This window comes from Curcuma longa, chromosome 7, assembly GCF_044706935.1.
Source record: "Curcuma longa cultivar G26 ecotype Majalengka, Jawa Barat chromosome 7, ITB_CL_G26_1.1, whole genome shotgun sequence".
Classification (NCBI taxonomy): Eukaryota; Viridiplantae; Streptophyta; class Magnoliopsida; order Zingiberales; family Zingiberaceae; genus Curcuma; species Curcuma longa.
This window is the reverse complement of record NC_133867.1, coordinates 3853918-3921194: the sequence shown is the minus strand read 5'-3', so window position 1 is coordinate 3921194 and position 67277 is coordinate 3853918. Positions and strand designations below refer to the sequence as shown.

General features: G+C 37.7%; 11 protein-coding genes and 2 non-coding genes across 14 annotated transcripts; 8 read left to right on the top strand and 5 right to left on the bottom strand.

Moving 5' to 3' along the window:
* Window positions 1-1999: 1999 nt before the first annotated feature.
* On the top strand, window positions 2000-4086 carry LOC141831868 (cytochrome P450 709B1-like). The gene is made up of 5 exons (XM_074719282.1): window positions 2000-2273; window positions 2451-2674; window positions 2755-3005; window positions 3085-3448; window positions 3530-4086. Exons 1-5 carry the CDS (start codon window positions 2000-2002, stop codon window positions 3959-3961), a joined length of 1545 nt encoding a protein of 514 aa, XP_074575383.1. The 3' UTR covers window positions 3962-4086.
* Window positions 4087-4772: 686 nt separating this feature from the next.
* On the bottom strand, window positions 4773-4844 carry TRNAH-GUG (transfer RNA histidin (anticodon GUG)). The gene has a single exon. It is a non-coding gene; the product is annotated as a tRNA-His (tRNA).
* A 1383-nt stretch (window positions 4845-6227) lies between these two features.
* LOC141831621 (villin-2-like) lies at window positions 6228-11961 on the top strand. Its single transcript, XM_074719017.1, is given in 23 exon segments — window positions 6228-6283; window positions 6380-6479; window positions 6572-6640; window positions 6724-6960; window positions 7051-7228; window positions 7308-7440; window positions 7509-7645; window positions 7648-7667; window positions 7752-7902; window positions 7993-8093; window positions 8180-8338; window positions 8484-8552; window positions 8633-8701; window positions 8806-8943; window positions 9154-9282; window positions 10012-10159; window positions 10274-10284; window positions 10382-10522; window positions 10606-10731; window positions 10812-10871; window positions 10995-11250; window positions 11323-11567; window positions 11647-11961. Coding segments are annotated over 23 exon segments (2847 nt in total). The 3' UTR covers window positions 11761-11961.
* A 2480-nt stretch (window positions 11962-14441) lies between these two features.
* Window positions 14442-15941, top strand: LOC141832312 (protein LATERAL ROOT PRIMORDIUM 1-like). 2 transcript variants are annotated; one of them, XM_074719805.1, is made up of 2 exons: window positions 14442-15304; window positions 15418-15941. In XM_074719805.1, the coding sequence occupies exons 1-2, from the start codon at window positions 14734-14736 to the stop codon at window positions 15684-15686; spliced, it is 840 nt and encodes a 279-aa protein (XP_074575906.1). In that variant the 5' UTR covers window positions 14442-14733; the 3' UTR covers window positions 15687-15941. The 2 variants fall into 2 exon arrangements, with proteins under 2 accessions (XP_074575906.1, XP_074575905.1); XM_074719804.1 differs by having other exon boundaries at window positions 15412-15941.
* Window positions 15942-17706: 1765 nt separating this feature from the next.
* LOC141832105 (cocosin 1-like) lies at window positions 17707-19525 on the top strand. Its single transcript, XM_074719588.1, has 4 exons — window positions 17707-18046; window positions 18129-18403; window positions 18484-18969; window positions 19058-19525. The coding sequence occupies exons 1-4, from the start codon at window positions 17707-17709 to the stop codon at window positions 19472-19474; spliced, it is 1518 nt and encodes a 505-aa protein (XP_074575689.1). The 3' UTR covers window positions 19475-19525.
* Window positions 19526-19780: 255 nt separating this feature from the next.
* Window positions 19781-20677, top strand: LOC141832685 (protein IRON-RELATED TRANSCRIPTION FACTOR 2-like). The gene is made up of 3 exons (XM_074720142.1): window positions 19781-20035; window positions 20124-20474; window positions 20564-20677. The coding sequence occupies exons 1-3, from the start codon at window positions 19781-19783 to the stop codon at window positions 20675-20677; spliced, it is 720 nt and encodes a 239-aa protein (XP_074576243.1).
* A 9914-nt stretch (window positions 20678-30591) lies between these two features.
* On the bottom strand, window positions 30592-33481 carry LOC141832104 (BTB/POZ domain and ankyrin repeat-containing protein NPR5-like). The gene is made up of 2 exons (XM_074719587.1): window positions 32757-33481; window positions 30592-32197 (listed from the first exon to the last, which is right to left on the bottom strand). The coding sequence occupies exons 1-2, from the start codon at window positions 33201-33203 to the stop codon at window positions 31187-31189; spliced, it is 1458 nt and encodes a 485-aa protein (XP_074575688.1). The 5' UTR covers window positions 33204-33481; the 3' UTR covers window positions 30592-31186.
* A 6423-nt stretch (window positions 33482-39904) lies between these two features.
* On the bottom strand, window positions 39905-40650 carry LOC141831761 (gibberellin-regulated protein 5-like). Its single transcript, XM_074719167.1, has 4 exons — window positions 40578-40650; window positions 40389-40466; window positions 40268-40301; window positions 39905-40180 (listed from the first exon to the last, which is right to left on the bottom strand). The coding sequence occupies exons 1-4, from the start codon at window positions 40644-40646 to the stop codon at window positions 39999-40001; spliced, it is 363 nt and encodes a 120-aa protein (XP_074575268.1). The 5' UTR covers window positions 40647-40650; the 3' UTR covers window positions 39905-39998.
* A 735-nt stretch (window positions 40651-41385) lies between these two features.
* Window positions 41386-44648, bottom strand: LOC141831760 (acyl carrier protein 2, mitochondrial-like). Its single transcript, XM_074719166.1, has 2 exons — window positions 44415-44648; window positions 41386-41780 (listed from the first exon to the last, which is right to left on the bottom strand). The coding sequence occupies exons 1-2, from the start codon at window positions 44619-44621 to the stop codon at window positions 41604-41606; spliced, it is 384 nt and encodes a 127-aa protein (XP_074575267.1). The 5' UTR covers window positions 44622-44648; the 3' UTR covers window positions 41386-41603.
* Window positions 44649-44876: 228 nt separating this feature from the next.
* TRNAP-UGG (transfer RNA proline (anticodon UGG)) lies at window positions 44877-44948 on the top strand. The gene has a single exon. It is a non-coding gene; the product is annotated as a tRNA-Pro (tRNA).
* Window positions 44949-45545: 597 nt separating this feature from the next.
* On the top strand, window positions 45546-49834 carry LOC141832671 (protein NETWORKED 3C-like). Its single transcript, XM_074720130.1, has 3 exons — window positions 45546-45599; window positions 46034-46147; window positions 49055-49834. Exons 2-3 carry the CDS (start codon window positions 46048-46050, stop codon window positions 49714-49716), a joined length of 762 nt encoding a protein of 253 aa, XP_074576231.1. The 5' UTR covers window positions 45546-45599; window positions 46034-46047; the 3' UTR covers window positions 49717-49834.
* Window positions 49835-51186: 1352 nt separating this feature from the next.
* Window positions 51187-56764, top strand: LOC141832106 (vesicle-associated protein 1-2-like). The gene is made up of 9 exons (XM_074719589.1): window positions 51187-51278; window positions 51377-51449; window positions 53038-53108; window positions 53509-53590; window positions 54553-54668; window positions 54752-55117; window positions 55430-55492; window positions 55946-56023; window positions 56506-56764. Exons 2-9 carry the CDS (start codon window positions 51395-51397, stop codon window positions 56614-56616), a joined length of 942 nt encoding a protein of 313 aa, XP_074575690.1. The 5' UTR covers window positions 51187-51278; window positions 51377-51394; the 3' UTR covers window positions 56617-56764.
* Window positions 56765-59773: 3009 nt separating this feature from the next.
* LOC141832232 (receptor-like cytoplasmic kinase 185) lies at window positions 59774-66580 on the bottom strand. Its single transcript, XM_074719725.1, has 5 exons — window positions 66224-66580; window positions 65286-65482; window positions 64919-65108; window positions 60727-61118; window positions 59774-60491 (listed from the first exon to the last, which is right to left on the bottom strand). Exons 1-5 carry the CDS (start codon window positions 66345-66347, stop codon window positions 59928-59930), a joined length of 1467 nt encoding a protein of 488 aa, XP_074575826.1. The 5' UTR covers window positions 66348-66580; the 3' UTR covers window positions 59774-59927.
* Window positions 66581-67277: the final 697 nt, after the last annotated feature.

Below are 67277 nucleotides of genomic sequence, written 5' to 3'. Positions count from 1 at the left end.
CATTGGATTAAATAGTATTTTTGAAATAAAATTAGATGTTTGTTTAATTTTAATTAAAAATAAGATGTCCATTTTACTGTAGCAAAAAGGTAAAATCTGTCATCCCAATTATCTTATATGGTTGTCTCCATGACTATCTATAAGGGTATAAATCAGAAAGTTGAGATGTTCATTTTACTTCTGCAAAAAGGTGGAATCCACCACTTTAGTACTGTCGATCTTATGATCATCTGTGAGGAGGTAAATTGAGAAACTACAGTTGGCCACGATGGAGGAGGGGAGATGTTCGTCTTACTTCAACAAAAGGTCGAATCTGCCACCTCAGCGGTCCCACACGATCGCCCCCACGATCACCTGTGAGGAGGTAAATCGGAAAGCTGCAATTGACCACGACCCTTGCCTACTTCAACAATTATGCTCTATCATAATCAACTCAACTATGTCCAGGAAGTGAGATGTCCATCTTTCTTTTGCAAAGGTGGAATTCGCCATATTAGCGGCCCCACACGGTCGACCCCACGACCATCTGTGAGGAGGTAAATCGAGAAACTACAGTTGATTACGACGCAGAAGGGTATTGCCCATCTTTCAATTCTACAAATGGATGATCATTTGATTTTTACCATTAATAATTGCATTCACATAGTCATTTCTTGAGCAAATCAATGCCAACTCAAGGCATAGGTCATTAAGGTTAAGACAATATTAGAGCCCCTAATTTATAATATTTTCACATTAATTATATTATTTTTTATTTAAAAATTCACTTTAAAATTTAAAATATCTTTAAAAATGTTCATTTTTCATTTTAATTTATTTTAATTTAAATTGTTGTAGATTTTTTTAAAACCTAATCAACTCTTTCTTTTCCGCATTAATTCTAAAAAATATATATTCTCATAATCGTTTCTCTCTCGTCGATGTTCCTATATCCTTTTGCTCCTTCGCCCAGTGATCTTGTATCCTTCCCCTACCTTGTTGATGATACTATCAAAGGATGTTTTTTTCTTCACTCATCGATAATCTCTCTTCTCGCTCTTTCTTCTTCTTTCTCAATAAAAATAAAAAAAAATCCTCATTTATTCAACACAAGTAAAATGCTAATCTTTTTAAACATCAAAATTATTTTTAATTATATAAAATAATGTTCTTCAGTTAGTACTATTAGTAAATTTTTATATATAACATTGTTATTGCATTATATTGATTTCAATAATTAATAGAGAAAATATATTCATATTTATATTTATGATTTTTGTGAAAGAAAAATTATAAATGAAATGAATATAAATTAAAATTTTATGAAAAATATATAATTAAAATAAACAAATAATTTGATGAGACTAAGAATCTTTTAAAATTAATTATTTCAATTATATTATTAATCATATCATTTCTTCACTTCAAAATAAATTTAAATAATTTAAAATATAGAAAATAATTTTAATCTTTTATACAATATAAAAAATTAAAATTATTTGATGATGATCTTCTACATGGAAAAGTATTTGAACTTTAAAATTTTTTAAAACATATACACCTATTATGTTTAAATTTATTTTTAAAATTATTTTTTTAAAAAAAATAATAAACTCAAATTAAAAAACAACACTTAAATACTAAATTTTATAAAAAATTATTATTTTTCTAATACATAGATAACTTATAAAATACTACTAAAAATCCAATTTAAATAATATCTCAAAATTAACATAGCTTCAATAAAAAAAACCTTTTTTAAATTAAAATTAATAAGTCAACAATATTTTTAAAATATTAAATGATTTAATAATTTTATAAATCCAAAAAAATTATTATCCAAATTTGAATATAAAAAATTAATTAATAACTTTATATCTTAAAAAAAATAGAAAATTAAATTATATATAAATATAAATATATATATATATATATATTTTAAAATTAAATATTTTAATAATTTTTTGCTAGGACCTCTATAATGGTTGAGACGTCAACTGCAGGAGGCAGATTGGATTGGATGGGGTTCTTCGGCCTGGTTCTGGGATCTCTGCTTGCAGTGCTCATCTCCATCCTGGGGAAGGCCCTGCTGCATCTGACGTGGAGGCCATACTCGATCACCAAATCCTTCAGGGAGCAAGGCGTGCGCGGCCCTGCATACCGATTCTGGACAGGATCGTTGCAGGAGATCAAGAGCCTGAGGAAGGCCGGAAGCGAACTGATCTTGGACAACAGCTGCCATGATTTCACCGTCAGAGTTTTCCCCCACTACCGCAACTGGACTCACCAGTTTGGTCAGATTCTACTCTTTTCAGTTCTCAGAACTTGACGAATTGATTGTGTTTTACCTCTCTTTTCTTTTGTTGTCGTAACGTTGTTGCATGGCGCTGAAAAAGGTTGAGAGGTAAAATCTGGAAATAAAATTCTGCAGTTTTTCTTCTTTCTTTTAAACAGGCTCGATCGTCTTGCAGGTGAAACATTTCTGCTGTGGATTGGATCGAATCCAAGGCTTTGCGTTGGGGACATAGAGATGGTGAAGCAAGTTTTGTCAAACAAGTTTGGTTTCTACCCCAAACCCGAGGCGTCTGCTGGTGTGTTGGCTCTGATAGGCAAGGGATTGTTGCTGGTGGAAGGGGAAGACTGGGTGCGGCATCGGAGAGTTTTAAACCCTGCTTTCGCCATGGACAAGCTCAAGGTTAGGCTTCCATCGTTGCCATTTGGTAAATGCATACATAGCTCACAGGACAGCTTCCATTATGACTTTGGGCTCGGCAGCTATTAACTAAAACAATGGAGGAATGCGCCAAAGCAACGATAGAGGCGTGGCGAGATGAATCCAGTCGAGAAGACGATCAGCAAATGGAAATCGATGTCTCCGTCCCGTTCCAAGAATTGACAGCGGATGTGATCTCTCGCACAGCTTTCGGAAGCAGTTACAAAGAGGGAAAGGAAGTCTTTTTAGCGCAGAAAAAGCTCCAAGTCCTCGTTGCAGAATCGTTTCTCCACTGGAACTTCTATGGTTCCAAGTATTTAACTAAAACTGAATACCATCTTCTGCAACTGTGTGATACTGAATCGCAAACTTGATGATAATTTCCTTTGCAGATACTTTCCGACCAAGAAAAATTTGCAGATATGGAAGTTAGAGAAGATTATTAGAAGCACACTCATAGGCATCATAAAACGAAGAATGAGTTCGACGGAGGATTCTGGTCTCGGAAACGACCTGCTTGGGTTAATGTTAGAAGCTAGACAGGCGGAAGACGGCCGGCTGCTGAGCTTGAATGAGATCGTCGACGAGTTCAAGACCTTCTTCTTCGCGGGGCAGGAGACAACATCCTACTTCTTAACTTGGGCGATGTTCTTGTTGAGCACGAACGAAGATTGGCAGGAGAAGCTCAGGGACGAGGTGCTTCAGCACTGCGGGAAGGAGACTCCAAACGCGGACACGCTGAGCAGATTGAAGCTGGTACTAGAACAACTCCAGCTTTGCGACGATCAATATTAATCCTTCAATTCGAAACCATATATCGATCTTTTCTATTTGCAGGTGAACATGGTTCTCCTGGAAACGCTGCGGCTCTACGGCCCGATCATTCTCATGGGGAGAAAGGCCGAGAGAGACATGACTCTGGGGAGCATAAGCATACCGAAGGACACTTCGTTGATAATTCCGATAGCATTGATCCAGAGGAACAAGAAGCTGTGGGGAGCCGATGCCGACGAGTTTAATCCGCTCAGGTTCGCGAACGGAGTGTCGCAGGCCGCCACACATCCCAACGCGCTGCTGTCGTTCTCGATCGGGCCGAGAGCGTGCATCGGCCAGAACTTCGCGATGCTGGAAGCGAAGGTGGTGCTGGCGATGATCCTGCAGCAGTTTTCGTTTTCTCTGTCGCCCAAGTACAAGCATGCTCCCATGGATGTGCTCACGCTGCAGCCAAAATACGGGCTTCCTGTTGTTCTAAGGCCATTGCGTGTCTGAATTCTGATCTGATATTCTGTTTCTTTATACTTCACTTGTGTCGTTCGATCGCATCGATGTAGATGAAGAACATGGATGGTTTATTAGTGTGAAATTAATTATTTATATGAATGGAAAATGATCGGAATGAACACTTGGGATTTGAAGAGTGTGTGAGATAAGATTTTGTTGTTTTCTTTAGAGGTGTGACAATGGAATTTCTTTATTTGAAAATTGTGTTCATCAGAAATGTAATTATTTTTTTTTCATAGTACCACGAACATGGGAAATGATCAAAAATTTTCTTCTAAATAGGGAATGAATCAAAAAATATTGGGCTTGGGATCTTATTCAAGAGGAACGCAATGTGTGAGATAAGATTTTTTTTAAAATTTATTTTATGTATATTTACGGTGTAATATGGACAATGGAAAAAAATTTTGTAAATAATATAATTCATTTACTTGTCAAAAGTCTTTGTTTTCTATCCGTATATTTTAAAAATAAACAAAATATCTAACCTAGATAACAACATAAAAATTTTTGTACATAATATAATTTTTTACTTGTCAAAAGTACTTTTTTTATGTATATTTAAAAATAAACAAAATATCTAGATTTATTCTCCTAAACCTAAAAAATTGAACAAAATAAAAAATTGTTTTAAAAAATAAACAAAATATCTAGATTTAAAACCTTTTTTTTTTGTACATAATATAATTCATTTACTTGTCAAAAGTACTTTTTTTTCTATCCGTATATTTTCAAAAATAAACAAAATATCTAGATTTATTCTCCTAAACCTAAAAAAAATGAACAAAATTAAAAATTATGTGGCTGCTGGGATTCGAGCCCAGGTCTCCACGGCCACAACGTGGAATTCTTACCACTAAACTACAGCCACCGTTGCAACAAATTTCCACAATATTTTAGAAATCGTTGAACTTTTGATTATTTGAGAATGAAAAATAATAAAGGCATTTGGAAAAAATTAAACTTCCGGGAGCAAAATGAAATTGTCCCTAAAACGTAGGCGGAGAGGAGAGAGGGTGAAAGGCAACGAGGCAACCCAAATGAGATGCCTTTTAAAGCCATCTCTGCAACTTCTTCTCCTCGTTTGTCGCCCGCTTCTTCCCTCTTTTCTCTGCTCGTTCATTTTCCTCCACCTCTCGCGGATCTTCTCATTTGCGTCGTTCCTTCCTCCATTTCTCTCCTCTCTTTTCCATTTTTTTTAATCGTTATACCATCCACCTCTTTCCTCGTGGTTCTCCAAATCGTCTCTTCTTGCACGGCAATCTCACATTCATCTTCCCCGGTAAGCAACTGCTTATTAATTTTAGAGCATACGTATCCTTGGTCATAGCTTAGATTCATCTTATCTTTGTTTATTGTTTGTAAATCTCAGCGAAGGAAAATTTCAGAAAATTGTATGATAAGGATTTCCATCTATTATCATATATATATATATAAATAATAATAAAATAGGGGAAAAGTCACTATTGTTGCGATTCAAATGGAATAATTCTTTATTTATTTCCACCTACCAATCGCTATGTATTTTTCAATCAATCTTAGTTCCACCTATTCCTTTTTCTAATTTTATTTATGTACCAAATTGCATTTGTGTCAACCTATGACAATGCATGGGTTAGGGTGATTTGCCTCTGCAACTTGGTTTTAAAATGAAATCACTTTCTATATAGCTTGTTTATTCAAGTTTAAAATGGTGCACAACTATGTTAAATATAGTATAATCTAACTTATAATGTACCTTGTTATGGGAGCCTCTCTTTTAATAACTCAAGTAGAAGGTTGTATTACATATTTGTGCTAATGAAAGTAGCAAGTAGCTACTGAGTTCAAAATGTGCATAATTGTACAATGCACGGGTCATAAAAGAGGCAACCCATTTTTGCTCCACAAATAAATGAACAGTGTATGAATATACAAGTTTATGCCCAATTTATTTATGCCATGTTTAACTATTATGATAGAAAGAATAGCTAAATTTTCAAGACTTGTTTAGATATCTTGTAAATGTTATCATTTTGCCTTCACTTTTGTTAACTTATTTTTGCTATTGCTCATGTTGTTTGATGTTCTAGATGATTACTTGTCGACTTTTACATAAATTGGCATTCATAGATGAATTGTAGTTCATATTTATTAATTATATACATACATGTGTCATTTGAAATTTCATCTACAGAGCACAATTTTCATGTGTAATTGAGTGTTTCAAGCACGAGCTGTTTCGGCGGTCAACACAAAAGGTTTTCAAAGCAAAATGACTAATTCTACGAAAAATGTTGATCCTGCATTTCAAGGAGCTGGACAAAAATTGTATCCTTGTGCAATACAATATGCATAATGTTTAATTATGATATTAACATCATAATGTTTGTAATTCATCATCTTCATTTTCTTAACAATTCATAGAGGAATGGAAATATGGAGGATTGAGAACTTCCAACCGGTGGCTTTACCAAAGTCTGATTATGGTAAATTTTACATTGGAGATTCATACATAATTTTACAGGTATATTTTTCCTCTTTTTCTGTTTGTCTCTTGTCCTCTTTTTTTTTTTCTACTTCTGCTGAATGGTTCAATCTAATTGTGATTCAATGCAGGTAACTTCAAACAAAGTTGGTGGCCACCTTTATGACATCCATTTTTGGATTGGGAAAGAATCTAGCAAAGTATGAATGATGATTTTATTTATAATGAAAATATAAAGATTTTTATCCCACGGAATACTTATTTATTTTATGACTAAACACAGGATGAAGCTGGGACTGCAGCAATCAAAACTGTGGAACTTGATGCAGTTCTTGGAGGCCGTGCTGTTCAACACCGGGAAATCCAAGGATTTGAGTCTGACAAATTCTTGTCATACTTTAAACCTTGCATCATTCCTTTGGAAGGAGGATTTGCCTCTGGATTTAAAACGCCTGAAGAGGAACAGTTTGAAACACGACTCTATATATGCAAAGGAAAACGGGTAGTCAGAATGAAACAGGTGCTAAATCTTTTCACCAACTTTTTTTTTATATATGCTTAATTTGCAAAATTTATGTTTTTTTACTTCCAAATTCTATTTATTTTGAAGGTTCCATTTGCTCGATCATCATTGAATCATGATGATGTGTTCATCTTAGATACTGAAAATAAGATATATCAGTTCAATGGTGCCAACTCTAACATTCAAGAAAGAGCTAAAGCTTTAGAAGTAGTACAGTATTTGAAGGATAAGTACCATGAAGGAAAATGTGATGTTGCGATTATTGGTAATGAACCTTATTCTTTGTACCGTACATGAATTCTTCATGTTTTTTCATTTCGTTTATATGTTATGAATTGTGCAAGATGATGGAAAGCTCCAAACTGAGTCCGACTCTGGTGAATTCTGGGTACTTTTTGGTGGTTTTGCTCCAATTGGTAAAAAAGTACTACATGAGGATGATGTTTTTCTAGAAACCACTCCTGGAATGCTTTACAGGTACTTATTATACGTTTGAATCTGTAGCCTTTACAGGTATGTATAATAGTGTAAATCAATTTTTGTAGTATCAATGATGGCAAGTTGAATTTGGAGGAGTATGCACTTTCTAAGTCAATTTTGGAGAACAATAAATGCTATCTGCTGGATTGTGGAGCTGAGATATTCACTTGGGTCGGCCGGATGACACAAGTTGAAGAAAGAAAGCTGCCAGCAAAGCTGCTGAGGTTCCTTTCTCTATATAATTTTTTTCTTGAGCTCTAATTGCGTGAGCTTTCAGTAGGTGTTCTCACCTTACCTTAATTTCTTAGGACTTCATCATCAGTGAAAATAGGCCAAAGTCTACAAGAATTACTCAAATTGTTCAAGGTTATGAAACACATTCATTCAAATCCAACTTTGAGTCATGGCCTGCTGGAACAGGAACTTCTAGTAGTGAGGAAGGAAGAGGAAAAGTAGCAGGTACTGGTATTATTTGCCACTTTTCTAAGTTACTCTTACATATATTTCTATTCTTTCTTTTTTTAATAATTTATCATGCTATTTGTGTAGCTTTGATAAAGCAACAAGGTGTTGATTTCAAGGGAGCAAAGGGCTCACACCCAGTAAATGAGGAAATTCCTCCTTTGCTTGAAGACGGTGGAAAACTTGAGGTATTCTCATTTTGTTTAGTTTACCTGCAAATAAGGCTAGTAATGTTTGCTTTTGTTGAGTCCTAACTTGTGAAAAATACTGGCAGGTTTGGCTTGTTCATGGTGATGGCAAGGATCCAGTTCCAAAAGAAGATATTGGTAAATTCTACAGTGGCGATTGTTATATTGTGCTCTATTCATATCATTCTGGTGAAAAGAAAGAGGATTACTTCTTGACTAGTTGGATGGGAAAGGATAGCACTCAGGTAACTCCCAACAACCAAGTGGCCTCTAAGAAACCAAAAGAGTAGTAGTTTTTCTCCTATCCACACCTCTATGTTGCAGAGTTGCTTATAGTTCAATGAGCTGCTAATTAGGTTTATCATCGTAATGTGAATTTCTTGTTTCCAGGATGATCAGCTAATGGCTCTACAACTGGCTAATAAAATGTGGATCTCCTTGAAAAGGAGACCAGTGCAGGTTCTTAGAAGTTTAAATTTACTAATCTTTATCCATAAACTTGATAAAATGAACTTCTTCATGAAGTTCATGTCTTGCAGGGATGCATATTTCAAGGGAAAGAGCCACCACAATTCATTGCACTTTTCCATCCCATGGTTGTTTTGAAGGTACCACCTACTAATTATTTACCACTTTGATCTAGCATATCTAGGAAAAACATTACACAGTCCTTTTTATTAACTGTTAAATTACAATTATTTCTCTTAAATAGGGTGGAGTCGGTTCTGGGTACAAAAGCTTAATTTCAGAAAAAGACTTGAGCGATGAAACTTATGCTTCTGATGGCATTGCGCTGATCCAAGTATCTGGTACATCATCCCACAACTGTAAGGCAATGCAAGTTGATGCGGTATGGCTATTCACATTTTTGTTATTCATTCTTTAATTTTTACCTACCATCCTCTTCTATTTAAAATTAGATGGGAGAAAGAACCATCAAAGCTCTCACCAACCGAGCTATGTGACACCTATCATCTTCATTTTGTAATTAGGAAAAAAAATTATAATTATCATTTAGAGACTTGGGTACTACAATTACAATGGCATTATCTGTTTTTAGGTGGCGACATCCTTAAATTCCTATGATTGTTTTGTTTTGCAATCTGGGAATACAGTTTTCACGTGGAATGGAAGTTCAAGTACTTATGAACAGCAACAGTGGGCTGATCAAACAGCAGAATTTTTGAAGGTATAATATGTAAAAAGTCAAAAAGATTTTGTGCCTAAATATTATCCTCTATTTCTTTTGTGCTAACATGTTAGTCCATTTGGTATTCATATAATTAGTTAATTGAGTTAAGATAGAATATAAACGAGACAACAATTTTATATTATGGTTACCAACTTTGAATTATAAACATTATTTCAGTCAACGAGTTATCTTTGTTATCTTTTCCATTGTGGAGCATCCATATAGGTTAATTCATTGAATGATTGAACTTTGATTTGGTAATAAAAAAGGTCATGCCATTTTTATATGATTTGATTTCCTGTTTGGACTTCATGTCAGTAGGTGCTTTAGCTTCATTTTCTCAATTGGTCGCATCCAGTTGCATCCCAAATTCCTACTTATTTTGTCAGTATTGTGTATAAAATGATTATTGAAGAGATATGCTACAGACTTATCTCACAAAAAAATAATGAAAATAATAAACTAGCGTGGGCTTTCATCAATATCTTGGGTAAAGATTTGTAACGTATATATTTGGAAGTATAACGTACAATTGTAAGTTAGTGAGGCACAAATATAGGTTGGTAAAGATTTTAAAAGTTTTCAGCAATATCTCAGGTGCAAATAGTCCTTCCATACATTTTCAGAGAAATGTGATGTACTCCTAGATCTGTTGCTTCCATACAGTTCAAAGAGTGATTCTTTATCCAACGTCATGGTTCAACAAGATTTTTCTTTCACCTGCAGCCAGGTGCTACACTGAAGCATTGCAAAGAGGGAACAGAAAGCTCTGCTTTCTGGTTTGCTCTTGGTGGGAAGCAAAATTTTTCCAGCAAAAAGAACACTCAAGATGTTGTTAGAGATCCTCACTTGTATACCTTTTCATTTAAGAAAGGTCGGACATGTCTTTTCCAATTTCCTAGTCATTGTTACCTTCTATGCTATCCTCCCTCCATTTCAAAGTTCTAACAACTGTGTTCATTTGTGATCAACAATGATGCTTCCCCAGGAAAGTTAGAGGTGAGCGATTACTTGCTTCCAACTACAACATTGAAGCTAAAACTTTCTGAGCTAATCCATCTTCTCACCTATGCTTTGCATACCTTATTTCCTATAGGTTTCTGAAGTTTTCAATTTTTCACAAGACGATCTGTTAACTGAAGACATGTTGATATTGGACACTCATTCTGAAGTCTTCATCTGGATCGGACAGTCTGTGGATCCCATTGAGAAGCAAAATGCATTCGACATAGGGCAGGTACTGACAGTGAGCTTTGTTTTTGTTTTTCCCACTAGCAATCAAATGATTCAATAATCTAATACACGTCCTTTTCATGTAAGAAATACATAGAACTCGCAGTGGCATTGGAAGGTTTATCCCCCATGGTACCACTCTATAAAGTCACAGAATCTAATGAACCATGCTTTTTCACAACGTATTTCTCTTGGGACCCTGCGAAGGCGATGGTTCGTTTTGTTTCTGTCCTGCAAACATATTAAAGTAGGTAGCAAATGAGTAGCAAGAACGTAAGCTCTCTATTATGCAGGTCCAAGGGAATTCTTTCCAGAAGAAACTATCAAATCTGTTTGGGATGCATGGTTCAGAGGTACATGTCTTAGCTTTTCCACGTAAATTTGAGAGAGTCATGCATTTTTATTTTTTATTTTTGTATATTCAGAATCTTGCAATACAAAACCTATCGTATTGATCTTATCTATTTCTGCTGCAGTCTAAAAATAGATCTGCTGGCGTCCAGCATGATGGACCAACTCAAAGGGCCTCAGCTCTGGCCGCACTTTCATCTGCATTCAATCCATCGTCAAACCAAAAAGCCACAACAGCAAGGCCTTCGCGGCCAAGCCAAGGCTCACAGCGAGCAGCAGCAGTTGCTGCACTGTCCACAGTTTTAACCGAGGAACAGAAGAAGGCAGAAGCAGAGGCCTCGGCAAAAAGCCGTTCCCCTGGTGAACGTACGTCTTTAAATGGTATATAATCGATCAACCTTGTGTTGCAAACGTTGTCGATGGTATCCCTCTGACGACTGCTAGCTATCGCAGATTCTGTAGATTCTCCGAAGACGGAGAGCGAAGGCTTGGAGTCAGAGCAGCAAGTTGATCTTTCGGCTGACAAGGAAGCCATGGAAGACGATGACGCCCAACGAGAACAGAATGATGAAGATTCTGAGCTGACACAGGAAGAAGCAGAGATTACTGAAAAAGTGGGCGAATGCACATTTAGCTACGAGAGCTTGAAGGCCAATTCCAGTGATCCCGTCCGAGGGATCAATTATAAACAAAGAGAGGTATGTAAATCCAATTCTAGAAAAGAAAAAAAAAGGTTCAAAGGATTTCAACTGCTTCGAATTCTGCATGCATCTGCAGGCCTACTTAGCTGATGCTGAGTTTGAGACTATTTTTGGAATGACAAAAGAAGCATTTTATCAGCAACCAAAGTGGAAGCAGGATCTACAGAAAAAGAAGGTGGGCCTTTTCTGAGTTTCTGCATCCTGAAATTAATCACCAACTCATCCAGCTCCGATCCTCCGGCTCCATTCCTTGCTTGATGGTCTGTTTTCTTCCTTCTGGTTTTAACCGCCGCTTGGCTGGCTGTCTACTTATTTGTTTGGAAGTCATCCTCATTCTTTTATTTGTAGCAGCCATCCAAAGTTGGCTGATAGTATATATATAGTTCTTCAAAAAACGAACTATATTTAATTTGTTTTGTGCAGTATGTACTCATTCATAATTATTAACATATATATTTATATAAATAAATAAATATCTCAAATTTACATTCACAATTTTTTCCTGCAAATTTACAGTGGATGGATTATGCGTGTTTTGATGGTACTGGTTTGTGATAGTAATTTTGTACGTTTGGTTCAAAAAAGGAATGTTTTTTTATTTCCTTTGAAATTTGTAAAACAAGTATTTCTATATTTAATTGTAAAGAAAATAAATTCAAGGTAATTATTCTCGTGAAATTATTATTCTTAAATTAATCTTTAAAAAGCTATTTGAATATTCCTTAAATATTTACTTTTAAAAATATATATACATGAATAAAAATAAAAAAAATATTTTTCCCCCTTGAATCATCACTAGCGCTCCCCTATAAAATAATATAACTGTCTTATTCAATATTATTATCTCTTGATACACTTATTAAATTTTAAATATATTATAATAGCTATGAATTTATCTTATTCAATAATATTTATATTGCAGTAATTATAATTTTATAGTTATTATTTTAATTATAACAATTATAATTTTATAATTGCTAGAATATAAATGTTATTAAATAAGATAAGTTCATATACGAGTTTGATATCCTGCGCGAACGAAAAAACGCGACCCGTGCGCACACGATCCCGGCCGTTCATCGTGAAAAATCACTGTAGCTTCTCTGCGTCGTCGGCGTTCTCGCCGCTGCCGCTCCCCCGTCCGGCCACCGCCGCCCACCGGACCGGCGGCGATGGATGCGCAACTCACCGACGCCGGACTGGTGGCCGGAATCGACCAACAGCTACTGTTGGCCGACCGGCCGAATCACTGCCGAAGACCGGCCGCGGTTGACGCGCCCGGCGCCAGCGTGTCGACCGCAGCCGGTCTCCGGCCGTGATTCGGTCTGAATCGACCAACAACGTCTGTTGGCCGAAAAATTTTTCGGCCGACAGTGGCCGTTGGGCACTGTCCTGTTTCCGGCCGGATTCGGCCGTAATCCGGTCGGATGATGCCGGAATGTGCGCCGGCGAGTTGCGCATCCAACGGTCCGGGTCCGGTGGCCGGCGGTGATCGGATGGCGGCGCGACGGTGGCGGAAGTGGGCGGGGGTCGGCGGTCACGCACGGATCGCGTAGGGATAAGTCGCGCGGGATATCAAACCTTAGTTCATATAATATCATATGGCACAGTAGTTGCTATAACTAAGATAGTAGTTATGAAACCATGCAATTCTTAATTAATCTCTATTTGAATATTCCTTAACTATTCTTTTTTTTTTTTTGAGTCATCACATGAGCACTCCTTTCTTTTTTTTAATAAAAAAAAAGCATTCCACGTCGTTAGCCCTTGTAAAATAATACAACAATCCTTAAATACTTTGTTGGATATTATCTTTTGATATACGTATTAAATCTTCAACTAATCGGCTAGTTATATGAACAAGACAAACTCATATTATAGCAACTACAATTATAATGTAAATTTATCTTGTTCAATAATATTTACATTATAATAATTATGATTTCATAATTGTACTATAGTTAAACGACTACAATTTCATAATCGTTATAATATGAATATTATTAAACAAAATAAGTCTATAATATAATAATTATGAAATCGTAATTGTTATAATTACGATAGTACTTACGAAATTGTAGTTACTATATTATTATAATAGTTATAATTTTATAATTATTATAATATAAATTTATTCTATTCGTATAACTGATCAATTTAGAATTTAATATGTATCAAAAAATAATAATATCGAATAATATATTTAAAAATAATTATATTATTTTATAAAAAAAATTGATAGAGTGGAAGGTGCTCTTTTAATAAAAAAAAATTAAAAGATGAACGTCACTTTCTTAATTATAAAAAAATAAAAAAGCATCACTTTCATAATTATAAAAAGGGAAAACATACTCATTTGATTGTTATCTAAAATATATAATTTATGTGGTAATTTACCATCCTAATACTAATCATGTCCGTAAGGAGGTCCAAATATATAACTTGGACATTGAGTTAGGTAGATAGAAGGAATGGATCGGGGATTAATCGAATTGTGGCTGGCCTTCCAATTGGCCTAGAGAAGAAGCAAAAAGAAAAGTATATGAAAAATCACTGGGATCGGCGCATCGCTCCCTGCTTTCATAAATGCAGAACGTGCTTTCATAAATGCAGAACGTGGATGAGAGTTGAGATAGCTGTCAATAAACTGGCTGACGCAATGATAATGAATGCGGGAATCCTTTCCCTTTCCCACTTTCTCTCAACCGAGTGGCGGTGCGGGGCTCGAGGCACACCGCCACTTCGCATATTCCCCCCAAAACTTTCAACGAAAAATTGACATTATTATTATTATTATCATTATTCTTTGTGTAGAAAACGATCGCATGATCATGTTAAACTCATTGGTTTGCCTGGTCTGGTGCTGTACAACTCACCTCGCACTGTTTGGAATCCCAACATTCCCGGCAGCAGTAAAGGGCAAAGAAACAAGCCGCGCCACCCTCCGCCACTCTGTCTCTGTCCCCCATTCGCACTCACGTCCACTGACACCACTTCCAGACTCGCCTCATCATCCGCAGCAGCTGCAGCAGCGACTCCGGCGACTCCACCTCAAGAGCCAGTTAGAAATTGGCAGCAGGCATGCAAGCGGACAACTTCGAGTTGAGGGAGGTGGAATAAGAAGGCGCCACGGAAGGTTTGAGATCTGTCCTATGCAGTCGACATGGGCATGATGGTGCTCGCCTCCGCCGCCCCTCTCGGCCGCCACGATTCCTCGCTCTCGCCGTCCCTCGCGGAGCAGCAGCACGGCGTCGTCCCCCTCCTCGCTGCTGCTCCTGCGCGCCTCGTCGCCGACAGCGGCGATGGAGCCCGTGGCAAAACCTTCGGCGGCGTGCACCTCTGGCATCCGCCACAACCATCGCCCGACCGCAACCCTAATCTCCTTTTCCCCCAGGCTAATCGTAACCCTAGCCCTAATTTCACCCACTCGGGCTTGCCGACCGGAGTCAACGTGTGCGGGATCCTTGCCGACTACGGGACCGAGGCGGCGGCAGAAGGCGGAGGGCCGTCGTGCCATCGCTGCGGCGACAGCCGCGGTTACGAATTCTCGACCCACGTGAAGAAGAACACGTGGGTCCCGACGGCCGGCCGCCGGGAACCCTTCCTCGCAGCATCCTCCCAGAAGAAGCCTCGCCTCGCGGCTTCCTTGCCGGAGAACTACGCCTCCCACGCCCCCGAACACAACGCCGCTCCGTCCTGGAGCTCCGACACCACCGCATCCATCACCCACCAAGGTTCCTCTACATCAATATCTCCATTTCTTATCCCAAAAAAGAATAAATTTTTTTTATCAGAAAGGTTCCTCTACATCACATTTCAATCCGATTCTTCTGCCACGCAGATGCAGTCGTCAGAAACGGGCTGCCGCGGCAGGTGCGAGCGCCGGCTACGTTCCGGTGCGTGCGCGTGACGCCGGTCGACAGCGGCGAGATGGAGTACGCTTACCATGCGACGGTCAAGATCGGCGGGCGGGTCTTCAAAGGCATTCTCTACAGCAAAGGCGTCGACGGCGGCGGCAAGTCTGCGGTACGAGACATGTCCGACCTCCACCTCGGGAACCAAAACGGTGGCGCCTCGTCGTCCGGCCTCCTCGGCGGCACCAATTGCGGCAGTTAAATCAGTTGAAATCTCCATCAATTACCATCCATAGGTGAGTAGAGCACCTGATATCATGTTTGTAAAAGTCTGCTCCTTTCTTCATTTTGCTAGATCGTACTATTTTTTTTAATAATTAGATTGGTGAAGGTTCTTAGTCCTCTCGCCTTGTTATCAGCTTAGTGATCGCGTTCCATTTTAATTATGTTTCATTTCGCTCATGAATAATTGTCAAAAGATATAAAGTTGCTGTGAGAAATCATGTTCCTGCTGTTCTTTCTGAAGTGTGATCATTTGGTCTTCGTGTGATCCTTTGGTCATAATAGTTATTAGATAAATGTGTTTATACTAGCCAAAAATAGAGCTCATGATTGATTTTATTCTGTTCCTTGTTTTTCTTTAGATTTTCTTTTTCTTTCAAGATATAGGCACTGAGTTGATTGCTAAATATATTATGCTTTCAATTTTTATAATGATGATCATTCAATCTTGTCTTATTCTGTTAATGAAAGATAGTAATTAAGGTATCATTACCAAGGTAAGAAGTGAATGATAAAAATCAAAAAAATCTTAACATCATGCATCAAAAAATCAATACTTATACAAAGATAAATAATGCATCTCTATTAAATGATAAAATGCAAGAACATAAGATGACATCTAGGAATTGTCTGTAGAAATACACAGAGAATTGTTTCTCTCTCATGTTTTTTGTTTTTGGAGAATTGTTTTTTTTTTTGTAGGAACTTTTAGAGAATTATTTAAAATGTCTACAGTGCAGCATATTCATGTTTTTCTTAGCATTATCATGGGTTTGATGGCTTTGAACCCCTTTGATATGACTTTTAAAAGAAGAGGATTTCTTCTGCTTTATCTGCAGGTCACATCATATTTTTTTTATATAATTTTTTTTTGCTCGTATCCTTTCTTCTTGTCCAGCAATTTAATGTTGGCCAAAAAATGAAAAGGACGTTTCATTTTTTTTAATCGGCGTCTTCTTTTGTTTTTAATTAAGACAGCATCTCATCTCGTCCCATATCTTGCTCTTCCTCTTCCTGTATTTGATATTGTTGTTTTCTATCCTATATATTAAATACAATATTTGATATTATTATCTCTGGTCATAATATTAAATACAATAACAGACATATTTAATAATAAATATGTACGATAATAATTAGGAAATTGTAGTTATTCCGATAGAATTTATTTGTTTACTAATATAAATCTATTTTGTAACAGCTATGAAATAATTTCATAATTGTTACAATATAGATTTATGTTGTTCAATAATATTCACATTGTAATATATATGAATTGTAGCTGTTATAATTACCATAGTAGTTATAAAATCATAATAGTTGTTACAACATTATAAGAGTTACGGTTGTATAGTTGTTATAACGTGAATTTATCTTGTTTATACAACTCGTTGATAGGATTGGATGACAAGATAATAATATATAAATAGTATATTGAAGAATAAATGTATTTATAAGGGAGGATGCTCCTAATTGATCTCTTTAGTACACGGTCAGTTTCACGATCATCTATAATACTAATTGATCTCAAGTTATCATACTTCAGGATTATCTGCAATATCCTCCTGCGTCATGACCAACTGCAGTTTCTCGATTTATCTCTTTATAAATGATCGTGGGACTGATCGTGTGGGGCCGCTAAGTGGCGGATTCCACCTTTTGCAGAAGAAAATAACTGAATCAAAAATTGAATCAGAAAATCGAGAGAAAAGAGCTATATATCATGGAGGAGAGGATCATCATGTGAAAACTTGCCGACGAGTCGAGTTTTGTTACCTACCGGAGCTAAACTTGGTCGTCATCCAGCTTCACATGTTATTTGCAGGAGGAAGTTGGGCTCTCAACTGACGCACATTGTGCGCTTGTTACCAGACCATGACACGCGGTCAGGAGCTGTAACCATCCACCAAACCCTCCCAAAGCCTCCAAAACAGAGCTGTCTTTTTGAGCCTATAAATATTCACACGCACGCTCTCCCTGCACTTCACAGCTAGCTAGCCATGGCCGACTCCACAGCTCTCATTGTTCTCTCCCTCGCTCTGTGCCTCCTTCTCCCTCACGCCGCCCTCGCGCAGCTCGGCTTCGGTCAGCAGAGCTTAGGCGAGCCGTGGGTGTCCCAGCGCCACCTCGGCTACCGGAGCCAATGCCAGCTCGAGCGCCTCGCCGCCCTCGAGCCCACTCGCCGCGTGCCGTCCGAGGCTGGCTTCACTGAGTACTTCGACCAGTACGATGAGCAGTTCCAATGTGCCGGGGTGGCGGCCCAGCGTCGGACCATCCAACCCAAGGGCCTCCTGTTGCCTTCTTTCTCCAACGCCCCTACCTTGATCTACGTCGTCCAAGGCTCGTCCCTTGATCTTTCCTTTCCTACATCGCGCCCTTACGTAAATTAAGCGAAGCCTTAATATATGCATCGATCTTTCAGGAAGGGGTATCACGGGCACGGTAGTCCCTGGTTGTCCGGAGACATTCCAATCTCCGCGACAAGGCTTCGAGCAGCAATGGGAAGAGGAAGTTGCAGGCCAGAGCCAACAGTTCCGAGACGAGCACCAAAGGATACAATTCTTCCGTGAAGGTGATATCATTGCATTGCCTGCCGGCGTCGCACACTGGTGCTACAACAATGGCGAAGTCCCAGTTGTAACCATTACTGTTTCTGACCCCAGCAGCAATGCCAACCAACTCGATCGCCAACATCGGGTAACCAATTACTTGTTTCATCATACACATCAATATAATGTATATAGTAGCTTCGATCTAATCTGTATGAACAAATTCAGGAGTTTTTGTTGGCGGGTAGAGAGAAGCGATCACAGGAACAAAGTGCAGAAACAGAAGAGAGATTCCGACAGCATTTGGGGAAGAACCTCCTAAGCGGCTTTGAGCTTGAACTGCTTGCCGAAGCTCTTGGAGTCGATAAGCAAATGGTACGAAGAGTTCAAAGCCAAGAAGATAACAGAGGTGAAATCGTTCGCGTGGAGAGAGGGCTTCAGGTGTTGCAACCATCACGATGGGGTGCTGAACAAGAAGCACAGGAGCAAGAGTGGGAGGAAAGAGAACAAGCTCAAGAGTCGAGGGACTTTCCGTACCAATCCAATGGATTGGAGCAGGCTTACTGTGCTTTGAAGAACAAGCAAAACATTGGTAATCCAGTAAGGGCCGACTACTACAATCCACGAGCTGGAAGACTGACCACACTCAACAGTCAGAAACTCCCTATCCTCAGGTTCATCCAATTGAGCGCCGAAAAAGGAGTTCTCCGACAGGTACACATCATTCTGATCATTCAGTTCTATTTATCTGAAATTGAAGAAAAACAACACTACAACTTTGTTTCTCTGTGCAATCATGTAGAACGCCATAAATGCACCTCATTGGCTCATCAATGCTCATCGCATCATCTACGCGTTGAGAGGAAGCTGCCGCATGCAAGTTGTGGGTCACCGAGGTCGAACTGTGTTTGACGGCGAGCTCCGCCAGGGGCAGCTGCTGGTGGTTCCTCAGCACCATGTGGTGATCAAGAAAGCTCAAAGCGAGCAGTTCGAGTGGATCTCGTTCAATACTCACGAAAATGCTATAGCGAACCACGTCGTGGGGAAGACATCGTCTTTCCGTGGATTACCGATAGAGGTGCTCATGAACTCGTACAACATCTCGAGGGAGGAAGCCAGGAGGCTCAAATTCAATAGAGGGAATGAGATGTTCTTCTTTAGCCCGAGGTTGGAGAGGGAACAGCAGAGTAATGTGCTCAAAACTGTCACAGAAAACTAAAAGGGAGAGCGACTTGTATGAATAAAGCCTTGACCAGTCGATGTTCTACTTCCTACTCAAATAAATAAATTGTCGTCTGCGGCATTTTTACATATATTTTTTCAGCAAGTTACGAGATAGATTAATGCATTAATAATAATAATTAACATATCTGTGAACCAGATATAAGAATTAGCAGAATAATGTAATTAACTAGTATATATCACAATGACCAAGAAGGTGAGGCAGCAAGGGGAAGAAGAACTAGTTTGGGAGGGCGAGGGATTTGATCTCCAACCCTCGTTCACTTGCAGAGATCAAACTGATATGGCCACAGCAGGGTTCGCTGGTTTCTCTTGTTCCCAGCTTGAACTCGAAGCCGAAGTAGATGGAGCGTCGGAACAGATTGAGCTGGACGATGAGAGCTTCCTCCAACACTACTACTCCATGCTCGGCGGCAAGTTAGACTCGCCGAGCTCCACCAGGAAGCTGGGCCACAACGCCTACGAGCGAGATCGAAGAAAGAAGACCAACGACCTGTACTCCTCGCTTCGCAGTCTACTTCCCGAATCCAAACAAAATGTATGCAATTCCTTAATTTTCCTTTCCTGATTTTGAAGAATAAGGAACATGATCCTCGATCTTTTTATGTTTCTCCTTCATTGTGCAGAAGGAAAAGAAGGTAAGCATCCCAGTGACCATTTCGCAGGTGCTGAAGTACATACCGGAGCTGAAAGCAGAGGTGCAGCAGCTGTCTCGGAGAAAAGAAGAGATGCTACTGGTGTTGCGGAGGCGCGAAGAAGAAACCCATTGCGTTCAAAGTGTAGGCGGCTATCCCCTTGTTTCAGTTACCTGTCTCAGCAACAGGGAAATCATGGTGCAGTTGTGTTTACTGAGCCAAGATGCCATGATTTCCTTGTCTGGAATTCTGAGTGCTTTAGATGGAGAGGGGCTTCAGCTTCTGAATGCTTCAACTCACACCGCAGAGGACGGGAGGTGTTTCTGCAGCCTCCACCTGCAGGTGATTAATTAACTTTCCTCCACCTTCTTACTGCTAGTCTAGTGGTCTTGTGATTCATTGACATTGATGTGCGTTGTGAATTCGGACAGGCAAGGGAAGCTTTCAAAACTGACATCTTCGGTGACCATCTCATAAGACAGATAAAGCTGCAGGAGGCAAGAGCAGAATATTCCGGCGTTGCTCCGGTCTTCATGCATATGTAAATGCATGCATTAGTCGATGAGATATGATAGTTTTTTCTTGGGTGAAAATCTATATTGTATTGTCCATCTGTATGCATCAACCATAAATAATATTTACCAAAAACACTGTTGTCCTTTGCATTTATGTTCTAGCTAGAATTTTGCAAAAAATCCGAAAATTTTCATCCTGATTCATCAAATCCAATATGCATGAATAATGCAACTATTCTGTGTGAGGAGGAATGTATGCACATTTTCATCCTTTTCATTTGTTATTTTTCAAGGAAGAAGATATATAAACTCTCACACCATTTATATAAAGTCTTATTACTGATCACATTCCTTTATGATTTGTTACTCGCCTTGAGCTCCACTTGATCTTGTTTTGCTACACACCATGAGCTCCTCCTTTTGATGCACTAGTGTTTATCAGTGGACCTCCTCAAGGAGGATGACAATTGTAGTTTTGCAATGATACTCTCCTCAATGTGCAGATGCTCTAGTATTATTAGTACAATCACTCAAGCTGGCTTCGTATACAACTAATGGCTTATTTGGATGGGGTGAGAGAAAATTCATTAACGGAAGGGAAAGGGAAGGAAAGGAAATGTAAGCAAATCTTCCTTTTCATAGGTAAGGAAGGTGAAGACTTATCCTTCCTAATCCTTCCCTCACTTTTTCACAAATAAGATTTAAAGTTCCTCTCCCCTTATTTACCCTTCTTTTCCCTTCCCTCACCTCCTCCCAAACAAAACATAAGTGATTCACCATTAAGTTAAGACTAGATAAATTCGAATATTATACTGTTTTTATTAAACCTATATATATATATATATATATTGCAGAAGGTCAATATGTGCATCAAAGTCAGAATGAATGATGTTTGAGAAGCTCAAGTATTATAATTAATACAGTGGAAGTTCGTATTCAAATTAACCTATCCACGTACATTGGTATTCTGTTGCCCACTTGATCATATGGGAAGAGTGATAGATAAACAATGAAGGGTGGAGCACGCAACAGTGTTGCAGGGAGGAGTCCGGCAACGTTGCAGCGCATGGAGAGCTCGTTCCTTTGCGTGCTGATCATGCATGGGCATGTGGGCTACGTCGAGCACCGTTAAAGAATGATCACACCGTGGCAGGATAAAATTAAATTTATATATAAATTGAACAACGAGTTAATAAAAAGATTAAAATAATTTTCACCAAAATTTCTACAATAATATAAAAATAGTTTTAATTAAATTAGAAAATACAATTTTGGTCGTATATTAAAGTAGATTTGATAAAATTATTTAAAGCAAAATTGATGTATATAGTTTTTGATAAAACTATTTTACATTGTAATTTTGGCCTAAACTACTAAAATAATATTAAAATAAATAAAAAATATTTTTAAGATGAAAAAATTGTGGCAAATGCTCTTTTAATATTTTTTATTTTCAATTTTCAAAAGCACAATATTGATCTTAATTAGTTTTTCAATTTTTTTAATTATGTTTGAGGGCTGGAAATTTATTATTCAATGGATGAATTCAATGGTTCCCTTATTCATCTCAAATAAACAAGTTATCCATAATATTCATAAAAAATTATAGTTTATATATTCTTGATTTAAAAAATTTAAGAATGCAAACTGATATTTTTTTATCATAAGAAAATCTGAAAAACTCATTTGGTAATTAATTTGTCTTTAAAATCAAGTATATATAATGATAATTTTTAAAAATAGCCCAAGTATAAATTCAACTAAAAAATTAATTGTTATTTGAAAATATCATTAGTCGTATACACATGCTATTATTACATTACTTGTTATTAAAAAGATCTTCAAAAGCTTAATTAATTGCCCACAAATATGAAAAGTATAAAATCAATTCTACTTTACATATATAGATATAATTAGAATTATATGATGTTTGTATACGCCATCGATTTCAAATTTCAAAATGGCAACTAATTAATAAGGCAAGTGTTGTTGGTTGTGCACAGTTGTAGGCGACTGTAGGCAACTGTTCACGTTCCAGAATGGGGATGGGTCAAATCTCATGGAACTCGCTTTTGTTGACAATTCATCGTCAGCTTCTTCAAATTAGTCAGCTTCTTCAAATTAGCTTCAAGTGAGTCATCTCTTCGTGGTTGATTCTTGAAATGAATAACACGCATTATAGGGTTCACTAAAAGTTACCCCAGTGAGGCCCCTCCGATGCCTAAATCATCATTAGACCCTCAAATATAGTAATAGAATGGAAAAAATGAAGAATGGAGATAGTGTAGATGATGATGATAGTAGAGCCTACCATATGATACCCTTTAGAGCCTCTCTCCCCTTACCTTATATAAAGAGAGAAGTCTAAGGGGCATATCTCTTGAAGAGAAACTCAGCTTACCCTCGGGGCATAGCTGAATTGGTTATGATGGAGTAGATTTATAAAAGAGGGTAAGAGTTCGAATCTCGACAAAATCGAGATAATACCCTCCTCCGTCGTGACCAACTGCATGCAATTTCTCGATTTGCCTCCTCACAGATGGTCGTTGACCGACCGTGTGAGGACCGCTGGGGTGACGGATTTCACCTTTTGCAAAAGAAAAGTGTTGAAATAATTGTTGTGCCTCTTCACTTATCATGTCCCTTCGCTCGTCGTGTCCCTTTACATGTTAGGAGTTCGGGAAGTCAAAAAGTCGAGGAATCAATGACTCGACTTGGCTTGAGAGGTCAGCAGTTGGGCGATCGGGAACTTGACTGATCGGGATTCAGAAAGTTAGAAGATCATACCTTGTCACGCGACTCCCACGTTGACTAAACCCTGTCCTTACCACATGGCTCCTATGTTGACCGAGTCAAGGGCTTGCCACATGGACCCTTACCTTACCTCTACATCACAAGTAATTTCTTCAAGTCTAATTGAAGGAGAATGTAGTCCAACTGATTGGACAAGTGTACAATCAATGACTCCGAGATCGATCTTTGATGTCAAAGTCCATGTGGTCAAGACATTGAGAGAGGAAGAGATGAGCAAAGGAAGAGAGGAGCACGAGGGAGCAGTCGTTGATCACTATGAGTCACCTTCAAGTTGGCGACTCTGTCTCGAACAAAGAAAAATTTGTTGAAGGTGACTCTGTCCCGGATTAGACCCAACCAAGATTCAGAACCGACGATTCAAAACCTTAACCATCCAGACGATTAATGATTCACCAAGATTCAAGATTATTATATTAAAAAAATAAATTATAAATTTATAAAAAAAAACTTGTACTTATTTAAGTTGTCTACATATTTCATTAGAGTATAGAGAAATCAAAACCCACGCCCACGTAGTTCTCTTATCTTTTTTTTTATCTTTTTACCTTAAGAAGTAGCATCATTGCTACTCACTTTCGTTTTATATTTCCGTAATATTCATTCTTTCAATATCAAATTCTTCGACTTCGTCATATAAACCTTATATTCTTTTTTTGACTTTGGTCCAATCGTTGAGTAATATTGGGTTTCCAACGGCAGTCGGAAGACAAAGTTAATCATCATTCATCTAATATATTACTATCGGCATTGAACATCTATTCCACAACAACTATTGACACTGGACAAGTTACAATTTCTTTGGCAATCATGGAGGGATGAGAAAGTTTTTAGCATTCCATAACCACCACTTTAGATTATCAAAATCCGTTTTGCTATCTACTTCGTTAAAATCAAAAAAGTCATAAAATAATTCTTAAGTTCCTGTGTGGAACTTACAGGATCCTTGTGGTTCTTTTAATAAAAGTTGTGCTTTTATAAATTTTAAATTAATACTACTATTAATATTTTATGTTTCAAATATATTAATTTGTATTCCATATTTTATATTATATTCTTTATAAATATCATATAAATAATTTCTAATATTATATATAATATTATTAAAATTAAGAGAAAAAATCTTTAAATAGAATTAAAACATTGTAATACAAAACTAATATTTCTTATAAAACTTCTAATTTATATCTAGGATCTAAAGCAAATACAACTAAATAAATTTCAAAAATATGAAAAAAAATATTTATCTCATTTCATTTGCATTGCTAATACACAAAAAGATAAAATTCATTGATACTATGTTCATTTAAAACTAATACTACTCTATAAAATTTCACTAAACTAAATGAGAAGTAGGATAATAAAAATCAAAAAGTTATTCGGTTTCATCATTAAATATTTTTAAATTTTCACTAATACTACTACAAATATTGGTGTGAAAATAAATAGATATTAGTATTGTTCTGAGATCGTGGTTGGGCAAGTCAACGGAAGGCAACTGTTGAGGGACAGATACAAGAAGCTTCAATGATGAAGAAAATGTCTAGGATATCTGCAACACTCAATCAGAGATTAGAATGAGCGCCGAAGTTAAAACTAGGAGTTTGAATGTTGCCTCGCACCATTTCTTCTCCTCAATTACTGATAGTTGAACTTCTATGTGTAATCCTGTTTCATCTCCCAGTTGTTACTTCAATTCCATCAAGCGCACTCCTAATTCACCTTGTGAAAGGAAGATAGGGAGATGGGCCATCACATTGAATTGTCCATTTGTAATACCTTAAGCTTTTGTGATATGAGCTTACCCATCAAATCTTTAACAATGATTAAGATGATATGATGTTACAAAACCAACTGGTCCTGGATCGGCTATTAAGAATGAAAAGTATATAGATTCCTCAACAAAGCAATCAACAGAGTTTACTCAATCAAGAGAATTGTTGAATACTTACATCAAGTTCTATTTGCACATGGGCACTGTCCTGTGAAGCTACTGGCCCTCTGTAGCTTGCATTTCGCAATTTGATTCTATGATTGGCACCCTGATTTTCATTTGAATTAGCACAAATTGAGGTCTATGTGATAACTTATCATTTAATATTTCTGAAGAAGGGAATAGTTGCTCACCTTCCAGCTTCAACTCAATCTCCTATCCATTTCATAAGGTTCTGTCATGAAGAACTAAAAAAAAATGCAGAAAGAGAAAAGCAGTGAATAGGTGCGATGAAAAGCAGCAAAAAGAGGGCTGATAGCACTTGCCTGAAAAATAAGAGGGAGAGCTAAGCTGCTGTCGTTGGGAAGGGAAGGAGAAGAAAATGGCTGGTGATTGCTGGAGGGAAAAAAAAGCAGTACTTTGTGGAAGGGGATTAAGTTGCTGTTGTGGTTGCTGTGAATAGAAGGGAAGTCGTTGGAATCTGGATAGTGTGAAGAAAAGACAGCAAATTAAAGATGATGCTCTTGCTGCTAGCTAGGAAGAAAAGAACTGAAAAAAAAAAAAGAAGAAGAAGATAGGAAGGGGAAGAAGAGAGGACGATCGAGGGAGGAGCTGCAGAAAAAACTTCTGTTGCTGGTTCTGAGAGAAGAAATGCTGATGGCTGGCGTTGGAGGGGAAGAAAAAGAACAGCATCCAGAGCGTGGAAGAGGGCCGGCGCGTCAGGCGGTGAGAGAGACAATACGTAAGAAAAGTAGAGCTGGATTGATCAGTTTCGTTAAATAATTTAAATAGATTAAATTAAAATTTTATTAATTTATTTAAGATGGATTCAAAGGATCGATCTTGTTAGCTAGACTTAGCTGGATTTGAATTCTCATAAATTAAAAAAAATTATTTTTTAAAAAATATTTAAAATTAAAATAAAAAATTTAATACATTATTAATCTTACTAAATTAAAATTCTTTAAATTATAATTCAAATTTAAAAATTTTAATTTGATTGATTTAAATTATAATTTAAATTTAAAATTTTAATTTTTTATGATAGATTTATGGATTGACCCGTCTATTCACAATTCGTCTGAGGTTGGATTGTGTTGAAAATTTTTTAACTCATCGATTAGTGAGTCAGTCTGTTTTATTTTATAAAAAAAAAATGATAAATCCCAGTTAGCCTCATTGACTATTTCTAGGGTGACCGAGTTCCCACCGGCCACCAGGGTAAATCGAGAAGTGCACGCATCGACGACCCACCATTGGGCTCGCTCTGTTATCGAACCATGATGGACAACCATGCAGCATTTGATGATAATCCCAGGCTCCTCATTCGGGAAGCGCATGAATCCAGATGCCCAGCAGGTCTTTGGAAAATTCATAAATAGGCCATAGTTGGGTTCCGATGACAACCTGAATATTTTACCATGACACCATTCGCACAGCATCTCAGTCAACAAATATCTGTTTCACTTTATCATATATTCATATGATGGATTTCTGATGTGTTGATCCGTCTTATATCTGTGTGACAATTTAAAAAAGAAATAAAAAAAATATTTTATCCTAAAATGAAGTCTAAATTAACTTTGATTTGAATCCATACAACAATAATAAATCTAATCTCATCGAATATCATCGATTATATAAATTCTTTTGTATTATTAAACTTTATTTTTTTATTATATTAATATTTGTATTTTAATAAATTCATTTTATTTTAAGATTAATATAGATATTTATTGTAATTTTATATCATTTAATTAAAGTATTTATGGATCATTTAAATATATATCGATAGGATGTTAAATTTATTTTTTAATTTTTACTCAATAAGTATAATTCTTATTCTTTTTAATATTTTTATTTTTTATCCTAGTAAGAAGGTGGAATATACTACCTAGCGATCTTACACGGTTGATTATCTAATAATTCTAATCTTCTTATGTAATCAATTTATAATTAAATATTCAATTCTATATAATATAATAAATTTAATCATGATTTTATAAAATTTTTCTTAATTTTAAAGTACTGAAATTTAGATTTGAATTCATATGAATCTTAAATATAAATTTTATAATTTAATATTCTCATTTCGTGTTTAATAATTTAATTCATCTATTTTTTATCAATTAAGATTTTAATAAAAATTTAAATTTAATATTTTTAAAATAAATATTTTAAAAATCTGTTTTTAATGTATAGATTGTATTTTAGATTTATGAATTAGTAGGAGGAATCTGGAATATCTGAATTAAAAAATAAATAAATAAAAATTTTCATTTTCCTCTTTTATATATCTTTGAATTATTTCTGGCAGCGGATAGGAGGATAGATATGCAGCATTTATGGATAAAATGGTAAAAATGAATTTATGCATAAATGTTAAAAATGATAAAGTATTGAATATGAATTATTAAACTAGAATATATAAAAAAAATCTAAATATGGTGTTGAAATTTTATGTATGAATTCTAAAGTAAGAATATAAAAATGTAGATGTTGTGCTCATAAGTGAAAAAAAATTAAAACGTTGCTAATTATATTGTAAATATTATAAATTATACTATGTGTTATTAAATTAATGAAAAATATATATTTAAAGTCTGTATATTTATTTTGTAAAAAAAAAATAAAACATTGAGCGCAATGGAAAATTATTGTCAAAAAATATTTTTTATAATAGGTATTTTTGTAAGAAAAATGATTTTTATGGGGGATAATGAAATGAATAGAGGTCTTCACTCTATTTATGAATCAATCCTCGTCTTGCATCTTACGCCCTTATTCACACAAGCTTATCAAATCAATCGATTTGGTTGAGTTAGACGAGATCAATCGAGTTGGTTGAGCTAGACAAGTTGGATGGTCAAGTTGTCGGAGTTGGGTAGTTCAAGAGGAGGGCCTAGTGGGGAGGGCAAGTCAAGGGGATTTGTTTGATAGGTTAGACAAGCAGATCTAGCGAGTTGGTTGGGTAATATAGGTTTTTTTTTTATTACTTCAGATATTTAATTCTTGCGATCCGGTTAATCATGAAGGTGGGCAGTCCGACCTACAGACCGGCCACTAAGTAAATTCAAGAAGTACAGGTGGATTTTGGCATGACACTTCAACATCATCAGTGGTTCAAACTCTACAGGTGTTCGAAAATGTCCGATGTGAGATTTAAACCCTTGTCGCATGAGAATCATCATTACCTTTTACCACCACAATATGCCCCAGGGGATAGTAATGTAGACAATTTTGTTTAGTTGACAAGTTAGTTAAGTAGGTTAATCAAGCCGCTCGATTAGGTTAGGGTGAGCTATCTGGTCAGGCTCATCTTACTTATTGTACCGAATGGACCAATTGAGTCAGACAAGTTAAGATTGGACTGCTCAGTCGGGCCAAGTAGCTCTGTTAAGTAGGGATGTCCTATTAGTTCGAGCAAGCAAGTCAGACTTAAGGATCGAGTTAGCTCGGGTGAGCCCGATACATCCACACAGATTGATGATGGATCTAGTATGCCGACCCATACCAACTGCTTGCTCGACCGACTAACTTAATTGGGCAAACCAACCAACTTAACCTATCTAGCAAAGCAAAAAATCTGCAACAAAATCAAGGGTTAGGTATGCCTTCTACCATTTCCATCACTCCACATAAATGATAATGGAACTTCACTGGCCTCCCTTCTTCCTCCATGGAAATTAATGGCGAGGCCAAAGATTGGCCTTTGGAATTGGCCCGAGGAGACAATTAAAGGCATGCCACGCTCTTTAAAGCAAGATGTGAAATGAGTTGACCTCCTTGAATTGGAATCTGGCGGTGGGTGGAGAACTAAATGCCAATGCCTGTTCTTTGTCAAGATGCCTCATCATCTCCACATCAATTTAAGACCAGCAAGAAATCCCAAAGTGAGGCCAGGCCAGGGGGACATCTCCATTTTTTTTTAAAGAGCTCACCCCACTTCAGTTTGTCTTGCTAATTGTCTTTAGTGATCAAATACGAATAAACAACGACAATAATAATTAAATCTTATCTCACCAGACGAGTTCGTTGGGATCTTTTGGGGGTGCAGGAAGGAAGGCCCATTTGGTTCCACCCCTAAGGGCGTGTTTGGTTGGGATTAGTTTATTATTAATAATCTTGATTATTTATTCAAAGTTATTAATCATAATCTTATTTGATTTAGATTATAATCGATTCTCAAATAATACAATATCAGCTCTTTGCTAGAGATTGATCGATAAAGTGAGTCGACAAAGGGCTTGTTCATTTGGTCGTCTGTGGACCCAAAGAAAGGGTTTGATTATGTTCTTGACTAATCACACACTGTGATACCTGCTTTGTGAGAAATGTTGCTCTTGCTTTTAATAATTGTATTGCAGAGTTTGATTAGCTTAAGAAATCATTAAGAAAGAGACTGTATTGCAGAGTTTGATTGGATAAATTTTGAGATATTTTAATTCGAATAAATCAATAGAGTTAAGGATTCTCTGAAGCTATATCATTTCTTTTTTTTTTTGTTCTTAGTGTGCCTTGTGAGAGGCTTAATAGGATAGGGTCCTCAACCCCAAGAAGAGTTAGGGTAACCTTTTATAGGGTTAATTGTTTAGTTTTAGGGGATCATGTTGATCAAGATTGTCATTTTGAGCTTAGCAATCCCAAAGTATCAACTATTACATAATAACTTTTTGTTAAGGTACTACACTAGAATTGCTACGCTATTAAGGGTTTTAGGGTAGAAAACCCTAAACGATTTCTTTTATGCTTTGATCTGAGTTACAATTAATGGTTTGTTTTATTTCTAAGACTTATATGTGTTCCCAGCATATAATAACTATAAAACTTTAAAACAAAAAGTTATTTAAGCATTTTAGCTATTCAATTGTATTCCTTAAACTTTCTTTCATATATTATTCTATGTTGGTAGTTAACCATCTCAAAAGATAGTAAATGTTGCCATTATATTTTAAAAGAAAAGTCCTCTGAAAATCTAAGTCTAGTGCCATCTTGCTTCATCTTTTAGGAATGCACACAAACTACTCCAAAGGACAAGATCTTCACTTTACAAATTATAATCCACCAGTGTATCTTTAGAAAGAGCAAACATAAAATTATAATAAAAAGTCATAGTTGAATTGTATATATATATATATATACAACAAAGCATGCTGATGCAATATTTTAGACAGAAAGAAAGGTAGGGAAAATGGTTCCCCACTCAGTAGTAGTTGTTGACTAGCCATGATCTTCCAATACAAAGTTACAAATAGTGTCAAGTAGTTACTGTATAAGCTGGTACAGCATTAATGCAACAGTTGAATTACAACTCTAGGTATAGAAGGAAGGATAATACAGAGAGGACAAAGTAACAAGTTCAAGTAACAAGGGATGACATGAATATTATATAATATATTTAGCAAGTGAAACCAAATGATCAAGCATCAGAGGCCAAGAGAGAAAAGCTTGACCTGCATACACATTATATAGATATATATATTTCTCATCGACCATGCACAGCTTCCTTAGATTCTTGTTGTCTCCCTCTTCAAATCTCTCACATGCTGGTGCATCCCCAACACCCAATAAACCAGATGCACTGTGGCAATCCAGACAGATTAATCTAAAACCCAAATCATATTAAATTCTCTTCTTCTTCTCTCCCAGATCGGACTTCATACGACTCCACATGCCCTAGTTCTTGCTTCCCCAATTGTTCCAAAAAGTAACAACGTTATGTTTGCTAGAAAGGTATGATCACCACTTACCGATGCGTTGGGCGTTATAGAATGATGTGACTAATAGTTCACAAGTTAGGGGAAGCCATGGGAATGGTACAGGGAGGATGGACCGACGCCTTGAGGTCTGCTGCTGCTGCTGCTGCTCTGATCTCCGGCGCCGTCATTCATCTTGCACCCGAATTGCTCTGCCATCCCGAGGTTTAGATACACCATCCTTGAATCGAGGTTGAGGTTGACCATGTTGGGGCTGGAGCAGCTCGCGTTGCAAGGGCTGGTTTCGTGCTGGCTCAGCCGCGGGTACGCCGGGTTGTTCCCGGCGGCAGCGGCGGCTGCGGCGGCGGCGGCGCAGTTATTGGCCTCCTCCCTCGACATCACCATCGCCGCCGACTGAACGAGCTCGAGGCAGAGGCGGAGCTTGTTGGGCTCGATGTGGGTCAGGCCCGGCACCGCGCCCTTGAAGAGGAAGTCGGAAGTGAGGGTGCGGAGGATGTCGAGCGGTGTGACGCCGTCGACGGTGCGCACGTTAGGGTCGGCGTGGTGGTCGAGGAGCACGGCGACCATGTCGGGGCACACCATCTCGGCCGCGACGTGGAGGGGCGTCTTCCCGGCGGGGCCGGCGGGGCAGTTGACGTCGGCCGCGCCGAGCTCGAGGAGAGCCTTGACGACCTCCCGGCTGCAGTTCTCGACCGCGTAATGGAGGGCGAGCGCCTCGTCAAGGTTGAGCCCCTCGCCCATGACCATCAGCTTGACGAGCTCCACGTCGGAGGAATCGAGGGCGCGACGCATGCGGCGGATCTTGTGGCGGTGGTCCTCGACGTCGACGGAGGGCCCGCCGAGGTCGAGCTGGTGGTGCTGGATGAAGGAGGGGCGGCAGGCGAGGGAGGACTTCAGGCGGAGCTGCTCGATCTGTGCCACCACGTCGATGGGGAGGTGTTTGGCGAGCACCTCCGCCGGCAGACCAGACTTGGCGACGAGGTGGGAGCAGGTGCTCCACAGCTGCTGCGTCTCCTGCTGCCGCGACGCCAGCAGCACCTTCATGACGTCCTCGATCGACGCCTTCTCCACCATGCCCGCCAATTGCTTCTGCAACAAAACAAATATCAAGAACTCTCGTTTGATTCCTTGCATGAAATATAAGGAGAAGAGGTGGTGAGTTGTGAGGGAGCAACAGGTGCTCCCAATTCAAGAAATTGGGAATGATGCCACAAAATTTGACAGAAGCGAGTGGAAGATCTAACCAAGAGATGGAAAAGACTTGATTTAGAAATGCATGCCTATGATAGGTAAAAGATGATCCGTATGGGCGAAAGAGACATCTGATCAACGATTTGCTGTGAGAATAGGGAGTATGATGTCTTTCGCACTGTGTGCAGAAGCAAAAGAAGGATGGAGAAGAAGAGGAACAGTTGTTGATGAACATTTCCAAAAAAGAGGAAACACATTATTGGCCTTCAATGTTCCAAAAAAAAAAAAAAAAAGAGAAGAAAAAGAAAAGGGAAGCCACTTCATTGAGAAGGACAAATGAACTGTAACCGAGACAATACAACTGTTTGAATTGGGACAAGGGGGAAGATGGATCGATTTATATATAGGAAGATGCGTATAGTCGTCGCCGAAGCGTGGGGTCTGAGAGAATTGCGACCTCTGTGATCTGCTCGAGTTGCTTGACGCCGAAGGATCGGGCGGCGGCGAGGGTGTCGAGGGCGAGGTCGACGGCGGCGGTGCAGTGGGTGTGCCAGCAGCCGCGCTCGCCGCAGCTGCTCCGGGGCTCGTGCTTCTGCGGCACCACCGAGGCCTGCCCGCTGTAGAGGAACTGGAGGACGAGGAGGAAGACCTCGTAGCTGACGGAGTTGACCGGGATGACCGCGGTCGGCACAGCCCCGGAGCGGCGCGGCGACGAGAGCAGGCCCGGCGAGGGCGGGTCGGTGCCGCAGAAGAAGCGGCGGAAGAAGAGGCTGCGAGCGGCGAGGATGCAGCGGTGCGCGTGGACGAGCCGGCCCTCCACGCTGAAGGTAACGTCGCTGAACGCCTGCCCGTTTATCAGCAAGTTGAGGTAGTCCAACGAGAGGCACTTCAGCGTCTCCTCCATGATCTCCACCTTCCTTTAATTAATTCTTCTGCACCGCTCCTCCTCCCGATCTCTCCCTTTCACTCGCTTAAGGTTCAGAGGCAACTGGCTTGCTTCTGGAAGCCGAAATTTTTGTCAGGCAGCGAGGAAGATCTCAGCTAGCTTCTGGCGATCAGGAGAAATTAATACCGCTTTAGTAGTACATGCTTTCCTTCTCCTCCTGCTTCATGTTCTTCTTTCCCATCCGCATACTTGTGAAGGGGTCACAATTTTTCCTTTCCTCTCTCTCTCTCTTCCTGGCACAGTTATCAGGGTGTGAGTATTTCGGCAACGCCAACCAGCAAGAAAGGGAGAGCAATTTGGATGGATGTGCTCGGCGGCTGTGGTATATAAAATAATTGAGGTGGTAAAATGAGGAAAATCGGATGGAGATGTTCCTTCTGAGAAGGGAAAACAAACACATTTTTTTATAAAAATGCACCAACTTTTAACCTTTTGTACGTATTCACTCCAAAACTAATCAACCCCAGCGCTGTATTCATGGTTTCTCCCGTCTTTTATAATGTTCTAACTTTACTCTTTAGGTTTTGGAAGTGGCTAGAAAACAACAAAGGAGGAGATGATTAAAAAAAAGCACTTGAAATTGGATCATCCCTGCCCAGATGTTGATTGGGGAACCTGTCCATCGAGAGGTCCACATCAAGGCTGCCCCACGACCCTAACATTTCGTAGATATTCTCAGCTGCGGATCCATTCATCACGTTCCTCGCACCGGCCCCCTACCTCCCACTGATTGGATGGAATCCATTTAACTTTTACGAAATACTCACAGTGATCGATCGAGTACGTGCGTACGTATAATAAACTTGTTGAATTTCTTATATTTAAAAAAAAGGCGACTGGACTGGGTGTGGGGGCTGGTCTCGTGCTTCGATTCAGGGGCATGGGTGGTTTTAATTGGGACTGGAGTTATGGGGACTGGTGCAGCGAGCGTCAGTGGCAGCATTTGCAGTGAGGCAGGAAGGAGCCATGCACGCTGCCTTGACCACCGTGGCTCGCTTTGCGCAGAGCAGGGCGGGGCAGAGGAGGAGAGGGAGGAGGGGGAGGAGACTAGCGATTGACGTATCGCTGACAGTCTTATGATTTGAGGTGTGGGCAAGTGACATTTGACAAGTCAGTGTGGATTTTCTGCTACAGTCGCCATCTCGCATCCCATCTCGTGCCATGCCGTGCCGTGCCGTCCTGCCATTCCGTGCTTTGCCCTTCGCTTCGCTTGGGGCTGAACTGAACTGGCCTGGCCTGCCCTGGCCTGGCTCGAGTTTAGGCTGCTGCTCTTCTGCTTCGTATCTTCTCTTTCTTTTCGCTGTGCCCCAACCGCGTACGTAGCTTTGATGATGGAGGCTTATCTTTTGATACCGTACACGAGAGTGGTAGTAGAAATACACGTGTGTAAGCTTCAACTTTTCTGCACAAAGAAAAGACAAGAAGGAGGTGAATAAAGTAAAATGAGTCTAATTTTGTATGATATCATCGAAGAAGACAACAAGTCTATAAGAGATTAGGTTTGGCCATCAACCTCCTCAACTCTTAGCTCATTTTATTAGTAAAACTGTCCATAAAAAAGAAAGAGTGAAACCTTCATTCTCTCTTTCGTTTTTTCCCCACTTTTTTCACATGGAAGGAAAGCAACAATTTAGACCTAGCCGTGATTCATTGGCACCGCACAGACGAGCAGAACTTTGTAAGTGCACGACAAATTTTGTCAGCAGTAGCAGTGGCAGTGATCGCCAGTTAGAATTGGCTCAAGCTTTTACTATATAGCTACCACTGCACATCGCTATCAAGTGGCTTGTACTTGAGATCTGGAAACCCTTCCTCTAGCTCCTTCCAGTCGATCGATTTCAGGGCGCACTGAGTTCCTTGATTGGCATGATGGTCCCTGATCAGTTACGTTATCCATGTGATCCAACCACTCGAATGAAGTTTCAAGAAGACAGTGAAACATTGAAGGGTGGCGTCTTTATGCCATGCGTTGCTATGCCTTCGGCAGAGACCGACCGACCACCTGCGTTTTCTACGTGAGCTACGAACAGAAAGGTTCATGGTGGTCCAGACACCAGGGGAGAGTTGCTTGGATGGGACTGTGACTGGTCCATGGCTAGCTTGGTCAAATATGAGAACCAATTGGTAGCTTCTTTGTTAGCGAACAAGAAAAGAGTCTGAAGAATCATTTTCATGAAGGAGTCAAATTGAGAGATGCACTATGTACAAGAAGGTAGTTTATGCCTTGGTGATAAACTAAACTACAAGAAAAGCATCTACATACAAACTCTGATATTCATTTTTAATGATCTTTACTTATAAAATATATTAATAATTATAAAAGAACATCTTTTACGACACTTTATCCCAGGCCCCACCACAATTTCTGGAGCCCACCATAATCTTTGGAACAAGGTGTTGTGCACAATTACCCAACATTTTAAACGCCTCTACATGTCTATGTCTAGATCCTTATCCCATTTCTTCATTTTTCTTCTCCATGATGTTGACGCATTACTATCATTGCAAGCAATTAATTAGTACGGAAGACACTCTTTTCTATCCAAGTAAAAAATAAAGTAAACTAGATGTCTCTTCTTCTTCTTCTTCTTCGTCATGTGTTCCTTGTCATGGTTAACTACATGTGCCTTATCTTCTTCTTCCTCATCTACCATTTTAAATGCATTAATTGAAGTGCTCTCCAATTAGTTTCCCATTGATTTTCTTTTTCTTATTAACTAACTGCTGTCAGAGAAAGCAACAGATGCATCATTCAGTGCCACTTCCATCAGCTTCATATTAAAGCACCACTCTATCTCCTATCAAATCACCAACTGCTTCAAGACAAAACAAAAAAAAGTCTCCTTTTTAAATATAATTAATAATTCAAGCATGGAATAATTAGGCAAGGAGGACTGTTATCTGAACACAACATATTCCTGGAAACCTGCTAATTAATTAAATATGTTCTTAATCATTATACTACTAACTGGCAGAATGGCCACAAAGTAAACCATAAAAGTCTCAATTATGGGAGCACATGCATATATATGATCAGAGCAGATAAAGGATCAAAGTTCCTTTTCTTTGCACATCTTTATCAAGAGTAACAACAAATCTGATGGTTCCTTCAGGATTGAAGTCTCATGCAGCTGGCCATCAGTGTGTATGCTGAAACTATTGGAGCACAAGGAGTTGTCCCCCATGCAACAAAGAGCATTCCACATCTACTAAGACACTCCATTCTTAATATTATTAACACTGTTTCAAGCTTGATAATTTGATATATACATGTAAAGAGGGGACAGAATGAACACATTAATTAATGCAAGGGGGACTCACTGGCCTCTGATAAATGACATCACACCAAACCCTAGCCTAGTTCTATTATAATTAAGTCATGGATATATATATGCTGACTAAATTGTAAATGTTAAGTCTAGCTAGGCCCTCCCTACCAGAACCCTTAGGCTTTAGCTGATGCACATACTCTACAATGTACATGACCAAACAAAGGCTAATTGAATTAGCTAAGTAGTACAGATTAGTTAACTGATTTTGTTGGCAGTCGTTGCAGAATTGATTAATAGATGAGTCATGGAGTAACCATCTGTCTGCCACATGAATGGATTCCTGTTAAATATGTGATTGAGAATGATAAATATATGGAGAGATTAGGAATCCTGAAGACAAAATAGATATAGTTTACTATTATTTCATGTCGTATTTCAGACAAGCTGCAGCAAGTTTCCCATTTCTGCAACTCCGGCACAAATCAGAAAGATGAATTAATCTACATCTTTTCAACTGGTTGAACAACAGGATAATGCAGTCAAGTCGATCCATTGAAATTGTTGCTATATGCAACGACGATCAGTACTGCTATGGCAAACAAATGGTGAGATTGTTTTGTTCCAAATAAGTGATAAGACTGATGACTTGCATGTTGAAGTTGGAAAATTGTTTTTTAAAGTTTATTTGCAAGTTAAATATCAATGATGATAGTTTAAGTTTACTTCTACATCAACCAAATGAGGTGATTGAATTCTTGGTAAACTTAGATTTAGTGACTAGAATCTAACTTGTTTAATTGGCAATTCATAAATGTTTTAAAGCTATTAAATAAGGCATGTTTCTCTTATAATTTGTCCATAGCTAGATATAAAACTAGATTCACAAATGCACTCGCTTTAATTCTTATTGATTAGTGATGATCCAGTACTTCTCTTCTCACTTAAACGAGAAATTCTAGATCTTTTAATACTTTCTTAAAATCAGTATGTTCTCAGTTTAAAATTACAAACACCTTTTTGTCCATGAAACATGTTCTTAAACTGATGTTTGTATCAAGCCTCTTGCTTTCTGGCTTTTGACTCTTCTCTTTTGTCATTAATTCATCAAAAGAGGAAGAAAGTTGTTGACCTTTTATGCAGCAGGAATAGTTCATAAAACTGTCATATGATGTTCAATCATAAAAGGATCAGCAGACTTAATTATTCATACTCGAGATATCTCTTTTTTTATTCATTTATTCTAGTTAGCAGTACTTAAACGTTCCATCTCAACTGATAAAAGATGATAAAAGATGATAATTAGGTCCTATTCAGACCTTAAATCATAACAAGTATTTAACTTAGCCGATATTATTAATACATCAAAGTAACTTAATAAAGGTCTGAGAAAGATTATTAGACATTCATTTCAATATGACAGAAGAAGGATGGCAATCTAACACCAGTAATCCAGATCAAAATCAGTTTTTGTTTCAGCAATCCCGGACCGCATGAAGGCAAGTTTCAGGAACCGAGGGATGACTTGCAACAAACAGACTCAGAAAGAAGCCCTGAGCAAATCCAAATTAACTTCCAGTAGCAGGAATTAGAAGACAAATTTCTGCTAGGAGCAAGCTTCAGAAAGGAATAAGCAGTTTTGGTAGAAAACACACACACACGAACACCAGAACTGCAGGATTTCCAAATCCTGATGTTCTCATCAAAAGCAGCAGCACGGCCTTGCATTTCTGAGAGGCGCAGCAGGAAGAAGATGCTAAAACTTCATCCAACTCGATCTGCCATCCCTGCTTGGAGTAAAGGCATTCTTTAACAGTAATCACACATTGAAAATGTGGCGCCTAAGAGGCGACTCTGATGGGGTTGCCTTGAAAGCCAAGATACTGAAGTTGTTCCTGGTATCTGTCGCTCTCAAGATCCGAAGCTCCACAGCGGCTGACTGCCGAGTGAACTGTCTGCGACTTTTCCCGATGGCATCGCAAATGTGCAGTGGAGCTTTGGCGATTTGCTTGTTGTGCAATGGAATGGCTGAAACTACTGAAACAATTAAGGCGGCGCGCGCGGGCAGCAAAGGAGAGTGATCTGGTTGCCCAGCCGGTCAGACTCTGCTTGACTTTGTTTAGCGTATCAAAATAAACAACATCTTTTGTTAATCTTTTTTTTTAAATTTATTAATGCAAAAAATTCAATGTTTAAACAATACAACTATTGCTTTATCTACCTAGGACACTTTTAAGTTTTAATCATACAAATTACTGAAAATAATATAGTTTTTTTTTTGTGAACTCTTACTTTACCATGTAAGCTACATCTCTAAATCAAATTTCTCAAATGTAAATGAGTCAAGTCGCTCATGAACTATTCGAATCTAAATTTAAAAAAGATTCGTTCAAATTATTTGAATTAAGTTAATGAGCCGACTAGAGTTAACGAGCTGAGTTTTGAACCTGATTTCGAAGTCAAAAATATTATCGAACTGAGCTCGAACTTAACAGTATTTGATTTATGAATTTTAGAGGCTCGCGAAAGTGTTTGTTAAGAGGCTTACACGTTAAGAGGATCGTGTATGTATGTATATTTATATATATAAAGAAATGATATTCTGCACGTTTTAAAATATGCGATCGTGCATGATATCAAAATCGAGACATCCGAAAAAATTTCGGACGCCTTAAATAGTCAATAGTATTATTTTATTTTATTATTTATTTATTTTTTTGACTTACGGATAAGCTATTTAAAAATTTTCCTTTAGGGTTTAGGGATTAGGTTATAGTATTAAATATAAAAAAATTAAAATAAAAAAATTTAATTGTTCACGGGGTGCCGGATAAGAAGTGTGGGATAACAATCCGGCACACCTCATGAATAATTAATTTTTTTTATTTTAAAATTTTTTTGTATTTAATATTATAATCCAACCTCTAAATCCTAAAGAGAAAATCTTAAATGATTTAACCAAAAATAAAAAAATATAAAATGATACTATTTACTATTTCATGTGTCCAAAATTCTTTGAGGCATCTCAATTTTGATATCGTCTATGATCGCGTGTTTTAAAGCGCACAGGATATCACTTATCTACACGCACACACACACAAGTTGAGCTAATCATTTTCGAACCAAGTTTGAACTAAACTCATTTAACTTTTAAATGAGTTATTTTCAAACCGAACTCGAGCTATTCTTAAACTATTTAATTTCATTACGGTCTGAACTCGAACTTAAGAATTAAAGTTCGAATAGAATTCCTGCCGAACTCGAGCTTAGGGAAAATGAATCGAACTCGAGCTCGAACCTCTTAATGTTTGATTCGACTCTATCCGATTACATCCCTACCCAAATCCCCAATCGCTCTCTCCCTTGCAACTGTATCAGTTTACCAGAACACGAAGAAAGGAGACATAATAACTGAATTCAAAGGATGGATGGGCCACATTGATACAAGGAGGGCTGTGTACATAAATATCCAAATAGTTTGATTTCAGGGGCACTTGGGGCCGCCTCTCTTGGTCTTCCAGTTGTTGTAGCAGGGGCAGAACTGCTTGTTGCCGTAGGTTCCCGGCGGCACGCACAGGCATGTGGCGCAGCACTTTTGGCAGAAGAACATGCACGGCTTCTTGTACGCCGTCGCCGAGCACCGCCCAGCGCACGCCCCCGAGCACTCTGCGTGCATCCAACAATGAATTCATCATCCATTAATCGCGCAGTACGTTCTCTATGGCCGATTTATACATGTTTATTAGCACTTACCTTGAGGCTGCAGGCTTCCTGGAGTGGCTCCATACTGCAACCAAATTAAACAACAACAATGATAGTGATTATCTGTGTATAAGATTAGCTACGAAGAAATGATACATGATTTATCGATCACCATGGGGAATTTGATCGGTTGTGGAGTTGGGGCGAGTGGATTCCCAGGCTGTGCAATCGGGGCTGGAGACTTCTTCTCCTGCACCAAAAGAATTAATGGTTTTGTTCCATTTAAATTCTATCTGGACTGAGTTCAGATACAGAATTGGAGCAGCTCTTTAAAGCATTGAGAGGAGAGGAAGAGATAGACCTGGCCTTGGACGACCAGCGAAAGCAGCAGCATGGCGACGCAGAGGAGAGGACAGACTTTGGTTGCCATGGGTTGTTAGTACTGATGACAAAGGGAAACGATAAGGCGTGCATATATAATAGGCGTTTGCCTTTGCCTCTGTCGATTTGGCTTGTGGCTAAAAGATCCTTCATCAATCGCACACTACGCTACAAAGATCAACCACCAATGATACCAAATCCATGTGCGGTGCGGTGCAGCGGCGATCAGAGAATGCGGCTTCCACGACACGTGAATGAATGGATACACAAAAGCGAACGGAGGACAGCCTCTGCTCATGGCTCCTGTCGCAGTCTCGTGAACCTGGAAATCGTCTACACTCGGCAGACATAGAAATGACATTTGGTTTTCGAATTTGGGATCTTCGTGTAGCCATCGTCAGGGGTTGTTTGTAGTAGCTCGTGATCGAGTGTTGGAACTTAGTGCGATGATTTATTAATGAACGCCAAGCCAAGTTTTGGCAAATGGCAGGCAGAATGAGTGTGCATTGCGAACAAGTGGATGTTGATGAGCCACCACGCATGATGAGGGCAATTCTCATTCCATGATAGTTCAATCTACACTTTGTTGATATCCAAACGATCAACCTATATAGAACGCCAAGTTAAAATCATTAGTAACGCCACCTCAGGCTCAGATGAAAACGATTGATAATTGTATTACATTTTGACAACCACAGTTACAAAGATAACCAATCAGATGCTACCACTAGTGGATGTATATAAGAATGTAAACAAAACTCAAGAGACTATTTTGAAGTGTAGAAGACTGAGCAACAAGTTCCAAGCTAGGCTCCGAGTTTAGTTTGTACGATTGCAATAACCAAATTATTCCATCTTCGAAATAATAAAGAGGAGAAGCACCTTGCCAGTTGCAACAGGTTTAACAGGAAAAAACAGTTCATATTAACATTCTGCATGCATAGAGGCGGTTTACATCTATAAAAAACAAAGTTTTCTTTTTAAAAAAAATCAAAAAGAGTGAATCTCATTTTGCTTGGGGGTGCGAAGCAATGAAGTCCACAGCAGCATTAATCGAGTCAATCTTATCTGCTTCGTTATCAGGAATCTCAAACCCGAATTCTTCTTCAAAAGCCATCACAACCTCAACAGTGTCCAAACTGTCGAGCCCAAGATCCTTTTGAAATTGAGCAGTTGGAGTGACCTACCAAGACCAGAAAAGAAGAATAGAAGATAGATCAGCATAGGGACATACTACATTGGTATTGAAGGTCACAGGCCTTCATCATTTGACAATTGAGAATAAGCAAGAAAAAAAATCATGAATATCAACCAGCCAATAAGTACTAATAGAAACTCTGACATTATATCAGCTATGAAATTATTATTGAATGAAAATGATTCCTAAAGAAAATACAAAGTAGGATGTGCGAGATTCAATATCATCATTATCAAGCCTTTTTTGCCTTAAATATCTAGGGTGAACTGTCTCAAATGTCTAGGATCAGCTACACGAATTCCATATCTCTCTATTAAGTTGTAAGCAAAGCTATCTCTGTGATAATATCTAAGTTAAGTAAATTAGTTTTTATTATATTGAACAAGGATTTCTTTGGTGAACCTCTATTGGTCAACCTCTATCCTAAAATTGATGATGGGCTAGATTATGGAAAATAATTCAATTCTTATAATCTACATTCAAATGATACAGTGTCTTAACATTCTCTCAAATCAGATACATCATTTCACTTCAGTATTCAGTTATTCAGTCAGTTTAAATCTGTCCTTTGTGTACACCTGAACTTATTGCCTTGTGGTAATTCCCACAGAAAAAAAAATCAAGAAAATGGAAGGCATTCAAGAAAAGGCGGTATTTGTAGGTGGGCATGCTGAATTCAACATGCTGCATATAAAACATAGGCTCCAAAACCCTTTGTAACATCCAATAGGTGTAAAAGTTTAAGCATCCAATTTTACTTACAAGTGTGTCTCAGATATTTGAGATTTGCTACACCCTACATGAATCTTATTTTCATCGATGTAATTTTATGTAAGGGTATATCATTAATAATAACTTACATTTTTTGAAACAATTTTAATTACATTAGATAAGAATTTTCTTTAGCCTCTGTCTACCTCCCACACCTTCAATATAGTGCATTTAGTTGTCAAATTATATAATCTATCAGTCATCTTCCAATAAATTTAAATAATCACATTTGATTTTTCACTGAAAGGTACAACTAATCTACATTACTGAGACTCAGCTACACCTTGTGATAGCTACAATTATGTCTGTTAAGGTTAAGGTGGTGTTTCTCAAATCATGTGGACCTTCCAACCTTTCCATCAGACCACATTAGCTATAGGGTTGAGCCAGAGGAACTCAATGAGGGCAGCAAAGTAGAAATGTAGAAGGGTGGTGAAGGATGGACATAGGACCAAGTGAGAGACTGAGGTGAGTTGTCGAATTGGGGAGAAAAGAGCAGAAAGAAAGTGTCTCTAACTCTATTATCACTGCTCACAGAGGCCAAAAGTCTCATTCTCTGCTCCAAATCATGGGTGCTGCTATCTCTCCAAAACCATGTGCATCACTTTTGACGGTTTAAATGGGTTATTTAGATATCAAGCTGGAAAATGGAAATGACTTCAACCACAGATTAGAATGGAATGGAGTCTTTTAGAAGAATTGCTGTGTCAAAAGTGTTCCAAGACAACAAAAGATGAAAACTGTCAACTTTTACTAGTAAGTCAATATTTGTCTGAAAATTTCATGGCCTCATGTTGATATTATAGATTGAGACGTCACTTAAACATCTAAACACAAACCACTATGCAGACAATCTTTAGGGAACAATTTCATGATCCAATAGGACCTCAAAAATGAGATACCTTAACCTTCAGTATTAGTGATATGACTAGCCACTCAAGCTCATATAGGCATCAGGTAAAGTGAGGTGAGGCAAGTTACACTTGGGCACCTCAGGTGCATCCTAACCAAGTACCTACAACAGGTGTCTGAGATTGAATGTAAGATATGAGTGCAAGCCAATTGGATAGTCACCTCCCTTATAAAGGGGAAAAAAAAAAGAAAACAAATAAAGAAGATGATTTACATTCTATGTACAATTATAAACCACTCAGTAGAATCTTATTCAATGGAGGATCAAAACTAAATTTGAAATAAGGAGGAAAAGTCATATAGGTCACTAAGCTACTAACTACATTAATGAGGTTCCAACATCTCCAAACTTCATGGTCTATATGCTTTGGTCAATTAATTCCTTTTTTAATTGCACAACATTGATAATTTATATTTCATTTAGTAATATTTCCTTATTTATTTGATAAATTTAGTTCCTGATCCTCATGAAAAAATTCAAATAATTATACGTTTCTACCTTTATAAGGAATATAATTGGAGGTTAGGGATTTGAGACTTCACGTTGCTACAACGCCATTACTGTTAATATGTCTGTTTATTCAAAGTACTAACAAATAAATGATTAAAAATAATGGTTGTTCCAAAAGAAAACAAAACAATAGAATATCTTGCGGAAAATTCATCAAAGCTCAGAACTTATTCATAAATCCCAGTTCCATTAAATACACTCCAATGCCTGCCATCTCGTGCAGTACACCACCCATAACAAGAAAAATATCAGTGCCGTCATCGGATTCACCTAACCTCATCAGATGACGCATAAGATTACACCACCATATAAAAATCCCAAAAATCATATACCCCGAATCTAATACCCAAAAGGGCTAAAACCCTTAACGAGAAAAAGTTAAGGATTCAAACAAGCATTGCTAGAATGATTATTAGGTACCGTACCTTGGAGGGATCGACCTTTTGGAAGCTCTTGACGACGGTTATGACTCGATCGAGAACCTCTGACTTATCAAGGAATGCGGTCGTGGCGTCTTGAGAGAAGTAGCGGCGAAGGATATCCGCGAAGGAGACGGTCCCTGCCTGCGCCGGATAATGATAACCCACTTTCACCCGGAGGTGCCTGAGGACAGCGTTCCGCATAGCCGCCATTTCGAAGGAGGGGGAAAGCTCGGATCGCGTGGATGGTAGCCGAAGGGACTGGATCGAGTTAGGTTATAGTGCTATTTTTCCAAATTTATGTTGTGCCCCCTAACGTTTCCAATATTATTGTGGCGATGGAAATTTCCATTTTACTACTCATAATTTACATCTCTATCGGCTTGTCCTTTGAATGACGCTCAAAATCTCACAATGTCAAGGAGTAAAATAAATAATATAATTAAAAGTTAACGTTGACGTCATATCGGGCATTTGGTCTAGTGGTATGATTCTCGCTTTGGGTGCGAGAGGTCCCGAGTTCGATTCTCGGAATGCCCCTTTACTTTTTTATATTATGTCTTATAATTATGATTTATTGCGTCACGGTCCAAGTCATGTTTGCCCGAGCCGGCTCACTGGTTGTGAACGTACTGTCAATTTAACTCTTATTTGGCCGACAAATGGGACAAGAACTAGCCGTTGCAAGGTTCACAAAAGGACGAAAATAAGGCTGTAGCGAATCGGCACAATTGGGCCATGTGTCACGTCTGAGCCGCTATTACCCTTCACGTTGAACATTATTACTCTCTCTACCCTTTTCTTCCTCAAAAATTCTATTATAAATATTATCTATTTTATCATCAATAAATAATTAGTTCCTCATTTTCCGGACCATAAAAAAATTATCGTGAAATTAGTACGAGCCTAAAATCGAGCAAACATATGCGGCTTGTAGTATAAGCTAAGAGTGGCATGAAGTGTAAATATCTTCATAGTTAGTGGTATTTCTCTCTAGCTAAAGTTCCAAAACGAAATATGTCAAATATAAACGGCAAGATTCAAAACCTCGAATAAGAAATGACACGTTCGAACGGGGACAAAAAAAACAAGGGTTCTTGGGAGGAGCGCCTCGATTTAAACTACGGCGAGAAAGCGCCGCTTTCTCCAAGGCACGCGTAGACGAAGAAGAAGAAGAAGAGAGGCTCCAAGGTCCGCTCCTCCCTCTTCTCCTGTTTCTATTTCATTTCCCATTTTGCCTTCTTTCTCGCTTTCGATCGATCCCTGATTCATCTGGTTGAAGAATGGATTGAACAGGGGAAGTTAGGAGTAACATAAGGAGAGAGAGTCACCGAGTTTTGCTTTATTTGAATTTTCTCATACAGACTGATGCTCTCCTTTCCGCCAATTTTACCGACCTGTTCTTCGTGCTTCAAGTCGTTTTTCCTTCCCGTCTTAGTTTGTTCCTTCTTGTTAAAAGTTGCTTTTTGAGCAATTGTGGACTCGGTATCATCTTGATCATGCTAACTTTGGCTTATATGCCATGATCAACGAAGTAAATGAAGAGTTCGAGTAGGGTTTATGTGCGTGTTATTCGTAACATCGCTCACTTTTGATTTTTTTTATTGTTATTATGTTTGATGTAGGTAAGTAGGTTAATATGACGGTGCAAACGGGCCAATCGTACTCGTGGTGGTTTGCTAGCCAAGACAGGCTCCAAAATTCAGCACAATCTTCATGGCTGTCAATGATGCTTTCCGGTTGGTTATATGCTGCCATTTCCATGTTGTTATAGTTATTGGGTTAGATGTTGATGCATTGAATATTTCGTTTTCTTATATTAAATTTGTATGCTTGTATGAGTATGACTACTCGTGCTGTAGGTTGTACAAATCATTATTTGCCACATAGTTATGGTTTTTAGCGGATACTTAGATGATTTTAGGGAAGAAGATGACACAATGTTTAATCTATATATTTTAATGCACTACCCAAATTCAGTGGTTTATCGCATTAAACCACCCATAAGTTTGTTGGTGCCAGAGTGTTTTCACTTGGATTTTTATCTTAGATTTGTTTCACAAGTGGATGTCTACTTCTTGACTCTAAAATTTGTCACATAGAGCACTTCTAGGATGGAAGGTTAATCCCAAAGGATTTAGAGGAGCTTGTCTAAGATGAGAGGATATCTCATTATAAGATTTCCCATTATTATGATCTTAGTGATCTTGTCCATAATGAAGACTAAGGATAATCCATCAGGCATCATGATCGACAAAGGATCAAGTCTTATATTTATGACGAGAGTGATCTTAAAGGATCAGTGATGAATTTGTTAAGGCAAAATCGAACTATATCTTTAAGAAGAGATTTAGAATGATAATTGTCTTCTAAGATGCAATAATCTCTTCCATCAAATAGCAGCACTCCGAGTCCTATGAACCGTCGAACCTTTTGAGCTTAATGGACTTAAAAGAAAGGAAGAAACCTAGAACTCAAGAGGGCATGCTTGAGTTGATGATTAAAATGTAATGTGGAGGACCCCCTTTTATAGAGAGAGACACATAAAGGGACACTAGTAAAATATAAAATTTAAATAAAGTATAAAAATCCAAATTTGAGTTTTCATTGAATGACGAATTACCAAATAGAAATTGCCTTCTTTGAAGTTGAACAACAAAATTAACTATTTTGTCTAACAACGCTAGAGAAGTAAGACATGACATTTACTTCTGGTTACAATACATGCAACATAGTTTGAGGGGCAAGTCTAACTAATTGCTACGTGGTAGGCATGAGCCTTGCCACATCGCCAGTTATAAGCCTTTCGGCTAAAGAGCTCACATGAAAGTGTATGTACGGGGTCCATAATTGTCTATTTGACGGGGGCTCGTGGTCGCTTACATGGAGCCACTTGAATTTGCTCCTCAAGTGCATTCCTTTCACTATAACCAAGACCAAAGGTCACTCTTTCACTTCTCTAGTGTTGTCGATCAAACTAGTCAACTTTTTTATTTGACCTCAAAAAAAAATAGTGTCTATTCTGTGTCCATTCTTTCTATGCAAGCTCTTTTTTTTTTTTAATTTTCTTTAAATTTATTTATTTTACTAGTGTACCTTGATCTCCATCCCTATAAAAGGAAACCTTCAGATTGTATTTTAATCATCCAAGAAACTCAAGCATTCCTCGTCTCTTTAGTTCTAACTTCTTCTCTTTCAGCTCCAAGTAAATCCCAAGCATCTAAGGTCCCCAGCACTACTATTCCATAATTGAGGATGATGCATCTTAAGATATGATTATCATTCCGTTGAGGACTACTGAGTAAATTCGTCTTAAAGAGAGTCTAAATTGCACCTTGACTCGATGAATTCCTCTCTTATACTTCAAGATTTGTTAGGAAAATGACTCCTACCTTGTGGTTAGCCTTAACTACACTATTGATATGTTGCCAATCTAGTTTAAGTAGATTTTTATTGTGGTTTTTATATGTGCTTTAAATGTGTAAGTACTTGGATAGTGCACATGGTGATCGTTGAGATTGTGAGAGTTGGAGGCCTAGATTGAGTGCAACATGGAGCTCAATAGATTCAATGAGATTGAGTTATTGATGTGGCAATCATAGAGATTGTGGAGCTTGGCAAGGAGCTTGTTGCTTGAGAGCTAGTCTTGAATTGAGTTGGTGCACTAGAGCTCGGGTGGGAGCTTAGAGAACTCATAATTGGAGGCTTGGGTCAAGCATTGGTGTTGGACCTCATGGAGCTTGTAGCCACGGAGCTGGCTTGGATTGAGTAGGTGTACTAGAGCTTAGTGAACTTGAAAGTTGAGACTTAGATCAAAGTGCTGCTTTGGGTTGGGTTGCCACACCAATTCAGTGAGGAGTTCAATGGATTCAAGGAGTTGAAGATCTAAAGGCATGTAACATCTTGTAATGTGATTGTTTATAGTGTGTGAGCTACTTAGAGCTTATAGTTGTGAAGCCTTCGATTGTAAGATGATCTCCCAAGTCATATTTGCATAGTGGGTCTAACATGCAAATCCAAGTGAAGACACTCCACTCCAATGCCAATAATGTTAATTGGTTACAAAAACAAATTTCACAAACTTTGATTACTGTATAAACGTTTACTTTGTCCACGTCTTACCTGTAGATCAAATATTTGACCAAATAAATGGTTGCAAATTTCAAAGACTTCATTATGCTAATCTGTGGACAAACTATGAGGTCAATTTACTCAATGCATGCAGTTATATTTTGTTGCATATGTTCAAATGATTTGATAGTGAAGGCATCATTTTCCAATGGTATAAAGATTTGTATGTAATATATTTATTTCCTTTTTCATATTGTTTATAATTCTTGTTGTAGCTTAAATGCTCGATATCATAAGATTTACAAATATCGCATCAGTCTTTGGAAGTTTACTGACCATGATCTCGGTAACTTACTTTTGTTACTTAATACTGTGTTCTGTACGATTTTGTAGAGGATTTATTGCTTGAACAGTTAGTTTCAAAGTTCAGACTAAATAATGAAAAAAGAAGTGCTGTTTATGAAATTAAGACTAAAGAAGGAAAAAAAAGAAATGTGTTCTAACACTTGGGTATGCAAAGTTCTCATTAAAATTTAGCAAGGTTTAGGAGTTCAGTATGCTTCTTTCTTAAGCAGAATTGGAAGAGAAAACCAGGCAGATGCTGAACCTTGTAGAGGAAGATGCTGACTCATTTGCTAAGCGTGCCGAGATGTACTATAAGAAGAGGCCTCAGCTCGTGAACATGATTGAAGATTTCTACCGAACTCATCGCTCATTGGCTGAGCAATATGATCAACTGAAGTCCGGATCAGGAGTACGCCGTTCAATATCAGTTGTTCCATCCTACGTCGACCGAAGCTGGTCACAGAGAATGAGCAGCAGTGAAACAGACGAGTTGACCAAATCTTCATCAGATTCCTTTGATTCAGAAGACTCAGAAATTGATGATCCTGAAGAAGAATTTGTGGCTGAGACAAAGTCAAGAGTGATGCCAGATGAAGGGAGCAATGGTTATTCGGTGAAACTGAAACAAGAACTGGAAAGACTTAAAGAGGAGAATGCTAAACTTAAGGTTGAAATAGCAGGGAAAAATGAAGAGAAAAGGGAGGTCATCAGACAGCTTGCTTTGTCTTTGGATATCCTGAAGGAGGAGAATGTTACTTTGAGGAAATGCTTCAAGGACCACCAGGAGAAAAAGGGTGGCTTCTTTGAGCTTAAGAAACTGACCAAGGGCTTGCTCTCTGGAAAGCTGTTTCATGGGAAACCAAAGAACCAAACTACAGTTGTAGCTTTGTAAGGATTATATAGACTTGCATTTTACCTCTGTACTTATAGAATTAAGTTTGTTAAGCTAAATCAACAGAATGTTTCATCAAGCTAATTTACCTATAGGAATTGTACTTTGACATTGTATTAGCGCCATGATATATATTGAGTCATATCGTCTTTAGTATATATACCTATCTCATTTATTGTTTCCATTGTTAAGAATTGTTTCATATTGATTTAGTTTGGGATAACTCCTTGATTAGGTGACTATATTAATTGGTTTGTTATCACTTTGTATGTATTGATGGGTAATGTATACACCTTTATTTAATCATTTTGAAATGGTAGCATATCTAGATAATGATGCTATCTAGAAGATCATCCTTGTATCGTGAAGCCTTTGACTTGCTTTTCACTTTCGTCTCCATTAATTTCTTTCTCTTCTATTAGTTAATTAAGTTGAGTTGTGAAATTGATTGTGCCACCGGAGAAATTCTTTTAACATTTTTTTTTATTTTTTTTCCTATTAAGAAACATATCCTAAATGAGAAGTCATTAACTTCTTATTGGGAGGTGATTGATTCGTTCTTATAGAAATTTTTCATCGATGATAAAGGTAAATTGAGAAGTACAGATGAATCATAGTAAACAGTTCAATATCATAAAATTTTCAAACTACCAATGGGTATGATTCATGAAATATAGAATTGATCAGAAGTAATTATTCTTAGAAAATTGAATTGCCCATAAAGGAGTAATTCTTTTAAAAAGACCCTAAAAATTGATAATTATATCTTATATTTTTTTACCAAAATAAAAATAAATAAATAAATGTCGGAGTCTTAAATAACATTTTAAGCAATTAATTAGATTTTGGTTCAAATTAAATTTAGAACTAAAATATGTTTTTTTTTTTATAAATTATATTGGTCCTAAATATCTAGGAGATGCATAATATTTTTTTTAATTAATATTTTAATATGTCTAAGGGGCTGAAATACTAAATTGTCTCTTCTGCGTACGTTCTGCAAAAAACCTCCGTTGAATTCCCACCATCCACAACCACCCAAACCCACCCCACCGCGCCCCTGTACATCCTGATTTCTCCGCAGCTCACTGGTTGGTCATCGGCAGCGGGCCCCAGTACTTTGCCCACCGGTAGGTGGCCTGGAGATCCCCTGCGGGTCCCAACCGACGGCGACGTGAAACCAATGGCCAGCGTTTGCTTTCGTCTCTGGTCAAGCAGGTCACTTCACTCAGGCCCCAAGTCGTGTCTACCCTGGCCTACCCTCGCACATCGCGTACCGTTACCCCGCCGACGCTTCCAGTTACCGTGGGGGTATGGACTACGAGTACACGAAAGTCAAACCGGATTTCTCTCGCCCGAAGAACTAGAAAGGAAACGGTCCCAAAAGTGGCATAGAACGCTTTCACACGTGAGCCAATCAACTGAGGGAGACTTCGGATCAGCAACCTTCTCGTTGGGCGATTGATTTTTCAACTGCGGGCCGATCCCTCCTCTTGTTTGCAACTACGACGCCATCGATTTCTCTCCCGCGTTGTATTCTACGTGCCACTCTGCGATCACAGGTAGTTGTTGTTGCTTCTTAGTTCGATTTTCCTGTAGCGATCTTCGTTCTTTTGTTTCGTTTTAGATTCATATGCTTACCCTCTGTTTTCTGGTTCAGAGGACGCAGACGGGGCCAATGGGAGTGGATCGAGTGCTCGTGAGGATCCAACTTCAAGAACTTAAGTTTACATGTAAGTCGAAAACTGGTTCATTTAGAGTGATTTAGTCGCTCTTCAAGCTTCTAAGTTTTTGTTTGTTCCTTTGGCTACGGCATTGAGATTCATTGCCTTTGCTGAGTGTATAATTGCATTGGATGGATTGCCAATTGGGTATTTTACCGAATCATCACGCTCCGTTTATCTGGGTTTTTTTTTGTTGTTATTTTTTGTTTTTGACTAAATCAGTCTCCACTCTTCGTTTTTGTACCAAATCATGCCACAGTCATAAGTAAAACCAACAAAATGGGTTTGATTTGGTAAACTGGTCTCACCAATTTGATCACCAATCTAATCCTGGAAACCTGGTCCGAGTTGTAGTGGTCGTACTAATCATCATAGTCATGAAACTGGATTTGTCCCAGCTATATGAATCTTAGCTGTTCATTGAGCTTTATGTCACAAGTAATATAGGGTCATATTTATGCTTATCGAAAATGCTTTTCCTGAGATGGCACCATTCCTTGATAAAAAGAAGTGGACTTGTTTTATTTGTTAATGTTTTTTTTAAGAATTCAGAGCACTATAATTTTACAGCTTAAGATTATGCATTTATGATTACTTTTTTGTGTATGTTTTACCATGGTTCCAATCTTTTACCGAACTTCTTGCACTGAACTACTTAATTTAAACATGAAAGATTGCAGGACAATTAAAGGCCCACTTGCTCCCACTTAGGATTGATAAATATAAATGTAATGATATGTTTTATCAGACAGTGGAAAATAGATGAAGCACCTTAAATAGGGCGAGAGCTCAAGTTCTTGACTATGGGTTTTCAATTCATATAGAAAGCTCAAGCTATTGTTAGGGTGTTAGGAAAACATACATGAAACCATAACCACAGGCAAAGATTACTAACATTTTATAGAGAGGAGAATACCATTTTCTTAGGAGAGATAAGAAAAAGGAGGATAAAGAAATGAACAAACATTTGATATATAGTTTGCCTAATGATTCATTCATTGATACAAAAGCATTACAGATATAAGTAGCTCATTTTACTTTTTTAAACCTTCAAAATTGGTCTGTAAGTGTTTTTATTGGGACCATTTATAATAAAAGTAAATCAATTATAAAATAAACCTATGCCTTGGTCCATGCTGGAGCAGTTCCACATCAAATTAATTACTATACTTGAAAATATAATTAAAAGAAGGGTTGGTGTGTATACTTATCTTAGCTTTGCCATTTTCCATGTAACATTGAGATAGGTGCTTGTGTACACAGGATAGCGAGAAACACATTCTTCTGTTGTTATAAACTGGTGATATGATGCACCTCCAAGATTCTCTTCTGCATCTTCCATAAATTTTTATTCTATCTTGTTGCATGCCGAACCTGTTTGTATCCTATTCCTTATGTTGTCTAAGATCTGATTTCCTTAGGAGGAAGGTGATTCACCTTTTCTATTTGTAACAACATAAGAATTGTAATGCAATATATTTTTTATCTCTTTTTTTCTGTAGATCTGCACCTTCTTCTTTCTAATTGCATAACTGAAGCTATCTTTAACTAAATTTAAACTGATACTGACATAATGCAATTTTTTTGTTGATTGTAGTTGAACTGAAGAAACAAAGTTCATGTTCTGTCCAACTTATCAACAATTCAGGAGAATGCATCGCTTTCAAGGTTAATGCTTGTTGCTATATGTATGGCTCTAGTTTACAGTACATGCACAGATATAAAATAAGGATAAATTTCATGTTCTGTATTCTTGTAAAATGCCTTTTAGAACAATGTTAATATATATATTATTTATTATCGCTTGTAGAATTTAACATTTATTTATTTTAGAGTACATTCTGCTTTATGTAAAATCAAATGAGTGCTTAATCCTCCATGGTTTGTGTAGCTCATTAGCCTTTCTCTTTGCATCTCTGATTCTCCTGATTACTGTTTCATTCCACCCCCTAACTGTATTTGCTATGTGGCAAGATCTGTATAGTGGTTCCCAGATGATGTGGGCTTACAGTTTGTCACTTTTTTTGTCATAAGATATGACATAGCTGACTCAATCATATATTATTAGGTTAAAACAACATCTCCTAAGCGATACTGTGTGCGACCCAATACAGGCATCATTCTACCCAGATCAGCATGTGACTTTACAGGTTTGTTTTATGACTTTATTATGTTAAAAATATGTAGCATTTGTGTGCTCTATTTCTATGGAAATTTTTGTTACTATAGCCTTAGGCGCACTTCGTGGAGAAATTTCATGTTTAAAATCCTACAATATAGCGAGACCTTCTGATGTAGCACTGTGAGCCAATCTCATGCAGAGAAGAGAAATGTCACAGAGAGAAGAAAAAAATAATAATAAAATGTAGAATAGAATTGCATGAGGGATCCAAACCTCTTTTATAAAATGAAATAAAGGCTGATTCTCCCAAAACATTAAATTTCATCTGGATAATAATACTTTGTAGACTGATGACTTTGAAAACTTCTGAAACTTAAAACTATAAGTAATTTAGAACCCTAAAATTAGTTACTGCATTACCTTACTATCTTATTAAAAAAGTTCATATGAACTGGATATAAAGATTATGACAAATAGAAGGACAAAACATTGAGACGATATTTTTTTTTTTGTAAAAAATTACTATATAAAGGGACTTAAATAGTTCACTATTTGGAGAATTCTTCTATAATCATTGTGTATTTGTTAATCGATATTGTATTACATACCATGAGATGGTCTGTCTGGTTGTTAATATTTGCTTGTCTCATGATATGGCGTGCTTTGTGAAGTCATTTCATTAGATGAATTTTATTACCCTTGTCATATTTCTCTCTTCTTTAACTTCTCAAATCAAGTGATAGAGAGAAGCTCATTCTTAAACAAGAGTGTGCTTTTCTGTATACATAAATATTTTATTTTATTTTATTTTTATCTCTTCATGTCACCATCATTGGACATTCGCTACTGGAGAATGATTGTACTGTTTGTTAGTTAGCAATGAAGTGATTGTTTTCTGCAATTAATCTCAATATTTCAAACTAGACTTGTTATATATCGACAAGTGCCTATTATTTTCTTGTTTAGAATAATGTGATTGTGTGATTTTAGTTACCATGCAAACACTGAAGGAAGCTCCATCTGATTTTCAACTTAAAGATAAGTTTCTTGTCCAGAGCACAGTTGTTCCCTATGGCACTACAGATGAGGACATTGTGCCAAGTTTTGTAAGAAAAACATGCAATCTTATCTTTGTATCTGCAGTGATTTATTAATATGTCTTGATCTCCAACTTTTTTTGGTTCTGCAGTTCTCTAAAGAAAATGGTAGATACATTCAAGAGAACAAATTAAGAGTTGTTCTTGTCAGTCCTCCTACTCTTCCATTGCCAGAACCATTTAATGGGCCTTCCATACAAAAGCCAGCTTTAAAAGCATTCAGTGAGTCTGCTGAGACCTCTATTGCTAGCAATGGCGTTTCTCAACATGATCCAGCTAATGAAGTTTCTGATTCAAAAAATCCTTCTAACTCAAATAAAGTTTCTGATTTGAAAAAGTCTTCTGACTCAATCAATGATAATGTGAAGCACGAGCCCCTTCATCAAAATCATAAGTCAAATGAGACACATATTTCAAGTGATCAAGCATTCGCTGAAGCGGACAACATGCCTCCTCTTGTAATATATATTTTTTTTCCTAGAAATTTCACATTCACACTATTTGTTGTCCATATTTTTTGCTAATGATCTTTATTACATAGATAACTTCGCCTGATAACACTATTTTCATAATTGGTATATACTTCATTACAAAAATGAAGAACAATAAATAGTATGAATTTGCAAATGATTGAATGCCCCTCCTTGGCACATGTTTACAGATAACATAATTGACTGTCTTCGGTGTCCATGTTAGTTTCATTTTTTGTTTCAAATGATCTTTCTTTTGATCCTTTTGTAACAAAGCAACTGTTGCTAATGTTTCTTTAGGTTGCCAAAGATATTGAGGAACTAAGGTTGAAGCTTGGCAATCTTGAATTGAAACTAAATGAGGTTAGCTAATCTCAATTTATCTCTTTCATGCAATTGATGACAGTGTAATTTTTCCTACCTCTATGATTTGATGATATCAAAGAGGCCTGTACCTCTTATAGTGGGTTCTCCATAGGTTCATTTTCTGATGTTTGAAATGCAAGCCATTATGGAGAGTCAATAGTGTCAAAACACTAAAAGCAATATTGTCTGATGAATAGTAGCAGATTATGTTTTCTCCTCAGCTCAAGAAAAATGTGACCCACTGGAATATTGCTTAACAGTATGCTCATTAATGAACTAGAAGGTGTCAAATTGTGCATGCCATTTTCAACAGGCAATGATATCAGAAACCAAAAGATTTCAGTGTTATTGTCGTCTATATGTAGCCATTTGACCTGATGATAAATTCTGATTCCTTCAGCCTGAGTGTTTTGAAAATAATTACTGTGGTCTGGATGGAAAATTTTGCAGGCTGAGAAGATGATAATGAATTTGACACAAGAGAGTGATGCTGCTTTGCAGGAGGGAAAGAAATTGCAACAAGAAATTGTGAGTTAATCTTTAAAAAAAAACAAGTTTCATGCTATTAAGACCAACATGTGTATGATCCAATATGTGGTGTGAAATTCCTAGCCATTAGGCTGCTTAACTTCAGGAAATTTGGAGGGGGGAGGACCCAAAGATAAATCTGTTTAGTTATATGCAGTAAGCCAAGTCTCATCTCTATATATACATTGGTGATCTTACCTCAGTTATGCTTACTAAGAGCTATAAAGATTTCTTATGAATGTTCATTTGATGAACAATTATTGCATGCTCAAGTTACTTCGCACTAGCGGATCTTACTGAAATGAAAAATATTCTGCTAGAGCAACCTTGCTGAACGGCAAAGATTCTGATAGGGCATCCTTTGATAAAGCTGCATGAACAGCAACTAGTTATTTTGAATCTCTACTCTTTTTGTGGTTATATTGGCCGTTACAAATCTTTGTCATCTAATAATATCAGTTGGTTTTTTGCTCTTCTTGTAGGCTTTGCTGAGAACCAATTGTTCAGCTAGAGTTCGGGTTGGTTTCCCTTTTCTCTTTGTGGTCTACATGACACTCACTGGTTTGGCACTTGCACATTTGTTGCACCTGTGAAGATCATCTCCAACTTTGGGCCAATTGCTAGAACTGATATTTTGTAGTTCTACGATCACCAGTATATCCCCATTGCCCCTCTCAGGCTATGACCATGTATATGACTTATACACAAAATGACATTTTAGTCAACTTTTTATTCGGTAAAGGCAAGACTCAAAGGATGTGTTAAACTATGTGGACTTGGACTCTTATAACAACAACAACAACAACAACAATCACATTATCTCACTAAATGGGATGACTATATGGATTCTTTTATGTTATTGAGTTCTATCCTCTATTATATTATTATTTATATTTAAATAAATTTTATCTTATTTTATTATTACTAATCTAGTAGTCTTTCTTTTCTTCATTTAATGTGCATATTTATCATAGTTTTACATTGTCTAACTGAAATATTTATTGATCATATCATTTTACCATTTTAAATGTGTCTCCTAAAATTTTTCTTTAATAGGTACAACTTTGACTTTCTTTATAATATTTTTATTTTTTATTATGTCTATCCTTGCATGTCTGTACATCCACTTTAACATCTTCATCTCTATAACCCTCATCTTTTATTCATATACTCAAATTATAATCCAACATTCAACTCCATATAATATAGCGGATATAATCGTCATTTTATAATATTTTTGAGGTACTTTATGCTTACCATCATGTTCAGTCATCCCGTTTGTATTCTAGACATCTCTCTCAATTCAAAACTCTCAGTATAAATAATTCATCATCTTCTATTTTAACAACTAATATTACTAAATTTAAATTTCATATATTCTGATTTTACTCTACTAAATCTAAAATTTTTCACTTTTAGTATTTTCCGTCAAGATTCAAATTTAACATTTACTCTTTAAAGTGTTTCACCTACCAAAATAATATATTTGTTCTAGCAATACTACTCAATTCCTAACTTTTCTCTCGTTGTTTCAGTAACTTCAAAAGTTAAATCTTTGTCTCTAGGACATAGTTGAGTTGGTTACGACGCAAAGTTACAATACCCTTCTCTTGGCGAAGACCAACTGCAGTTTCTCGATTTACCTCCTTACAAATAGTCGTAGGGCCGACCATATGGGGTCGCTAAGGTGGCAGATTTCATCTTTTTTTTCATAAGAAAATCAAATCTTTTCATTAATTTGTTTCTTTTATTTTTTTTCTTCATTAGCTATTTTGTTTATAAGGATTTGCCTTCCCAAAAGTGAACCGCTACTAATGACACCATCAATGCGATGTTAATATAGAGAATTATTGTATCTCTCTTTATTGTTATGTTCTGCAGCAAAAAAAAAAAGTAACTCTGTGCTAAATTGTCTGTTTGCCTTGTTAAGGAATGCATCTGATGGCTAGGATCAAACTCCGGTGCAATGGACGGCCTGATCGCCTTCTTTCCCGGATTGCCTACCTGCACAAGGTGAGTTCATCAGTTCATGGAGCTATGGCATTAATTTGCTCATTTAATAGTTGTTCTCAATATTTAATTGCGGTGTAATTGCACCCGTTTTTCTCCGTTCCATGCGCATTGATCTAATTCCCTCTTCTTCTCCTCCGGCGAAATGGGTTGCGGCGGCTCCAAGCAGAAGCAGAAGCAGCAGCAGGGCCAGCAGGACGTGGCCGCCGGGAACGTAACCGCCCGCCGCGTGCTCCTCCGATCATCCACCATCGCCAGGGGGAGGAAAGCTTTCGCTTTGAGTTCTGACCCCGACGCGTCGAGGATAAGCGAGGCCGCCGTCGCAGGGGAGGCGAAGCCGGAGTCGAGTGGCTCGTCGGAGGAGGAGTATTTCTCGTCGAGTCGGGAGATGGAGAGCCTAGAGGCCGGGGAGTACTTATCGCCCGGCGAGGATGCCGACGCTAATGCCGATGTGGAGAGGAGTGGAAAGGCCGCCGCCGCCGCCGCCGCCGCCGAGGAGGAGGAGAAGAGGGAAGAGAAGGACGCTGATGGAATCTATTGGCGAAATAAATAAATGCTAATAAAATTTACCATTTTTGCATCTATTTCGGTCGAATTCCTCTGTTTTTGTTTTAAAAAATAATATTAAAAAAGATTAAATCATGGTTAATTTTGTGATTTATGAATTTGTTCCAAATTTGGGCTTTGCAAGTTATTTCATTGAAAAAAATCAATTTGAAGAACGAATTTTTAGAGAAAATATAAGGTATAAATGAAGGATCATAAGAAAATTTATCTTTAAATTAACGTAAATACAAACTGAATCTTTTATAAATTATTTTACATTAACTTAAAATTAGATGGGCATGACATAGTTTAAGTTCGAGTTGCTCAGGCCTGAGTGTTTTATCAACAAATTTTTCAATAGAAACTACATTTCTAGAATCAAATTCGTATTACTACAGCAAACTTATGAAACTAAAAAGCATATCATGCCATCCTCAGGTGTGATGCAACAGTAGCCTCGGGGCATAACTAAGTTGATTGAAGTAACTGAAACAGACTTTCGACGAAATAAAAGATGACCAATTTGAGATTTATGTACCTGTTGTAAGGAAAAACTCCGACTTCTGTTGCTTGCATCGGAGGAACGATCACATAGAGCAATTCCACCTAAATCCTCACCGGTCTTCGTGATCAAACCACAGATTTCTCACGATTTACTTTCCCGCCTCACAAATAACGTCGTGAGACGTGGTGGTGGTGAACAGTTACTGTAACTGTATAGATTTATTTTCGGTCGTAGGACTGACTGTGTGAAGCATATTCCACATTTTTATAGAAGAAGAAAAGGTGTGATGCAACAGTAAGACATTTGATAGAATTCACAAAATACCACGAAAATCCAACTGAGACTAGAGCAGACTTTACAATGGATTTTCGATTGTAGAAGTCGGCTACTAGACGAATTGCCGCAGACAATTCACAAGGTAATAGAAAACTGGCAGACAATACAAGTTGAGAAAAGATAAACAGGTATTTATCAAACTCCTAGTTTTAAGGGCAAAATCTGATGAAAAGGAAAAAAAAAAAAAAAGGGCCAACACTGGAATATGTAGAAACTTTCACATGAAAATAATGTATCCTAGGTTGAAAATCTGCCTTTTAATATTTTCTGATGCTTCCTCTAAATACTTTTTATGTGACAAGGCACATCACAGCTTTCAGGGAATGCTACCTGAAGAGATATGTAACAAGAAAGAAAGCAAGGATGACCAGAGCATCCATCTTTATTCACAGAAAATTTAGCAACATGATGAAACCTGTGACGACACTGGAGAACTGACCAGCAAAACTCTTGATTATATATCTTTCCTTGGAAGTATAGCATACAGTTGAATGGAGCTGCGGATCTCTATTCACGTGTGCTGTCGAAGCTACCCGGTTGATGTTTCCGTTGTCTTTCTCTCCAATTTTCACTCCATTCTTTGGCTTCCGCAACAGCTCGCTCCCTGTGATCACGGTCGAAATTCTTCAGGGATTCTCTTGCTCTACCAACATGAACTGGGCTATCCATCCGAGACTCCTGGACCTCCAATCCCTCCAAACCCCAGTTTCGTCCAGAGCCACCACCAGAACCATCCCTTCCCACTTTTGCACTTCTATTTACTCCTTTAACTGGATCTTTTTGCCGAAGATCTGGAGAATTTCGATGTGGGGAATTGAGGTTGCCAGACCCAGCTCTAGACCTTGGGGTTGAAGGCTGAGTATTAGCTGTATTTGGATCGTAGCTTTGAGATGCTAAATAAGAGAGTGCCGTCACAACATCCCCTATGAGTGGTCGAGTAGCTGCTTGTTCCTGCAAACACATGGCAGCAACAGCCAGTGCCTGATATAGGCCTCTTGTTGGATAACGGCCTTGTAGTAATGGGTCAGCCATTTTAGGGAACTTTCGACGATCTTTAAATAATGGACGAGCCTGAAAAAGATATTAATGAGTATACGAATTTCAGTAAATTCTGAAACAGAATCTCATGATAAATTCAGGAATCATAATCTCTAAAGTGAAGATTCAGAATACCTACATTATGTTATCTTTTTTTTTTTCCTTCCTGAAAACAGGAACATCATGCTACTGAATCACATAAAAAATGATCATACTAAATGACCAAATACAGTTTTGATGTGTAGTTGCAGAAAGAGGAAGAACATACCCATGCTACAAGATTTTGTTCTCCAGAAGGTCGAGTGTTATCGATCGCTTTCCGTCCAGTAATTAGTTCCAGAAAGACAACACCAAAACTATAAACATCAGATTTCACAGTTAGCTGCCCTGTCATAGCATACTCAGGAGCACAGTAACCATATGTTCCCATCACCCTTGTTGAGACATGAGTCTTATCACCAACAGGACCAAGTTTTGCAAGCCCGAAATCTGACAACTTAGGATGATATCCTTCACCAAGAAGGATGTTCGAAGATTTGAAGTCACGATAAATAACAGGAGGGCTTGCCTTATCGTGCAAGTACTCCAACCCTTTAGCTGCACCAGCTGCTATCTTCATCCGGGTATTCCAATTAAGTGGTTCCTTATCAGCAGGGAGGTCTGTGAGAAAAAAAATGAAAAAGGGGCATTCAACATAATCAAGCTAATATGTTAGATATGATTTAATTGTACACTGATCCAGACATCACAAGAAACTAGAGTTTTCTGTGCCCCTATTCTACAAAAACAGAGGCAATAAATCAGAGTTCCATCATATAATTAGTTAATTCCCTTAAGGGGAACTAACACCAATTGACAACCATCCAAGATACAAAGAGAAATTCAGACAACAAAGATCCTGTTAGAAGAAACTCAAGTCCCTTCGCAGCTGATCATAAATTCTCATTTTGTAAGTGAATTTCATGTTCCTCATAAATTTCTAAATAACTGATATAATGATTTGCTAATCCTTATGTATCATCAAATTGGCAATGTTTGAATCAATTTCAACACCTTTCTTTCACTGACGTTCTCAGTATCGGTGATGTGTATGTGAAAACAAGCGTGCTACAATATATACAAAGGGGTCCCCTAACCTGTAGAAGTATTTCAGGAAGAAAAAAGGAGATATTGTCAAAAAGCACTGCACAGAATCACTAGGGAAACAAACTAAGTTGATTAGCAACTCAAATTTGCAGATCAGTGAAATATAATAACATATGCATATCTGAATATTTATAAATCAAGTCTTTGCAGAAATAGGTATCCCAAACAACAAAGGCTATAATAAGTTTTCTTCTGGAGATCACAATGTCAGGAACAAGCTAATGAAATAAGCAGTATAAGGTCAATGACAAGAACAGATCGCACAGACAACCAACATATGAAGCTTCACAACAGCTAATTCCCTCCAATAGAAAATCATTAGGTAAAAAGTGGAATTTTGCACATATGCACCAAGCCACAATAGTCCATGTTAGAGTCAATAATCTACGTATTAGTTACTTTTATCACATGTCAGATATTATGTAAGCCCTAATACAATACTATACCTATCAACGTGGTAACAGAGTGGATTTCCCTCCTAGCTTTATTTTCTTCTTAATTCACCTAAGAAGAGGCTGTGGATTTTGAATTGATGTGACAGTGAGGTCTCCTATTCCCTTACACCTCTTCTATTCCACATGCTTTTTCTCTCTGCTTTTCTCCACACAATCTCTTTACTCACAAATGACAAGATCACTGACCCGCTTACAATGCAAATTTTGTTTCTTGACTGCAACTGAAAAGAATATTTCTCATCCCTCCACTCCCAAAAAACAATATAGTTTTCCTTCTTCCACAATGTCCTGCTCCTCCAGTTAATTTCTTCATTTTATTTCCTGATCTTTTTCACTCCTTCCTCTTTTACTTTACTGTTCTTCTTTTTTCTTCATCACATTGACAATAATAAAGGGGAAAAGAGGAGGAGAGTGAGAAAAGAAAAGGGAGGATGAGATAAGATTAGGGGAAAAAAGATTGTAGGGGAGGAAGAATATTGAGAAAAACAATAAGAAACAGGTGAGGTGGTGTTGATTTTTCTACGTCTTGGGAAGAAGAGATTGGGAAGAAAAGACTCATTTTGATCTCATTCTCTTCCCTAGGAAACAGCAAACTTTAACTTATCTTCCTACTTCTCCCACCTAAACGTTTGCTCTTTCCCATTTTCTCTGCAATTAAACAAAGATTACATGTAATAGAGTATAACAGAGCCATTTTTAGAAATGGCATATATGTTGTGAGCCAAGGATTCTATATTAGACGCTCAACAGTTTCACTATTGACTTAGACCAGAAATCTACAGAGAGAGAGAGAGAGAGAGAGAGATTGCTTCTTACTGATCCGATGGAAGAGGTCTGCAACAACGTAGTTTTTTTTTTCAAAAAAAAAAGTTCATGCATCTCTTAATTGAGTATGCAACTCCTTATAAAACCATTCCTTTTGAGAAACAACCTTTCACCACTCGTTCTAGACTGGATATTAGTTCTTCACGAGTGCACAACATGAGAAACATAGCATGCTTGATCCCAAGGTTTAAAATTTAGGGCCATGCCAGAATTTCGGTCATAAGCCCAATAAAGGAAATTGTTTTCCTGCATAAGTCTTGAGCAATATGTTAAACAATCTTCCAAGAAATTTCATGCCCGCTCAACTATCCAATTTCATACTAGGGAAAATTTAAAAACTAATGTTCATGCAATTGACTGGTCAACTTACTTAAACATTAGACAATTGCTGTCATAGTCTTTGCTATCATGCTAGTCTTTGCTTCAGTTTTCCCACAAGTCACTCCAACAGTACTCTGATTCTCAGCATTTAATTTTCAGATATTGAAGGTACAGTTGGTATATAGATTATATTTTCAGTTTGTGATAACTTATAGTGTTACCTTGACCATTGGAAGGGGCTCTAAAATATAAATGTCATTTAGATTATCAAAGATAAACTTCACTAATTGGAATCTGGTAAGTTCTCTAATATTCAACAAGTACCAGCATCATCTTACACAAGGATTTCCCTCAATTGTACTGATGGCAATTGTCGAAAGACATGCTTTTGATGTCCAATCTTCTTGACAGAATTGAGTTCTTCTAGGCAAGGAGATATACCCTAATATAAACAAATTAATATGAAGTATAAACTGGCTAAGAATCCAAAATATAATTTTATTTTGTTTCTACATTTACTATTTTAAGCACATCTGTTTTGTCAGAGTATTACTATGACCAAATTGAAATATTGAAAAAGCCTTTAAAGAAGCCTCCATTCAAAATTTCTAATCATTCAAGAAATTATTATGTTTACTTTTAGTTACCTCTTCCATCTGGTGAGATCGTAAATTGGGACATATTATCTCCGCAGAATCATCATCTGTAGCTTATACTCACATCTTCCACTAGGTAGAAGGGTAGGAACAGTTTTATAAATCATGAAAGCTAGCATGTTTAATGCAGCTTTTATTGCACTTCAAAGAACAAGGTAGAGGTTTACATAATTCTAGTTCATGAAAAGCAGACTTTTTGAGCAATAATAGATTTATGAATACAGGACCATTCTCAACCATGCAAAACTATAGTTCATCTCCTTCCACTTAAGATAATGAGATTAATTGAAAGACAATAGCTATTAACAACTACATTCTCCAACTTGAACTAGCGAATGCAGAACACTAAAATGTTTTGGATAATCTTATCATTATCTTTCTAAATAGCTTTGCTATCCCTTTGTAGTTGTCTTCAATGAAGTAAAATGAGGCAAAAGCCAAATTATTTAAGGATGAGGTTCAAAGTGAACTAGAACTGGACTATAAGAAGAAATAGGAAAACAAAAAGCATAATAATGGTCTAGAGGATCAAATTCGCCGGTTAAAAATAAGAAGTCCTATAACAACATGATGCACAAGCTATAAATTACAATAGATCTAGTAGAAGATAGAAATATACGGCTGCCTTCGGAGAGGACTAAATGAGATCATGGAGGAAAGAAAAATAGAAACAAATATATGTAGAAAAACAAATGACAATTTGCTTAAAAGAAATCATGGAAACCTAGTTTATAACCAAACAACTCACAATTTTATTTTTCAAGTCTAAGTCTAGCAATCCCAAGCAAGATATTGAATTTGATGTAAATATATTGAACTATAAACTAAACAAGTGGTCATCAATAAACCCTAGCACCTTAAGTATTAGGCATTCATTAAAGGAATGCCACTTATATTCTTAAAAATCCTGGTAGATGATGGTATAACAAATATTTTACAAATCACACTTTGCGAACTAAACCTTGATTATCAACTTCTAAAACTAAATCTAGAGCTGGAATAATAGCAGAATGGAAAAATGAAAAAAAACACCAAAAAAAGAGATATGACTTCTAACCATGCAAATGATCTTCCAATGATCCCAGTGGCATAAACTCATAAACGAGTAATCGTTGATCCCCATCAGCACAATAACCAATCAGATTGACAAGATTATCATGATGTACAAGACTAAGCATAAGGACTTCAACTAGAAACTCTCTGTTCCCTTGTAAACCATTTCTGTCAAGTTGTTTGACAGCAACAACCTGAAAAGTTTTGTGCCATCTGTGAGCTGTGTGCTCAACACACAGAAAAAAAAAACATGGCTCGTCTGCAACAACCTTAATGTACTAAGAGATGCTTTGCAAGTGATCAAGAAACTAGTTGATGGGTAAACAAAGCACATGAGTACTAAGTAGATTATATATCAAAAGGACACTAACCTGTCCAGTTTCCAACCTTCCTTTATATACACGACCAAAACCCCCTTCACCCAAGAGGTAATCTTGCCTGAAGTTCTTAGTAGCAGCAGCAAGCTCACGGAAAGTGAATAACTGTACCTCAATATGCTCAGCACTGCCTTCTTTGGAAATTGATGCTTCCTTTCTCAAGTCCGAATCTGTCCTTGCTTTTGGTTTGTCTAGTTCAATAGGAATATTACATAAATGAACATGAAAAATTAATACACTTAGCATGATTCCAGCTGACCAACATGAAAAAAAATGTTAAATTTTCAAGTGTAAAGTACCATGGTTCAAAGCCAACTATTGAGTAGACTCTAGAACTATGCAGGCATGATAAATTTCATGCTGGAGTATAGCTCCTGGGTCTCGTTCGCTCAAAGCTAACTATTGAGTAGACATTATTAGTAACATCATTATCACCGTCATGAAGGATTGTTTGTGCCAGCTATTTGAGGTAATACATGAATTGTATTCCTCCATTGATCTCTATGCAAAGTTATGTCATCAGTGACATTCAGATCAATTAAATCATTTTCTACATTGACTGTACTTGTATCACCGATTCCTCCGATAGAACAAAGATGTCCATTTACTTCGGGAGTTGTATACATTTGGGCAAAAACTATCGGCGATCACAGACACTAACCTTATCTACAAATTGTGTATATTTAATTATCACCAACAAGAATAGATTCTAAAATATCCGCCTTTGCCTATCTTATTCCCGCATAGGGTCGTTACGACATTCAACAATTCTCCTAATGAACGTTACCAGCAATATCAAGAATTTCCACGGATCCAAATACAAAACAGTCAAAACTAAATAAACGAACATTTCGCAAATAAAACGCATCAGATCTAGACCTCTGACAAAAGATAGTATTTCTCTTAAAAAAACGATCTTTTTTTTTTATTACCCGAAACGCGAAGATGCGACGAAGGGGCAGCAGAAGTCTCCTTCTTGTACTCCGCGCCGCCTTTCCTAGGCTTATTTTTCACAGCCTCCTCCTTCGGCGACTCAAAACACGGAAAACAACCCATGAGAAATCCGCAAATTCCAGCAGCTCAGCTCGATGCTCGGCCGATCGCGACGGAGACGCACCAGACCTCGGCGATCGCTCAGATCACTAGCCCAAGACAAATGGCCCGATACCGGAGAGAGAGAGAGAGAGGCCGAGAAGGGGGCGGAACTAGAGAGAGACCATCCGAGTTGTAAAATTAAATTAGAAAACGGGAGAGAAGAGAGAGAGAGAGAGAGAGGTCAGCAGGAGCGCGTGGGGGGTGAGAAAACAGTGTGTCGTCAAATAATATTCTGAGTATTCTTCTGCATTCCCACCCGCCTTATACAATTGCCAAATAAATAAATAAATAAAATATACCGGGACTTTTAGTATCACTAATCCAGCGCGGGACCACCCGCGTCCCAGCTTGTGTCCAGTCGAACAGCGGTGAAACAGAAGGTGCGATTTAAATCGAGGACACGTTCACGATCGTGACAGTGCGGGTCCCACTGGCGAGCCACTCATAGGATCGGTAGGGAGAAGTGGTGAGTGGATAATATTTTTGCAACTGGCAGGTTTTTATTTGTGTCTTATCGTTTGGGGAATCGAACAGTTTGAAGGGCGAAATTGGAAACGAATAAAATATAGAGACATTTTTTAGTTTATTTTAAAGTGGAAAAAAGTCGCTTTCCTTTTTAGAATTGTCATTTTTTGTGGGCGTTCAATAATCAGCGGCCAAGGAATTTAATAATAATAATAATAATAATAAACGATCAGTCTAATGCCATTAGGGAATGAATTAATTAATTTGAGAAATTTTTGGCAATAAATTTGACAAAATTGTGAACTAAGTTATTGGATCTGATTGCATGTCCCAATATTATGGTAAATTTCTCACCAGATTAATTAGCATAGAGAATTTCTCACAAGATGATTTTGACTATAGTAAAAATAGAATATATCACTTCAA

Excerpts from the sequence above, each read along its gene's own strand:
- LOC141831868 (XM_074719282.1), top strand. The coding sequence starts at position 2,000 with ATGGGGTTCTTCGGCCTGGTTCTGGGATCTCTGCTTGCAGTGCTCATC. Across the intron at positions 2,675-2,754 it reads TCGCCATGGACAAGCTCAAG|CTATTAACTAAAACAATGGA; the intron begins GTTAGGCTTCCA and ends TGGGCTCGGCAG. Across the intron at positions 3,006-3,084 it reads TGGAACTTCTATGGTTCCAA|ATACTTTCCGACCAAGAAAA; the intron begins GTATTTAACTAA and ends TTTCCTTTGCAG.
- LOC141832312 (XM_074719804.1), top strand. The coding sequence starts at position 14,734 with ATGGGCATGATGGTGCTCGCCTCCGCCGCCCCTCTCGGCCGCCACGAT. Across the intron at positions 15,305-15,411 it reads CGCATCCATCACCCACCAAG|ATGCAGTCGTCAGAAACGGG; the intron begins GTTCCTCTACAT and ends TCTGCCACGCAG.
- LOC141832105 (XM_074719588.1), top strand. The coding sequence starts at position 17,707 with ATGGCCGACTCCACAGCTCTCATTGTTCTCTCCCTCGCTCTGTGCCTC. Across the intron at positions 18,404-18,483 it reads AACTCGATCGCCAACATCGG|GAGTTTTTGTTGGCGGGTAG; the intron begins GTAACCAATTAC and ends GAACAAATTCAG. Across the intron at positions 18,970-19,057 it reads AAAAAGGAGTTCTCCGACAG|AACGCCATAAATGCACCTCA; the intron begins GTACACATCATT and ends GCAATCATGTAG.
- LOC141832685 (XM_074720142.1), top strand. The coding sequence starts at position 19,781 with ATGGCCACAGCAGGGTTCGCTGGTTTCTCTTGTTCCCAGCTTGAACTC. Across the intron at positions 20,036-20,123 it reads TTCCCGAATCCAAACAAAAT|AAGGAAAAGAAGGTAAGCAT; the intron begins GTATGCAATTCC and ends TTCATTGTGCAG. Across the intron at positions 20,475-20,563 it reads TCTGCAGCCTCCACCTGCAG|GCAAGGGAAGCTTTCAAAAC; the intron begins GTGATTAATTAA and ends GAATTCGGACAG.
- LOC141832104 (XM_074719587.1), bottom strand. The coding sequence starts at position 33,203 with ATGGAGGAGACGCTGAAGTGCCTCTCGTTGGACTACCTCAACTTGCTG. Across the intron at positions 32,198-32,756 it reads AACTCGAGCAGATCACAGAG|AAGCAATTGGCGGGCATGGT; the intron begins GTCGCAATTCTC and ends GTTTTGTTGCAG.
- LOC141831761 (XM_074719167.1), bottom strand. The coding sequence starts at position 40,646 with ATGGCAACCAAAGTCTGTCCTCTCCTCTGCGTCGCCATGCTGCTGCTT. Across the intron at positions 40,467-40,577 it reads CGCTGGTCGTCCAAGGCCAG|GAGAAGAAGTCTCCAGCCCC; the intron begins GTCTATCTCTTC and ends CTTTTGGTGCAG. Across the intron at positions 40,302-40,388 it reads AACCGATCAAATTCCCCATG|TATGGAGCCACTCCAGGAAG; the intron begins GTGATCGATAAA and ends ATTTGGTTGCAG.
- LOC141831760 (XM_074719166.1), bottom strand. The coding sequence starts at position 44,621 with ATGGCGGCTATGCGGAACGCTGTCCTCAGGCACCTCCGGGTGAAAGTG. Across the intron at positions 41,781-44,414 it reads AAAAGGTCGATCCCTCCAAG|GTCACTCCAACTGCTCAATT; the intron begins GTACGGTACCTA and ends TGGTCTTGGTAG.
- LOC141832671 (XM_074720130.1), top strand. The coding sequence starts at position 46,048 with ATGACGGTGCAAACGGGCCAATCGTACTCGTGGTGGTTTGCTAGCCAA. Across the intron at positions 46,148-49,054 it reads GCTGTCAATGATGCTTTCCG|AATTGGAAGAGAAAACCAGG; the intron begins GTTGGTTATATG and ends TTTCTTAAGCAG.
- LOC141832106 (XM_074719589.1), top strand. The coding sequence starts at position 51,395 with ATGGGAGTGGATCGAGTGCTCGTGAGGATCCAACTTCAAGAACTTAAG. Across the intron at positions 51,450-53,037 it reads TCAAGAACTTAAGTTTACAT|TTGAACTGAAGAAACAAAGT; the intron begins GTAAGTCGAAAA and ends TGTTGATTGTAG. Across the intron at positions 55,118-55,429 it reads CGGACAACATGCCTCCTCTT|GTTGCCAAAGATATTGAGGA; the intron begins GTAATATATATT and ends ATGTTTCTTTAG.
- LOC141832232 (XM_074719725.1), bottom strand. The coding sequence starts at position 66,347 with ATGGGTTGTTTTCCGTGTTTTGAGTCGCCGAAGGAGGAGGCTGTGAAA. Across the intron at positions 61,119-64,918 it reads ATTGGAAGATCATTTGCATG|ACCTCCCTGCTGATAAGGAA; the intron begins GTTAGAAGTCAT and ends TTTTTCTCACAG. Across the intron at positions 60,492-60,726 it reads AACAAAATCTTGTAGCATGG|GCTCGTCCATTATTTAAAGA; the intron begins GTATGTTCTTCC and ends TATCTTTTTCAG.